The sequence below is a fragment of the Protopterus annectens genome, chromosome 5.part0 (assembly GCF_019279795.1).
Source record: "Protopterus annectens isolate FY-2018-M chromosome 5.part0, PAN1.0, whole genome shotgun sequence".
Classification (NCBI taxonomy): Eukaryota; Metazoa; Chordata; order Ceratodontiformes; family Protopteridae; genus Protopterus; species Protopterus annectens.
In genome coordinates this window covers 203,040,864-203,112,952 of record NC_056735.1, presented here as the reverse complement: position 1 = coordinate 203,112,952, position 72,089 = coordinate 203,040,864, and positions in this window count along the sequence as shown.

Genomic DNA, 72,089 nt, shown 5'->3' with positions numbered 1-72,089 from the left:
CCAGTATCAATACTCACTGAAGCCATAGTACACACACTTTCCTGTTCAAAGTCCCTACCCTCTGATTGTCTAATATCTGTGGCCTCAGGGGACTGAGTATATGCATAGGCATACTGACTGTGCATGGTGATAATGAAGGCAGAACAGGGATATTGTCAACCTCTGTGACTGATTCAGCCCCTGCAACCCCCCAATGCCTCACTTTGGCCACCATCATCATCAGGGTATAAAGAGACACTGACATCAGGTTGTAAGGGGGTCAGAGACTGACCCCCCTGGTCATCAGTGATAAAAAGGGAAAAGAGGCACACTAGCACTTGCACTTGTATGCTCTACAGTACTATCTTGCAATATATGTCAAGTTATATACAATGCTGTCAGTATTATAGACTTGTTTAACCCCCATCCTCATATACAATCACCTGAGGACATTACTTTCCTAAAAAAGTTCTGTAGTTGCTTGTAAATAATACGCTCCTTATTCAAGAATCTCATGAGCAACAGTGATATACACTGCTGACATTTATCAACAGTCTGCACAGTTGACACATAAGTCAATCTGAACTGTCATACAAATAATGCAAATCTATCAGTGTGGTCACAACTACAAGGCATAGGTATGACTGTAAACCATGTTGCATTGGTAAAACTCTCTGAAGTTGGCAATCATGCAGACAATGCATCAATCCAGCCAGCAGGCCTGGGATGACACTTTAGCAAGTACAATACACTCACTCTACAACCGTATCACAACAGTGTTATGCTTACCAGGAGCAGGATCACGGCCACATATCATTCTTGACAGTCCTGTGAAAAATTGAGGAATATGTAATGTAACAGTAACCCATGTTGCACTATGACAGGTTAATATATCCACAAATCTCACATTTACAGTGCATACCATGTTACTTGGTATGTAGGTCACAATCTGGGCTTGAGATTCACACTGCAACTAACCCCCTTTCCCAAAAAAAATACCTGCCACCTATATAAAAGTATGTACAGTGTGAAGCACTGACTGTTACAGTATTCCAATGATTATCCAACTAAGCATACTTAGATGCTCCTCTTTTGTTGAAACAATGGCTCCTACATCCATGACATACCATGTCATGGATGCCTGGGAGCTGTCCTGTGTTCCTAGGTTCACCAGGAATTACTCTGAGGCTGACAATGGTTGCTGCACTGCAGGCCATCCACTGGTGATAGTACGATCCCTGGCCACATCTGCCACTCTTCTGCGGGTGGAATTTATCATATCTGTGGCACAGTGTCACACCTGCTCTTATGTTCTTCTCTGATGTCCAGTGGCATTCACATTGTGAACCAGGTCAGCCCACAATGCTGCCTGCTCTTCCGTGTTTGTCCTCCTCCTCCTGGACAGCAGGAGTTGGTGATGCTAGGGCATCCAGGATAGCTTCATTTTCATCCTCTGTAAAAGTGCCCCAGCATCTCAGATACATATTTCCTGAAAGTTAAAATGTGGACATATGTCAGGATCACATACGTGGTAGTATAGTATGTAGACATACAGCAGTAACAGATGGCTACCAGTAATCACTGCTTGGTTACTCATCTCACATTTGACACCATGCAAACATAGTAAGGTTGTGGATGTAAGTAGGATAGTAACAGTGCTCATCTATTTCTGCTTGTGCCATGACAGATACTGTTGTATGGTCACACAACCAACACAAAAGTCCATTAAGTTGTGGCCTGCATGTGTTAACCCCCTTGTAATATATTAAGCAAGCAGTGCCACACAAATAGCAGTGTAGTATTGCCACCTCTATCAACATGACATTCCCAGGAGAGGGGTATACCTATTTAACAGAGAGCATTCTACCCATACTGTACACTAGTTCCTCTGTAGGCATAACCCATCTGCAGATCAATGGCATATCAGAAGTATAGTTCCATGCAAGGCTTGCTGCTGTAATCAATACTCTCCCTAAGTACATGGACAAATATGCATCATGTTGGAAACAAAATGGTTACATACCTGATGGAGTACAATACTCCATATAGTTGACCATAAAAAGTAGTTAGCTTTTTGCCTTTTTAACATGGTTCTGTATTAGGTAGTGACTGCCTCAGAACCAGTCTGTGTTTCTGAACTGCTAATTGCAGCCAGCACATCTGCTTTGCATTATGCTCAGCTAATGCCATGCAACCACTGAATAAGATATAACATCCCAATGTACACTATAACTCCTTTCTCTGTGTTGGGTTGGGAAATAGTGGAGGATAGATCCTATGTCATGGCAGAGAGGATATCTGTAGCAGCTATTATTTACATACAAATGTGTATACTACAGGCTGGAGCTGAAGGTGATGCTGCAGGCAATAGGCATAAGCAGAAAGGGTGAACCCTTTCCAGGACAACAGGCTATAAGAGTAATTGTTGGACCTGTGGCAGCCTTGTTTTATAGGCAGAACCAGACTGAGTGTAGCCACCCCACCTGGAAGTAAGGGATGTGTGTCAGGTAAGTGTGTAAGCCAACGGTATCAGTAAGACAATGGAAGCCAAAATCCTTGGTGTGTCCTACAAAACAGGTAGGTTTACATTAACCATGATGTCAGGCGGGTGGACAACTGCCATATCACGTGTTATGACATGGTAGCCCCCTGTTGAGTGTGTGCTGGCAATCCATGCATGTAGCTCAACCACCATATATGTATATTATTTGTGCATCTGTGGCTGTGAGTGATATCACCAGCAAAACATTGTGGGCTGCAGTGTGATATTACTGGGACACAATTTCAGTACACACTTTAACATCCAGTGGGAATTCAGCCTACTGCATTACCTGTTGCACTAGGAGTAGGATGACAGTGGCCCTATCTGTAGGCCTTTGCCCTCTGTAATATAGATGCAGACGTTTCAGCTGTACTGCTGTGGGTGGATAAATAGGTGATGAGACAGACATGCATATCACACTTTATGGTATTGATGGCCACATACATATATTTTCATCGGTAGATGAAGCGGCACTTGAACCCAGGCTCATGTGTACCAAAAATGTATTATTTCAATGCATTTTACAGACTGGGCTATACAGTCCCTATTATGATAGGTGAATTCCTATAATGTTGTACTTATCACTCCACAGTTATCTGCTGTTAAATACTACACTTATATCTATTAGTATGTGCATGGCTTTAGAGTGCTGACTCCCAATTAACATCTTATTTTCCATTAATGCTTTATAAAATGTGTTCTTACATGTTGTAGACATAACTGCAGGGTTACCTGCTATCAGATAACTCAATTGCATCTAAGCTTATGTGTGTGCCTGTATAGTGATGCATTTGTGTACTAGAGTGCTAATATCATTTTTGTATGGATCATTTAACTGATTTGCTTGGTGTGACGCGATGCACCACACCATTTAAACATGCTTAATGGGGAAATTACAGCATTACTATGTTTTGCTTAAAACACCTGTTTTCAATAGTAGCTATGTTGCTTGGTAGCAAAATCCACTGATCTGCAAGTGTGAGGGTTGTATGCTCAAAATAGGATGCAGGTGTACAGTTTGAATGTAATTAATATTGTTCCAAAAGCATACATCAGTATAGGGCAATTTAGCATATTTAAGAGATGCGGCACACCTCACCACATTGCAGAAAAAATCTTTAAAGAAAAGAAAAATGAGGAGGTAGGACAGTGGTGAAAAGGGGTGCAAGCAGGGCAAAAATATAGTGAAAGGCAGGTAGGGATGTGCAGGACGGATGTATTAAAGAACCATAGCTATCCATTTTTTCATCAGTAACAATTGTGCATTTTAACAAAATTTTCAGCTGAATTTGGACTGTCACCCCAGAGAGGGATGGTGCCAAGCTATGTATGGGGCAAAGGTTTTTTTTTGGGGGGGGGGGCATGTGCTCTTTTTTTTTAAGGTGAGAGTGGAATGTTGGGAAAGGGACATAGGTACATGCGGGGAGGTAAGTTAGGAAGGTGATGAAGCTTTTGCAGACAGGCAAGACAGCACACAGAGTTGGTGTGTAACACAAGAGAGGAGGTGAACACCTTGGATGGGGAGGGTGTTGTGGATTTCCAGTCTAAGGAGCATCCACAAGGTAGCAGTGTGAATCAAGTCCTCACCCATGGGACTGTCAGCACTGCTCCTTCACTGCCACTGTGGTGGTAGTGGTGGAGGCTGGTGTCAGGGGTGAGGCTGCCCCACCTGGATGGTGAGCATGCTCTCCGTCAAGGCCAGGCGAGCTCTGACAGTTTGATGGAGCACCCTGTGCACTATACCTGGTATTCCATCACAGGTGACAAAATCAACCCCTCCACTGCCACTCTCAGAAGGGGGCCCATCACCAGCCTGTGGGGAGAAATTACCCAATGATGCAGGTAGCACAGGGACAGCAGAGGGGTCACCACCAGGCTGTGACACAGACATGCTGGCCCCTGGGCCACAGCCACGGGAGCTATGCTAGGTAGATTGCCTGGAACCAGACTACATTGTTGTGCTGTAGTAAATTAAATATAAACATAAGGTAAGAGAAGTAATAACCAAACAAATTTTAGTATTAACATAATGGAACATAATATTGATTAATCAAAATACATATTAAGGTATATTATGTATAACACAACAATAAATAATATAACGGTAAGTATGCTAATAGCAAACCAGTATGAAATAACCCATAAAGTCAACATAACAGTTAGTTTAACAGGATATATTAATATCAAATCATAATAACACTACCTTACCCAGTTCTTACCTTTGTACCTTCCGTGCCAACACTAATTTCTTACTTTGTCCACTAGGTGGCGCCTTTTACTCACTTGTCTACTCTTCCCATCTCTAGTCTCCAACCCCTCACTACTGCTTAATTCTGACGTCTCTTTTCCTGCTCTCCCTGTCCAATATCTAACTGATCTTGTACCAACCCCTAATCACCCTATCTCCCTTTCCCCTCACCTCTATTCCCCTGTAAACAGATTCTTGTAGAATCACTACCCATTCAGCTGCAACTGTCCAAGAGCTTCTCTAAACTCTGTAGTTTACTGATTATCTCTTGATTCTCATCCTTTACCTGCTCTAACCCACTCTGTTCGCCCTGCAGGCTCACTCCGCTCCCCTCCCTACCCCCAATTTCCACTCACCCCCAGGGGTCCTACCCTTATACTTCTCTGGCCACTCTCCCTTCTTAGCTCACCTAGTACCTCACCCTCCTACCCATCCATAACCTATCCTAGTCTATTAAAACACATACTCTTTTTCTCTTTTCTTGATCACTCCCTCTCTTCCATCCCACAATTTTCTTTTCTGTCCTTTTAACTACCTTCATACACATCCCAATCACCATGTGTCCACTACTAAGCTCTAATAATGTAAATCATATACTCCTTTCCTTACTTCTTCCATTCCTTATACTGTCTTACCTTGTAACATCATATGAACAACTTAGCCTAAAAGACACACACTCTGTCACCCAATACACTAGCCAACCTTCCCAAATCACATTCCAGACATTCTCAAACTACATCTCTTCTCCTAGCTACCATCTACCAAGATTTCATAGAAAATTCCATATTACCTACAATAACCACCTAGATAAAAAAAATCTTACTTCTACTCCAAACCCTCTGACACCAAAATTAGACTACTTCTCTCTCTCATAGCAGGTGACATTCATCCCAACCCTGGCCCAAACAACACTCTAACTATTAATCCCCTACTCTCTCCACCCTCCTGCTCTACCTTTCCATCCAAACCCCCAAACTCTCTTTCTATAGCTCACCTAAACATCTGCAGTATTAATAATAAAATTGCCCAGCTCCATGCTCTGCTTGAAATCCACTCATCTGACATACTTTGCGTAACTGAAACTTTGCTGAAACCAACAATCCAAGACAGTGAAATTACTCCCCCAGGCTACAACATTTTAAGACTAGACCGTAAATCCAAAAGAGGTGGTGGTAAAGCAATTCTGTATAAAACGGGCATGCAAATTACTGTTATCCATGAAAAAAAACCCTCTGTTAGCAATGTTGAAATCCTTATTACTAAACTACACCTTAATACCCACAAATCCATTAATATCATTTGTACCTACCTTCCTCCTGGAAATAATATTAACACACTAGAAGAAATTCTTAATTGGCTCTCTATTACTTACCCACAAGAAACCATACTACTAGGTGATGTCAATATAGACTGGAAAACCTGCTCCTCAGGAGTCTCACCCTCCCTCCTAAATCTCAATCGCTTCTCACAAACCATTAACACCCCAACCCGAACAAACAAATCTAACAATAAAGAAAGCATATTGGATTGGATTCTGATTAACAGTCACAACCAAAATTACATAGTAGGAACTCTACCTGACAACATAAGTGACCATGCCATCACCTATTTAATAAGACGTAAAAGCCCTACTCCTCACCTTACTAAATATAAACAAATCAGAACAAATAGAAACTTCAACCCTGAATCTTTCCTTGCTGAAATACAAACTACAAATTGGTTTCCTCTTAAACTTCTGCCACTAGATGACGTTGTTGTGTACTTCAACTCAAAATTCCTATCTATACTAGACTCTCATGCCTCTTTACGATCTGTCAGAATTCACTCAAAACAAGCCCCTTGGCTCTCAAAGGATACACGGCATAAAATAATTATGAAAAATAAACTCTGGACTGAATACCATAACACCAAAGATCCCAGTGACCATCTTAAATTTAGACAAATAAGAAACATTACAAAAAAAAGCCATACTTCTAGACAAAATAAATTACTACTGCCACCTACAACAAACTAAACAGCTAAACCCACAAAAGTTTTGGGTAGGGATTAATAGACTCGTAAAACCTGGCCACTCCGACACCCCACATCCCTTAAACTCTTCCCATAACAACCTAAAACAAACAGCTGATGCCTTTAATACATTCTTCATTGAAACTGTCCAGTCAGTATCTAAACAACTATCCCCTGATATAGCTTCTCAGCCCACCTACCTCCCACTTCTATTCCCCAATTACAACTTCAGTCTGTACCCACATCCCTCATCTGCTCTCTTCTCCACAAACTTAAACCCTCCTCCCCATCTGCTGACCTTCTACTCCCCCAATACCTACAAATTGCTGCCAAACCACTGGCCTATCTTATTTCCATTCTAATTAACAGAACCATTACTGAAGGCTACATTCCCTCAATCTGGAAAACCTCATATATCGTTCCCCTACATAAAGGTGGTGACTCAATAGAGCTGTCTAACTACCAACCCATAGCCCTTCTCTCCCCCTTGCCAAAATAATGGAAAATGTATCCAAAAACAGCTTCTTAAACACCTGTTAAATAACAACCTCCTATCCAACTGTCAGCATGGTTTCAGACCCTTCCATAGCACCACTTCTGCCCTCCTTTCCTTCACTGACTGCATCAACAAAAAATGGAATAATAATATCCTTACCTCTGCTCTCTCCATTGACCTATCCAAAGCCTTCGATATGGTCAATCACCAGATTCTAATACATTTACTGAAAACATTAGCCATAGACTCTAGTGCCATAAATTGGTTCTACTCCTACCTTCAAAATAGAAAACAGGCAGTACTCTGGCATAATAATTTATCCAACAACCTCCCCATTTCCCTAAGAGTTCCCCAAGGCTCTATTCTTGGCCCCCTTCTGTTTTCTATTTTTATTAATGATCTGCAAGCTAGTATTCCCTTAGCTACCTGTATACAATGCGCTGACAATTCTACTCTGATCTGTTCTGCCTCATCATCCTCTGAACTACACTCTATCACCCAGCAGACATTTCTAACTGCAGAAACTTGGTTCCTTAAATGATGTCTAATCTTAAACCCTAAAAAAACAAATTGTTACTCTTCTCCCCCACCCGCAAGTCCCCTCCTCTCAACTTCTCAGTCCTCTTTAAAAATGGCACCAGTAAATCACCAGACCCCTCCACTTGGCTCCTGGGAGTTGAAATAAATAACAACCTATCCTTTGATTCTCACATAAATAACACTATTAAACAAGTCAACAGAAAACTAGGCTGACTTTATAGAATCAAACCATTCCTTACTCCACTGGCCAGAACCTCCATTGCCCACTCCCATCTGGTTTCCACCCTCCTTTATGCCTCACCTATTTATACTAACCTCTCCAAATCTAACGTCAAGAAACTGTCTACTGCCTATAATAGTATCGCCAGATTTGCCTCTGGTTCTACTTACAGAACTCACCATTTCAATAACTTAAAGGAATTAAATCTAATTTTGTTCTATCAACTCTCTTTAGCCCAAAAAATCTGTACAAGCCCACTAATACCCCTATACTCACTTTCCTTATAACTCCATACTGCAACCTCAAAAACCTACGTTCCTCTAACAAACACCTCATAGCAACTTGTAAAGCTAACAACTTGGCAGGTAACTCCTTGTTCTCTACCACTATTGGAAAATCCTGGAACTCTCTTCCTGACAATCTCTCTTCCATCTCCTATCCTCACTGCTTTAAAACCCAACTCAAAACCTTCCTTAGAACCCGCTGGCTCTGCCCCTGCATAAACCCTGACTAACATTTCCATCTATTTCTACAACTTGCACCTTTTCTGCCTACTAATTTTTTTTAGTCCACAAGCAAATTGACTATTGTATGTTAATGTCCTAACTTTTGCTCCTGACAGAACTTGACACTTTAAATGCTCATTAACTAAAATGTTACTCTCTATAATTCTGTTTATAAATGAAAGTATTTTTGGAGCTTTTCTCCCCGGGCCTCCACTGAAAATGGACTCAATATCCAGCTGGACCAGCCCGGTCAACAAATGTAAAATAAAAAAATAAAATAAAAATAAAAAAATAAAGAAGATAAAGGGGTGGGGAGAGAGAAAAAATACCATTAGTGACCTTGCAGATAATATTACAGCACAGACTACTAATACATACTTCTACAGGTGTGCAGTGTCGGCTATGAGTACAGTGACTCCAATTCCTGTATATATGATGTTACACTTACATACCTCTCATCGTGTTAGCATGGGACAGTATGGGCCAAGCACTAACAAATGCAGGTAAACAACTACAGCGTACTGTTTCACACACTGTGCTCATACATTACTACCAAGGTGTTCTGTACACAGATTTACAAATAAATTGCATTCCAGGTAATGATTTATCCACTAATCAAGTTTCAGACAGATGGGACAGTTATCATTACATTACAAAAAATTGTGACAGTTGTGAGGTATGTTCATTTACATTAAGTAGACTAGACAGCCAGTCATGTCTTTGGCTAGCGTGGGAGTAGAACCCAAAAGCTGTGACTCCAGGGACATGTACACTTTAATGACTGACTGGAGTCAGATTAGAACACACATGCAGTGAACACAGCCCTACTGCAGTTATTTTAAAATATTACTTATCAAATCACAATCCTGCTTTAAACTGTACTGTTATTGTTCCTTAGAATCTGTTACTTATACACATGGATATCTGCCCAGAACGTGAGCTACCTTACCCATTTACTTTGTTCCTGGAGTGGGTAGTGCACTTCATTTATCAGACAATTATTTCTGCATTCTTTATTAATTTCCTTGTTACAGTTGACTGGAGTCAGATTAGAACACACATACAGTGAATACAACCATACTGCAGTTATTTGCACACATGTCCTCCCACGGTCGAGTGGGCGTTCGAAAGACATGCATTGAATGGGCGTGCCTTCATTGAAGGTTGGGCATCGGGCTGGCAACTTGACACCATAAAAACCAACTGCCAGTCATTAGCAGACCGGAGTTCCGCTGTGGTGACCCCTAACCAGGAAAAGCTGAAAGACAAACAACAGCAACAACATAGCAAAATACCATCCTTCTTTAAACTTTATTGTTATTGTTCTTTAGAATCTGTCACTTACACACATGAATATCTGCCCAAAATGTGAGCTACCTTACCCATATACTTTATTCCTGCAGTGGGAGGAATAGAGAGTGTTATTTGACTCAAACTGGCCAAATGACAGGCCCGAACCTTACTGTGGGTAGCACACTACATTTATCAGACATTTTTCCTTACTTACCACACTCACTCCTCATTCTGGCCATGTACTCAGCATGAAACTGGACATTGCAAGCCCATTCAGCTGCAGCTGTTGGAAGAGAAGCAAACCATTATGCATACCAGTATTGCACGGCTTCATTATGCATACCAGTATTGCACGGCTTCAGCTTGTATATTAGTAAAGTAGTAGCAAACACACTTACATATCTGTGGGGTCTGCCCAGCCTGTTCTTCTTGGGCACAGGTGTCCAAGGTTCCCCTCTTCCTCCGCTTCAGGTCATCATAGTGGTGATGACACTGTTCACCAGTGCAGGGGATACCAGTAGCACTGGTAAGATCCCTAGCCAACTGATCCCAGGCTTCAGCCTTACATTCTGAGCCCTGGGAATTGCCCTGCAGCAGCCAGAGTTCATAGTTGCTCCCCAGGAGTCCATCAAACACTCTAGACTCCTGCACACACCATCTCTGTGCCCAAAAGTGCATTACCTCACTAACACCACCAGGCATATCAAGAGGCTACTATGGACTCCAGTGAATGGTGTAGAATTCTCTCCTATTGGCCTTCATACAGACTGCTTTCCCACCCTTACACGTCATACTGTAACTTTCAAAAAAGTGCAGCATTACTAAGCAACAGGAAAAGTATTTTAGTGGAGCTGAGCATTGTGCAAGTGAAATATCAGTAACATCTTACTATATTAAGAAATTATATTTCAGTGTAATAGCTTTGGTCCTGTGGCCAAATAAAAAAGTCACGCATAGGAAGAACTCCTAGAGGCAAAACTACAAATCTAACAGTGCAAAAAGAAAAATTATTCAAATAAAAAACAGTGCACACCTTCCTACATATCTAGATATGCTTATTCTGAGATCATGCAACCTTGATGATAAGAAAATATGTTTTTACCTCCCCTAGTTTTGTGATCACTCTAAACATAACAGGCATTTAAGTACTTCTTGATGTATTGCAGGAGGAGACTAAAAACAGACAATTTCACTATTCCTGTTTCATCATAATAACGTACAACATGTATCCGTTAGAGTCAGTGACAAGAATTCAACAACACTGTTTGCATTTCAATGCACAAAGATAGTGTGCAATTCCTATGTAAGAGATGCATAGCCGGGTCATTATCAAAAGGGGTCTTGAGCAGGGAAATGAACAACCCCGATCATACCAATATCCCATTACTTGTCTCTGTCTCTCTCAATTACCATAAAATATTACTACAACCAGTCAGTGTGCAAACTTTCGCCTTTTTTACTTTTACAGTAATCAGAGTTTTAGGTTAAATTTAAAATTTTTAGTTCACATTTTACAGCAAATCCACTAACAAAATTTTGCTAAACAAAACAAAGCACTGTCAAATAAAAAGCAGACTTACCATGAGCAACAGTAAACTTGTATTCCCTTGAAACTGACATCACTCATAAATAGATCTAGCAAGCCATTAAGCTACAAGCAACATACTGGGATGTATATTCAAATAGGATATAGTGAAGTGAAGCACTAATTAGCAGCTGTGTTAAGGATGCAAAAAGAGAAAGACAAATGTATAATGCATTTGCTAACAGATGGTGATTGCCCAGTGGACACAAGTATCCTTTTTCAGGGGGAGTCCTGGGATCACTGTCTGGTAAAGTGACTTGCTAGGAGCCACCCAGGAAACAAATAAAAGGAAATCAAACTGCAATACAGGAACCAGCTCAGAAACAGCTCATTTACTAATCGGCTCTAAGTGTCAGAGAAGCTGCTGTAGCAAAACACAATGCATTTCATACTAATGTACTTGGAAAAAAAAGCTGACTTAAAAAATATTTGTAGTTAAAAATGTTAATATTAAACTTATGAACTTCATGCTATCCAATTATTTACAGCCAAATAATAAGCACACTCTCAAGAGTCAACAAAACAAGGAAACTATGAATTGTACCCAAATAACAGTCCTCATATTATGATGTTCCTTTTTATTGCACTCAATACCTTCCTTCAGTTCCTTCACACTATACCTACTCTGGGATTCAGCAAGTAAATATTAAGACACACACACACACACACACACACACACACACACACACACACACACACACACACACACACACACACACACACACACACAGATGTGATCATCAATTATATCCTCCTGTATGACTGTATACACCTTAGAAATGCATAAATAATAACCTAAATGTCTGTTTTGACTTACTGAAGGGAGAGCCATACAATGCAATCCACTGCATCCCCATGCCCTCCCAACCATGTAACGTAAGAATCAGAGACCGGGACCCCGAACAGAAACATATTTTAAATAGTGGTCTTATATACTTAAAACGTTGCTAGTATAACCATTTTTCGAATTAGTAAGCATTTTATAAGGGGTATGATGTCTGAAATTCACAGATTTGTCATTATTTAGTAATTGCAGTTCAGAACACTTTAAAATAAAGCCACAACTTTTATGATGAACAGATCATAAATACAAGGAAAAAAATCAGGGACAGTCAAGAACTATGCACCCCTTGCAAACATGAACACACATACGCACACCCATGCACACACAAGCGCACACACACACACACACACACACACACACACACACACACACACACACACACACAGACACACACACACTCTCACATACTTGCATGACTGTACACCTTATATATCTGGTCAAAATCAAGTGAATTAATAAATTGATAAATAATGGCCCAAACAATGTACCTGAGCCCACTGCTGTCAGGAACATGTAGTGCAATTCTCCTCTGCCCTCTCAACTTCTTAACTTAAGAATCAGAACCAAAGACTCCAACCAAGGTAACAGAATGTAAATATTTCTCTTCTACACTTAGTAAGTTGTTAAAAGATATCCATGTTGGAGCATGTTCAGGTCATGCATAAAGTTGGATGCCGCAAGAATGATCTCTTCCCACAGTCTGGGATAAATATTTTTTTCACATTTTTGATGTTACCAAGCAAGCATTTTCTGACTGCAAGTGGCTATATATCACCCCCATGCCATAATGATGAGTGTGCTGAGTGATCTGTACTCTTGCATTGAATTCTTTTGACTTATCTAAGCTTACCTTATGATAAGCTCGACTGAAATCAAAAGGGAAAACAGCAAGTGGAGGGTGTAAGCAAAACTTGCAGCTCACTCTAAATAACTCCTTAATCTCACTGACCACTCTCTTTGAAGATGCACAAAAAGATATTATGCAACTTCAGACTACGTGTAAGGAGGCAAAATATGAGGTGACAGGTATTCATAGATAACTAGAGAAACCACACCAGGATCTCCTAGTATATCTTATTCTTCTCAGTCTTTAATGCAAAGGATCTGCTAACCATTAGTGGCTATTGGACAGTGTACATCAAAAGTTTTCACTCACTGAAACTATCGACTATGGCATCAATGAATATTACACTGGATGTGCAACTTTATTCCATTCAACAGGTTGGTTCCCCCACCCCAAAGTGCTGTAACTGTCTAACATCATTAATCATTGTTGGCTTTGTAAACTTGCTGCCTCTATCTTTTCCTTCAATAATCTCCTTTATATCTCTCAATGAGAATGCAAGTGTAATATTAAGCCAACAACTGTGTTATCTGGACTTATTACTTCAATCATATGCCCTTGTTATATTCAAACAAGATAGTCAAGTCATTCTGTGCTTTTTATTGCACCATGCTTTAATCCTCTGTGCAATGCAAATTAAGCTTACTATATTTTTGCTATGGTACTTATCACAACCTTGTGTGAACTATACTGTAGACTGGTAAACTTAGTTAATCCATTGCATTTTGTAAGTGCGGTTGCTGACTCATTTCAAATTCCAGGCTGTGGATCCTCCAGCTTAATAGGTACCCACCCAGCAGTTTATGGAAATGAGCATCACAGATATGGGTGCTGATCATTCTCTTTGCCTTGGACATGGATTTGTTTGCTGCTGTTATTGTGCCTGAGTCCACATTGTAAATGACTCAAATGGGATGATGCAATATTCATTCATGAGATGTCAGGGGTCTGCACTCAAAGATTAAATTAGCCAATAACTTTCAAAATTTGGATTCACTGAACATCCACACAATGTGTGTTCAAGAAATCAAGCTCAAACTAATTAATCTTACACAAAAACTTGGATGATAGAAAGGATGATATATTTCTATCACCTAAGTCAGGGCTGCAAAAAAGGTCATTATTCTTATGTGAGATAGATTAGGATGGGTCAAATTGGACTCAAAAATTATTAAGAATGGGAGATGGGTCATAGTTAAAACCAATACACAAAAGAAATTAATTATAGCCAACTTTTATGGCCCCCAAAGGAAGCAAACATATCCCCTTTTACTAGCATTCATGAAGTTTCCTCAGTTTAAGGAGCCATTGGTTACCTGCTATCTCAGGTGGACTCTTTAATGTAATGTCAGACAGAACTGGAAACTGACTGCCCAAGGACAGACTTGTACTACAAATGCATGTCAAGTACATTCAAGATTGGATGCAGGAGTTATGCTTGGTTGATATCTGTTTTCATCCAGAGGAAATGGACTTTTCTTTCTTTGCTTCCTCTAGAGGTGTAGCTTGCAGACTGTTTTTTTTTCTTTAACAGTCATCATCAGGCAGAAGGGGTCAAAGTAGTTAATCTAGCTCATACTGCCTTTTTTGACCATAACATGGTGATATGGACACACCATAGCAAATATTGGCCTAAGACACCTGCCCCCCCCCCCGCAGTCTCTGTTTTGACTTAGCATGTACCAAATGCCTTTAAGGAAATCCTGCTTAATTTTATACATCACTTGAGTAGAAAGAGGGCAGATGAGATCTTAGCACAACTTAAGACAAAGATCTGACATTGCCAGACTAATACAGCAATATACTCAAGCTGTTTGCAGTAGCGACGCATTATGTCATGAGATTAGGTCAAAAAGGGTGACCAGAAACATCAGGTTGATTGTATACATCAGAAATGGGAATAGCTGAAACATTTTACTGGGTCAGCAAACAAGCTCACCCAAATTATTAGCTCAGAGGTTTAGAGAAAGAAAGAAAGCTGTGGCTAACCAAGCATTAATAAATGAAGCAAGCATCCTATGTAATTCTTCTCAGATCATTAACATGGTAACGATGGAGATTTATTAAAATTAGTTTTTATTTCCCAATTGACAGAGAGAAAAATTTCTCAGGGAAAATTAAATGTCCCTCAATCTTGGCAATTTGGTGAGACTATCTGGCCAGCCCATTTCATCAGCTGAAATACGCAACGCAATCAGAGAGTTTAAAACCTTGAAAAATCTCCATGACAAACATTTGCTTTATCCATGAATACTTATCAATATTTATCTAATAAATGTTGTAGTTTTTACCATGGTGTTCTTTTATGTGTTACATTAGATGTTCTATAACAAATGGTTTGCATTTATTTTTTGCATACAGATTTTGCTAATATAATAAACTCGGCAAACATAAGATCTTGCTTTTGTTTCCATTTCAATGTAATAATCTTTCTGGCAATAGCTAAAATTGACAAAAGAACAGATTAATATGTTTGGGAATCACACTTGGGGAAGGTACATTCAATAATATCAATGAACCAGTGATTTGACAGTTATCTGACTATAAAGCTTTTATGAAATGCCTAAAATCACTCCAATAATGTGTGGGAGACTTACATTCAATGAACATATGAACCCAGTTGGCTTCAAGAATTTCACCACATCTCCAACATTTACTTTCTTTACTTTTGGTTATATGTTCAATTTTGTGTGGGGTATAAAAGTTTCTGTGAATAAATTTCCATGAATATAATTGCCAATATAGTGATGACGAGGTGTTATTAATTGATTTTAGTAACTGTTTCTTGTTCTCATTTGACAGAGGTTCTCCATTAATCTTCATAGAATAATTAAAAAAAACTGGGTCAAATGTAAACAATTCATCTTTTAAGATTTTATATATAGGTGATATGCTCAGTTTATGTTCCATTTTCATCTAATTACACCATATGAATAATTATAACAACCTTGGTATAGAATCAGATTTATTGATACTCTCACTTTACTTTTAATAAATTGCTGTAATGATTGAAGACATAACCAATTATCTTGACTAACATTAAATCTAGCTAAAAGAAAGTTTATTGATTGGATGTTCTTTTTATCTATAAATTGGTGCCAGAATTTTAAGTCATTCTCTTTACGGTTCAACATTTTATTAATATTAAAGGAGTCTACACAATCTGGGGTATAGCTATGAGAAATATAAGAAAAAAGTGTTTGTTTTAAGCTATATTTGTTATCTAGTATGCTTTTGAAGATGTAAAATATCATATGAGAAGTGGCTAAATCTCTTATTATATAGATAATACTCATAAAGTATCCAGTATATTTTGCTGATTCTAAATGATTTGTTAAATTGGGTTTCCATGTTTCTAGTGGCAATTATATGTATCTCATGTAGTTGTTTCCAACTAGAGGTATATACAACATTATCAAATGTAATATATTGATAATAACAGACTTGGAATATAATTCTATGTTAGGAAATCCAATCCCATTACTGTTCCATGCTCTAACATACAATTTGTATGTTATTTGTGTTTTTTGTGGAAACCAAAGAAATGTAAGTAATAAGGAATCTACTTGTTTAAAAACATTTTTAGATGGGGTAAAATCAGTGATTGAGTATGAAATAAAATTTGGGGCAAAATCATTTTTTTATTAATGTAAGTCTGTCTTCTATAGTGAAAAACATTTTGTTCCATTTTTTATCTCTGATCGTGGCTAAAATATTGGTATAATTTAATTTAATAGTCTCTTTCCATGTGTTCTTTATACTAATCCCTAAATAGACTATTATATAATTTTCCCAATTAAATGCATTTACTTTAGTAGATTTCTATTTATTTTCTTATTAATAATTTTTGGTTTTATTTTATTAGCCTTGAGATTCTCCCAAATTGATTCATATCATTTATAATATATTGTATAGAAATGTTTATATCGCTAGAAGTTAATAAAATATCGTCTGCAAATAGCTGGATTTTTGGACAGTATTGCTCATTTAAGTGAAATCCTTTTATGTTTTTGTCTTTTCTAATATATGAAGCAAAAGGTTTAACTGATAGGGCGAATAATAATGGGGGCATCAGGCATCCTTGTCTAGTCCCTTTCTGAATTGTTAATAGAGATGATAAGCATGAACCAATTTTAAAATATCTTAGTGATTCATTGTATATTTTCAGTATTAAGTTAGTAAAATCTGGGGAAAAATTATACCCATCAAAAATTCTATGTAAGTATGACCAACTAATGAAGTTGAATGCCTTGTCTATATCCAAACTTATAACAGTTAATTGCTTCTTGCTTTTGTTCGCAATATCTATTAAGGATAATAATTTAATAATATTATCATGTACTTTCCTATGTAAGATAAACCCTGTTTGGTCATAATGTATTAAATTAGGTACTATATTCTTTAGCCAAGATGGACATAAAAGTTTATAATCAATGTTTAATAATGAAATAGGTCTATAGGATGCACGTGATTTGGGATCTTTGCCTTGTTACAAAATAGGATAAATTATTTTGTACTTCCAAGAAGAGGGAATTATCAATTCTTGTTTAGCCATAGAGAAATTATTTAATAAGATCTTTATTATGTAATCTGGAAGAATCGTATATATTTCTGGGATTATCCCATCCAATCCATGAGCTTTATTGTCCTTCAGGTTTTTAATTTGTTTTTTCACTTCTGTTAATGTTATTTGCTTATTTAGCATATTGTTTTGTTGAGTTGATAACTTAGTATTTATATTTTCCTGAAAAATGTATCTACTATATTGTCTGTTTCTAAAGCTATGTGTCATTAATTGAGCTATAATATATTTAAATGCTTCTAATATACCTCTTAGATCAGTTGTTCTTTTAACTGAGTTATTACTCCTATATTTGATTTCATTGATGTGATTTTGTTTACTGATTTGCTTGGATCTGATAGCCAATTTATGTAAATGTCTAGGGTTTACAGAATAGGATTGCAATTTTAGTTTTTCTAAGTTTATAGTGACTTTGTGATTTAATATTTCTAAGTATTTTTGATTTAAGTTTGACGTTTACATATGTACTGCTTTATCATTTGATTTTAAATTTAGTTTCAACTTGTCTATTTTGGTTTGTAATTCTGAAAGTTCTTTGTCCCATTCCTTTCTTTTTTGAAAGTACCAAGCTTTAACTCTGCCATATAGGTAAACTTTTAATGTGCCCCACAATATGATGTCTGTTATCTCTCCATTATTGTTGATTTCTGCAAATGTCCCTATTTCTTTTTGAAACTATTCTCTAAAACCTTTTAGTTTTGCTATATATGCTGGAATTCTATGTAAAATTATCAAATCATCATTCTTCACAGTCAAACTAAAAAAATGGGCATTGTGGTCAGAAAGTGAGCATGACATTTTCAAAACATCACTTATTTTTGAATAAATGCTATTTGAAACAAAAATCTTGTCAATATTTGTTTGTGTGCCAAATCTGAATGAATAATGTGTATAGTTAAGTGAATTTTGTAGTCTTAAATTGTATATGTCTTTGAAATTTATTGTGGAGATGACATTATTTAGTTTCTTAGCTTGTGTTGTTAATTTAACTTTATTGCTTCTAGTAGTGTCATTATCTGTTAATAAGAAATTGAAATTTCCTGCCAATATAATTTCCCCCTTTGCATATAATGTAATGGTATCCAGATATTTATTTAAATATTTAGTTCCTAACCCAGCTATCCAATAAGAATTTACCAACATGTAGCATTTATTAATAAATTCACTAAACGTAACATGCCATCCTTGTCTGAAAATGTACTTAATATTTTAGGTATTATGCAAGTGTTATTCCATAATATAAGGGTGCCTCTTCTTTTGGATTTATAACAAGAATCAACAAGTACTGTGTAACCATTAAAATATAATTTCTGTAAATCATTCTTCAATAAATGAGTTTCTTGCAAAAAAAGTATCTGTGCTTTATGCATTTTGATAAACTTAAGCAAACCAGCTCTTTTGGTGTTATTATTTAAACCATTAATATTTAATGATAATCATTTATAAAGCATCATGCAATTGGATTATGTTTAGACCATCTATACTACATCTCATATGCAATAGCTTGAAATATCTCTTGGAATTCTTTATCATGGATGAATCAAAACATTTTGCTAGTGACTTCTGTAACCAATAACTATATGCACATGCATAAATGGAACATAATGTTCCAGGTTTGGTTAATGGTTTAACCAAACCACCCATTTTCCACATTACACATACCAATTACATCACAATTAGCTTCTGCTTTGACCATATAAAGTATAAACAGTAAAATACTTTTAAAGTAAGCTGATCAAAAATGAACTTAAGATGTGCACTATTTAATCGCAGTTAAACCATTTCCAATAGTGCATATCATCAGTCACACTGTATTATAACCATATGAGATCATCTTCATTATATGACATTAATCTTGACGTGAATGTCTAATAAAAACTTCCTATATTACTTATATTTAGTTCTTTTTGTATTTATAATTATATAAATATAATACTTATATATTTCTTGCTTCATACAAGGTTAATACTCATGGGAGAAAGAAGAAAAAAAAAACATTGTTCTGTTGATAATGTTTAAGCAGTTTATAACTATGAAATTTGTACTGACCATTAGTTGTATGTCATTGTCATTTAGAAAATCTGCGTGTGTAGCCCTTTAACAATCTGAATCATGTTATTACATCTTACAGTGCAACTAACATTGAATGTAATGCCTTTTATCCTGTACTTTGACATGACCTTATAAAATACATGTCTGCTTGGTTATGAATGCAGCAATAAAGACCTGTATACAACTAAAATGTATATTCACTTCACATGCTGACTATTTATTTAACACACATTACTATTTTATTTTCATTTAATAGCATTCTATCTGTCAATATCTTTGCTTCCCACCTTCCTTCACTGTTTCTTATAAAGCAGTCATACATTACTTTTAATTTACAGTTCCCCCCAGACTAGATTCTTTAAAATGATTTTTTATAACACCTCCATACATTTAGAATCTTTTAAACTAGAAATACACTTAAAATTCACTTCTTTCCCTGCAGTTTTTCATTTTCAGCTTTATTTCCACATTTTGAAACTGCACATGGGGTGAAAGGTTGCATGATATCACTGTTCAGTGTTTCCTTGCTTCTAGCTTCTTAAACTCATTGCTGAGCATGTTTAAAATAGTCACAGAAGTTAAAAAAAGACGCTTTTCAGTCAACGACCCTTATTTATCCAGGCTAGCAAAGCCATATTTTCCCTGCAAAATATCAACTTACACCCATATTGCTTTTTAAAGTTATCTGTTAGGATAAAACAACTTATATCTGTTAGTTAGCTTGTATATACCATCTATTACTTTATTATAGTTAGATATGCAGGTAATTAAATAATTAGATATATACTGATCATGGCAAAGACAAGAACCAAGTCCCAGCCACTGATAAAGGTAACTGTCATATAAACACTGAAAATCCAAGGCATAAAAATTGGCAGGAACACCACAGCTTCACACAATAAAAGTATTTATTTGTGAAAATGGAGCAGATAAGTGCTTTCACATTATAAAACCAATGCTTCTTCAGATCATAAAAGCAGAAAATCACAGCTCAGTTTAAAAACAGTTAGATGTTCTATCAGCTATGCTAATTCATCACTTCATTAAACCAATTTTCTCCCTTTCAATACATGTTTTAAAAAGACACAAGCATTAATACCAGGATGTTTATCAAACTGTAGCCTCAAGATCCATTTAAGTTTTTCTGTTTGAGTAACTCTTTTTAAAATGAGCTGTGATTTTGCCAGTGGTGAGGATTGAGGTTCATTGATTACAGGGCCAGTGGTGGGGCATCACACCAGTCAACTATTTTTCACTCAGTGATTTACCAGAAAAAGAAGTTAACGAGGGACAGGACATAAATATAAGGCAAAGTCAGAGATGTTCTGCAAAATCAAATACAGATAATTCATTTAAAAAGTTAAAAGATCAACAGGTTTGGCATCAGCATGCATTTTCTGACCAATAAAAATGTATGAAACTCTATTGACTGGCATTATTGGCTGACTATAATCCTCAAAATAAATCAGAGATGTTCAGAAAAATCAGTGGCAAGCTTTTATAATTCACTTAAAAATTAAAAGAAAAACAAGCTTTGGGTAAACATGCTTTTTTCTGAACAGCAAGAAATATGAAACTCAGATTATTAGCATTGTTAGTTAACTGTAATCCTCAGTGATTTATCAGAAAATGAGAAAGTTAATGATGGCCTGGCAGTTAGTCCAGAGTCTGGGCTCTAAACTGTGTATGAGCTGCTTCTGGTAGTCAAGAATACATGGCTTGTCTGGACCTCCAGTCACCTACTGAGTGATTCAATTACTCTTAACTAGACATTGCTTCTTAGTTGCTCTGGGTTTACCTGGTTAACAAACAGATTTTAACAAAGTAACAGAGCATAAATATGAGGCAAAATACTGGATTTTCCATTGGTATGCATTTTTGAAACAATAAGACTATGAAACTCTCGTGATGACAATTGTTGATTGACAGTATTCCTCACTGATTTACCAGAAAATGACAAATGCAACATAATCCTTAAAGAATCAGACACAGTATCTGAAAGGTGTAATTATAAAATGACACTAGAGGCTGAACTTGCTCTTGCATGCAAGTCCACATCAGGTCATCGAAACCACACACACAACATCCAGCTCAGACAGTAAACAACACACACATAAACTAACATATGCTGAGACACTTAAAAGCAATCTTCATAAACAACAACTATCACCTAGACCACCCACTGTCAAAGCCAGTGATGGTGAACCTATGACATGCGTGTCAAAGGTGATACATGCCACAACGTTTTGGGTGACTCGTCAGTCATCACCAACACCCAAGTTACAAAAGACACTGCTTTTGCATTCTTTGCTCACGTGTAATGCACTGAATTATTTTGTGCCAGGAGCTTTTTAAACTCCACACCCACAAGGTTCACCATCACTTGTCAAAGCTATGCCTCAGCAAGCTCAAAGGCACTGAGAAAAAACAGCACCTAACACCACACATAATGTCACTCTCAGTTGAACCCTAACACTAAGCCCCAAAGGCAAGCAAACACACTTCCCAGGACTGTCATTATAGGGGACTCCATTGTAAGATATACTGATGCCATTCTAACAAGCTGGACAAGGAGAAGATACATGTTGATTATTTGGAGCCAGGATTTGCCAAATCATACATGCACTCAAGTCATTACATCACAGGTACCAGTATGATTCCATCATAGTCCATGTAGGTCTAAATGACTTGAGATTTAACTCTTGAGACCATATAAAGAGAGACATTAAGGAGCTTTCAAACTATGTATCTCAGACTGGTATGAGCCTGGCACTAAGAAGCATATTACCATCACCAAGGATGATGTCACAATATGAGAAAAAAATGATTGATTTCAGTTAACTGTCTGTCTTTTTGGTGTAATCCTAAGAGAATATAATATTTGCCAGTTTGAGAAAAAATGATCAACAAACCACGTTGCTTTGCCAAGGGTGACCTGCACCTTTCCCCAATAGGCCTTCGAATACTGGTCAAGGCTTTGTTAGGCTCCATGGTGTCTTTTTTAGGTAATGCCAATTGATAAACCTACTGATATAGTAAAATCAACTCAAGAGAACTTCATGGTATTACTGCTCAATGCCAGGAACCTAAATAAAAAAATACACTCCCTTCAAGCCCTTCTAATAGTCAAGAATATAGGTTTCTGTGCAGTTTCCTAGACATAGTTTAAAACAACAGAGAATGCCCTGGCATTCTAAGGTTTCAGTGCCTTCCACACTTTTTGACCAGTAGCCACACAGGCAAGGGCAAAAGGTGAAGGTGTCTCAATATACATCTTTAACAAGCATACCTCTAGGGTGGTCAGACAGGATAACATGCTGGAGTCCTTCCATGTGCAGATCACAAAGCTCGCAATGCATACTCAGACTTACTGAAGACACTTACCATCCAACCAAACACCCTACTCATGGGAAAATGTTATCCTACTTGGCCTCAAATCTACAGGCATAGAGATTCCTGGACTTCATAAATACAAGCAACCTTGACCAAACGGTGAATACCCCTGCTACAGGCTCCAACCTACTGGACCTTGTGATCACAATATGAGAGAATGCTGCACCACCCACCCCCACAATATCTCATCATCCCTGGTAAGGTCTGACCATAAAGCTGTCTCCATGAAAATCAAAATCAACTTCATAATCCCATTAAAACCAGTAAACGTTATTTATTTATTATGTTTATGTTACATTTGTTTACCGGGAAAGTCTGACTAGACATAGGTCTGTTTCCAGTGGAGGCCCAGGGAGAAAAGCTCCAGTTAAATTGCATATGTTTATATAAAAATCACATAAAATGCAAAAAGTACATAAAATAAAATGCAAAGTGCATTAAAATAAGATGCAAAGTACATTAAAATAAAACAGAATACAGAAGTACATAAAATAGGTAATATCTATATTAGTAAGACATTTTGTCTGTGGATAGCTAGTTGATGTTGTACAGCACCTAGCAATAAAGACAATAATTTTTAGAACATACATCCACATGGTTCATAACAAGAAGATAGTCTTGACTTTTTATACAATGCTATTAATAGTATAGTAATACTGTTTAGGCAGGTTATTACTATAACAGTATTTGGTGATGTGATATGATTGTCCTGTATTGGAGACATAGCTATAGGGGTTAGTCAGAAAGAGTGAGAAAGAGGGGTAAGAGAGTATCTTAGCTGAGATGATGTGGCTAGTTTAGTTTGTTACTAGGTAGCATCATCCCTGAGAATGTGACCAAGAATGAATTGGAGAAGTGAGGCAGAGTTGATTAGTAAACATATTGTTCAGGGAATAAGATACAGCAGGGTTTCTAGTTGGTTAGATGAGAAGAAATACTGGATTAGTGGTTCTATATATGACAACGTATGGATTTGTACTGAGGATAGTGAAGGTAAGTAGGGGGCATATTATTGTTAAGGTGGGAACAACTTGTCAATTATGGTTTATCCTGGGGAGTTATAGTAGCATAACCAGGCATTCATAAAGTGAGTCTTGAGAAGCTTTTTGAATTGTGTTGTGGAGGTATTGGAGGTCAGGTGGCTAGGTAGTGCATTCCATGTTTTTGAGACAGGGTAGCTGAAGAGAGATTTCCCAGCTTCATCATTGATGGTTCAAAGTACTAGATCTTAAGGTTCTTGTTGTAGAATAAAGTGTAACTAGGTTCTGGAGTGCTGGGAATTTAGTTGGGTAGTAGTACAGCTTGTGTGCCAACATTAATTGGTTGAGTTTCAGTAGATGAGGCAGCTCTAGCCAATTTAGTTGTTTGAGTGCTGCACAGTGATGGGTCCTATAAGGGGTTTCAGTAGCAAATCTAGCAATCTTGTTAAAAAAGTTAGAAACTATTCTAATGCAAATTATCTGTTATTAAGTGTATTATGTGATGGTTTGTCAAATTTCAATGCCCCTCCAAACCCCCAAAACACATTAGCCAATGTTGAATTGCTCTAAGAAACTCTGTACAGCCATGTCAATGGCTACATAGAAGTTACTGCACCAACAAAATAGGGAAACTTCACAAACGACACCTGGAATGACAGAACAGCAAATCTATTAAAATAGACACAACTTTACCAGAAATATTAGGCTTTCATCTTACAATTAAGACTTATTTCGAAATCATAATCTGAAGAAGTCTCAATTTTAAAACAAAAGCGCTATTTATATTGTAACACAATGGATAGCTACCTGGCTCACTGATGGGTCCCAGGAAGTTAGAATAAGTGAGGCCACCTCCACAAAGAGGCCAGTTACCAGTGGATTCCTCCAGGGTTCTGTGGTAGACCCACCCCTCTTTGGTATCATATTCTAAGATGTTAAAGCCAATGTCAAAAGCCTCTAGCTAACCAAGTTTGGAGATGACTGCAAACTAGGAGCCGACATTGAATCCATCCATGATGAGAGCACCCTTTAGAAAGGTCTAATACTGATAAGTGCCTGGTGCCAAACAATGGCTTAAAACTCAATACCAAGTCTGCCACCATGGGTAACTACATCATCAATGAAACAACCGTAAAAGCTGATTCACTAGTCACGGTTCTGGGAACTGATATAAATAGTAACCTAGCCTTCAACCAACATGTGTGCAAGGTAATAAGAAAATCCTTCTATGTTGCCCAAGTTATAAGGAAGGGAATGACATCCAGGTCCAGAGTAGTCATCATACCACTGTACTTGGTCCTCATCAGGCCTATTATAGAATATAATGACCTCCTTCGTATGTACCTGACCAAGACACATGCAGCAAGTGGAATGTCCACAAATATTTCTTACAAAAATAATACATGGGAGCTAACACAATGTCCTGAACCAATCACCTGAAAGCCCTGTATCTTTACTTGGTATCATACAGTTTTCTGAGAGGTGATCTTATCCTGGCATACAAGGCATCCCTAGACCCTATTTTGCTGAATCTTTTGCATATCTGCAAAACAAACAGCATCAGGACTACTAGATTAAATGACCTGAATTTTACTTGCAACATAAATAGGACATGTTGAAGGGACAGATATGTTTGTGAGAAAATTCCCATTCTCTGGAACAAGCTTCCCATTCACGTGAAGCAGATTTCCTCCCTATTCTTATTTAAGCTCAACTTGGTCCTATGGATGAATAATTAGAAATTTATCCATGGTCTGGCTCCTATGACTGTGAAGGACAGATGCAGTCAGCAAATCACCTCCTATAAATCAAATTTGTGGGCGACATTTGGGTTACACAGCTAGGCTTTTAAGGGCCTAGTGGTCTTTTGCCTATTATACTCCTATGAACCTATGAATGATGCACACAATCATATGCACATACGCACACATGCACACACACACACACACACACACACACACACACACACACACACACACACACACACACACACACACACACACACACACACACACACACACATATTTTCCAGAAACATGACAAAGCCAATAGCTTTCCCACAAAGACTGCACTATACCTGCTTCTGCAATACTCCATTTTGTCTGTGACAAGCTCCAGGATCTCTCTTTCTCTCAGTCTCTCTCATTGGCTCAAATTATTTACTATGAAAAGATAGCTGTTCCCATGACATTGCTTGCTGCTGATATTCAAACCTTCAATCTCTGAAAATGAAAGATTAGCAAAGAAATTGAAACCTGCTTCACTCTCTATTATTCTTTATTCTTTTACTTTTCATCAAAGATCCTGATGGGAAGAACAATGGCTAGAAGGTATATAACTGGTTAAGGTAAAGGAATTCTCATGACTTCTCATAGCGTAGACTCATATCAGAAAGTTGAAGTGAACCCCACCACCAGCACGACCACCTCAACTAATGGAAGATTTTCCTAACTAATGTTTTGGGTAAAAGATGAAGGTAGATTCATGTCCGAAAGCTAAACTAAAACCTCTTCAGCTCAACTAATGCAAGACTTCGGTAACTAAGGTTTTGGATAAGGACATGATGCATAAAATTAATTCTGCATTTTACAGCCTGTCAAATGGCCTTATTTGTCCAAGCAGCATATGATTCCTTCTTCTTCCATTAGCTGATTACCTTCTTTGTCTTTTCAATAATTTTTCATTCACTGTTATTTGACTTTTCCTGTAGTGCTCATACATGTTTTTTCTTTGTTCTAAACTGTTCTCTTGTATTGCAAACTTGTCAGTGCCTCTTTGTCTTTTGGAATTTGTGTGTTTCTGTAACAGACTGTTAAATAAGTTAACAGACTACAACAATTTTTACATTTGATTTAGTTTTGGGGTGAGCAGTGTATTTTTGTAGTAATTGTTCATACATTCATTATTTAAGTCATAATATTAGCCATCACTTGACCTTTGCAACACTATCAATTGAAACTGTTTTACTGTAAAATTTTTCTTCACTGGCAGTTATATATAATTATGTTTATTGTTTGTTTCCTCCTGCTATTCTGTTTTAATACAACCATCTTGGCCAGTCAGTCTTCATTCCTTTTCTACTATTAATGAACCTTGAGGAAGAACTAAAGTGAAGCAGGTGGTTAAGAATGTAATAGTCAACTTTTTGTCTATGTATTTTACAGCTTTGCTAAGTTAGCAAATACTGTACAAATTTTAGTGACAGCTCTGTATTTCATCAGTGGATTATCATATTGTTACCTGGATTTTGAGAATGTTTGTTGTCTGACTTCCTCGGTTTATTGTATATACGTTTAATTTTCATTTGCTAAACAGGGTAGACCTCTGATCCAAATCCAAAAAGATCACTTTCAGATTCACCCAGAAAAAGACACACAGACATAAGAATACAATAAAATATAATAAAGTACAGATATAACAAAGATGAAATCTTACATGCAATAATCAGTATGTTAAGGTGTTGTATCATGTTAACAATGTGTGTGTGTGTGTGTGTGTGTGTGTGTGTGTGTGTGTGTGTGTGTGTGTGTGTGTGTGTGTATGTGTGTGTGTGTCTGTGTCTGTGTGTGTCTGTGAGTGTGTGTGTTAGGGTTGCCACCTTTTCAAATGCCCAAAGTGGGACATTGTTTGTAGAAACGTCAGATTTTACAGGGCAAAACATACCCAAGCCAGTACAAAGGACAGAACTTCACTTTTTTTGCCAAAATAAAAGCTTATTATTGTAGCATTTGAGTTGCTTATTCTGTTCCTTATAACATTTAGGTGTTTCAGATACAAAATAACTGTTTTGTGCAAGTATTAAAGAAAATATAGGAAATATTTTGTCCTAAAATCTCTGGACATTTGCCATTTTTTCAATTTTTTTTGCAGGACACAACTGCCTAAAGAGGGACTGTCCCTCGCAAAGTGGGACAGGTGGTAACCCTAGTGTGTGTACGTGTGTAAACACATGCATAAGGGTATTTTACTCAAAGTCATATTCTTAATGGAGTCTGAACCCATGTAAGTCATGTAAGAATAATTTAATGTGGGTAATAATTTTGCAAAACATTATATATCATGTACATCAAATACAGTGGAACTAGTTTATGATTCTGGTCATAGCTGATTGTCTAAGAAGAAATGGGAATATGGTAATTATATAACACTGCTTTAGTGGAGGCTTTTACAGATAGCTTCTTTGAATAGAAATTATTTGAGCTGTGCATAGAAGTTTAGGAATGAAGGAGTAGATGTATGTTTTGAATAAAGGGATTCCCAAATACAGGCAGAAATGCAAGAGAAGCAATGATTTTTGCTATGATGTTTTTTCATATGGACTCAATAAAAGGAATTGGAAAAAGATTGATATCTCTGGCTGTAAATGGATGTTCTTTTGGTCAATCTACAAACAAAGTTTTGGCAGGAGTCTGTTTAGTTGCTTGACTCGTGCTACATATTAGAAGAGGGCAATATATTGGGATAGTGCTTTATTACTAATTTTTCATTGAATGCATTTTCTGATTGATACAACTTTTGAAATACTGTATATTGTTTATATAAAAGTTGTAATGAGAATGTTCATCATGGCAGTAACATTTACCACACTTACTTTTTTCTTAGCTTCCAGATTGTCATCACTTCCTAGAGTGGACATTCACATCTACAAGCTGATCTGAACCCTTCGCCCACCACAAATAATACAGGACTCTTAAAGTCCTCCTCTCCACCTCAGTAATGGATGCTAACTCTATACCTAACTCTGCCGCTTCCCCTAAACTTAATGTGCAGCCTAACTTACAAAAACACTTTTCATGACACTATTACCAATCAGACAAATTTGAGAAGAAATTAATTGAAGGGTTATAGGTAGTACATGAGACAAGGATATGTCTTTGCTTTTATGATGTACTATGTGTTGCTCTGATGTGTTGTTGCTATATAGAATGGTTGATGTATTTTTGTCAATGCTTTTGTGTCTCTCATTAAACATTTTGATTAAAGTTTGCAGATGACATTGTAATCTGTAGTGAGAGTAGGGAACAGGTGGAGGAGACCCTGGTAAAATGGAGATATGCTCTAGAGAGAAGAGGAATGAAGGTCAGCAGGACTAAGACAGAATATATGTGTGTGAATGAGAGGGAGGATAGATGAATGGTGAGGATGCAAGGAGTAGAGGTGGCAAAGGTGGATGAGTTTAAATACTTGGGATCAAAGTTCAGAGTAATGGTTAGTGTAGAAGAGAGGTGAAGAAGAGAGTACAGGCAGGATGGAGTGGGTGGAGAAGAGTGTCAGGAGTGATTTGTGACAGACGAGTACCAGTAAGAGTGAAAGGGAAGGTCTACAAGAGGGTAGTGAGACCAGCTATGTTATATGGGATGGAGACAGTGGCATTGACAAAAATGCAGAAATCAGAGCTTGACATGGCAGAGTTGAAGATGTTAAGATTTGTACTAGGTGTGACGAGGATGGACAGGATTAGGAATACGTATATTAGAGGCTTAACCCAGGTTGGAAGGTTTGGAGACAAAGCCAGAGAGGAAAGATTACATTGATTTGGACATGTGCTGAGGAGGGATGCAGAGTATATTGGGAAAAGGATGCTAATGATGAAGCTACCAGGTAACAGGAAAAGAGGAAGGCCTAAGATAAGGTTTATGGATGTGGTGAGAGAGGACATGAGGTGGTTGGTGTGACAGAGCAAGATGCAGAGGGCAGGAAGAAATGGAAACAGTTGATCTGCTGTGGTGACCCTTGACAGGAGCAGTCAAAAGAAGAAAAAGAGGATTGTAAAATCATATATATATATATATATATATATATATATATATATATATATATATATATATATATATATATATATATATAGTGTGTGTGCGTGTGTGTGTGTGTTTTATATATAAATATATGTATATATATATATATATATATATATATATATATATATATATATATATATACATATATATATATATATATATATATATATATAGGGGTTTACCATCACAATTATGACTGAAGATTTGGCGACCATGGGATGTCAAATTATGGTTGGCTACATCGCATGCTGCCGAACCTTCATGTGTGCGAGTCCTGGTTCAGTGAATGCACTGTGCATTCACACATATGATATTGATCTTAGAACTAGAGATTGCTGTACAGTGGGCATCAGGAAATTTACACTTTTCCTCACTGTAGTGTGATCTCAGAGTTGGAATATATCATTTGCAGGGGGTGTGGGCAGTGCAGGGGGGCTTCCCCCCTGCAAAAATGTATAGTTCAGTGTTGTGCAGTACATTCATACTGCTGACAACTAGAACTCATGTTACTGGTTTGAAATGTATAGGGGAAACAGTATGTTGAATAATATCAAAGTTGAAAAATTGGCATCATGATCGACATACTGACCTAGTCAATGTTCCGTGTTCTGCATTGTGGTTCAATGCAATGAACGTTTTTTTTTGTCCATCACAATTTTGATAGTAAACACACACATACATATATATATATACTGATGCGTGCACACATGCGCACATACACACACACACGCATGCACTTTCATGTACATTTTTAACATACACATATCAATCAATGGTTGTGCAGCTAGTGTTAGTGGACCAATTAGCACGCAGCCTGATCTACAATGCTGATTTATACCATTTCCTTTTACTTAAGATCAAAACAGCATGGGAAGCTGTTTTTTATGACATAGGCAGGATGGTAGCCACCAGCTGATCTCTCTGATATCCTTTGACATAACTGCACATATTCATGAAGTTATAACATTTAAATAAGCAGCATACTTAAGCTCTGTACCACTAAAGTTTAGCAATACATTTTATTGGTGTCATTTTAAACAGTTGTTTTTTTATGAGAAAAAAATATATGTATGTGTATATGGGTCTATGTGAGATGATCGAGTTTTCAGAAACTCAAATTTCATATGGTTGAGACCACACCCGCTGCAACTTATATATACCAACTCTGACATCCCACTACAGTGAGGAAAAGAGTAAATTTCCAAATCCGCACTGTACCGCGATCTCCATTCAAAAGCTTCGGGTTTTCAAAAATATGATCATATGGTCTCGACCATATGAAATTCGAGTTTCTGAAAACTCAATCAACTGAGTATACACATACATATGTATACATATATAGATATAGATATAGCTACAAATATTAAACAAAACATTTCAACATGGCATTTTTTATTATTTGTCCAAGTCCATATTTATTAATTAGTTTATATATTTACATATTTATAAAGATTTTACAATTTAATAACCAGTTTGTTTTTTTGAATGTTATTGTTTATATCTGATGTTTTCAGAATTAGGAGCTTTAGGTTCTATGAAGTTGTTTGTCACTTTAATTTTAATTTGTATTTTATTCAGTAAGTGCCAAGTTCATATTTAGGAATGCATTTTTAATTATTTGTTTTATGACTGGATAATGTATTTTTATAGATGTACACTAAATACACTTATTATAATTTTACAGACATAGTATGGTTTTAAAATGTAGTATTTCTAGCATCTGATTAGTCACATGACATGTTTTCTTATTTAAATGAGTGACTAGACAGGAATTGGTTTGTTCTGAAGAAATCCTGTTACACACAGAAAGGACAAAAGTACTCAACCCTTTTTATGTGCAATAGAGCAGCATTTTAATTATCATGTGGCATTTATTGTCAGCAGAATAGTTTCATCATTGTACATATTCCTGAAATCTTTCAAACCTTCTGCATAGAAATAATCTTGTTTGTTAACCAAAACTCATAGTGGTGGCTTCCCTTACACCCTAGCGATTCTGGATGCCCTGGATTCAACACTGCAGTCATATCTACATGTATGTAGGCTTACCATATCAAAACAATGTTTCTTAACAAGCTTAAATGAAGAATAACCGGTAAACAAACTGTAAGCACTCGAAAAATTAAATTATTCCAACAGTCAACCAAGATATTTTGAATATGTATTTATCAATTTAACTACATGCAAGATAACTTACCCACCTTTTACTCCTTAAATTCCTTAAACCCATCACAGCATAACACTGTATCCATACATGTAGCCCAATATCACATTTGCTATTTAAAAAATAGAAAAAAAATGCTTAGATATAGTTTTAAATAGACTAGATCACAACATTTTAAGCTACTAAATGAGATAAAGTAGAGCTTTTATTATCAGACTGGATTATATATCATTTATTTCACCTTATACTTAATCTTACACATAACTTCAAAATAAAAGTGAAGTTTTCAGAACCCAGTCTTTGAACCTTTGGTGGCCGGGTCCAGTATATGACCACTAAGCTATAGAGTATACATGCCTTACTGTTTGCTTACACCTAATACAAACCATTCAGCTTTAAATATGGTACATCTTAGAAGTGCATAATTCACTTAGCAAATTTCATAAGCATTTGTTTGAAAAACTAATATAGCATAATGGAATAAACTAATTAAATATAGTCAGTTTCCCCACACAATCAATAATGTTAATAAGGCACCAAATAATTTCAAGCAGTAAATTTATTTACACTGGTTTATTTAGTAAAATGGGTTAGCATACTGAAACATGGACTTTAATTATATTAATTACTCACTACTTTCATATATAACATATATTAACATGATTTTCTTGTGCTTTCTTCTGTAGTCCCATTTGTTACACAGACCCTTAGCTACTGAATTAACACAAACACAATTAAAAGATACCAGAAAAGCCAACAAGCAATACTTAACAGCTACTCAAAGCAGTCATTTCTGTTAAAAAGATGAAAAACAGGAAATAGAAAACCCTTCACAACCTATCTCTAACAGCTACTTATAGCAGCCATTTCTAGTACTACTTATATAAACCATAATCATTTATTTCCAGGAAATTAAGACATATATTTAGCAGAAAACAAAACTCAATTACTTAAAACAGGTATTCCAATTTTCTTTTTGTTTCTTTTAATCACACAAGCCACTAACCAACTCCAATAAATCATCCAGAGATATCATAAAATGCTGCTCAGCTACTCAAACCAGCCATAGTGACCTGCACACCAGGACTTGCTAATACAATACTTTTCTAGTACACCATCAATGTTATCTACCAAACCCTTGTTGTGAGATTATTTAATACACATATTAATTTAATACTATTTTTTGCACAAAGCAACTTCACTCCATTGAGAATAAATTCCTACAAGGCCTGCATTTTCTGTAATTACACTGTACCTCACTTTTGTCAAAACTGGTCTCACCAGAGTCCTGCTTCTACTATCAATAGGCAAAGTGAGCATCTTTGCAAGTCTGTTCTCTTCATTGTTCTGATTACTATGCTTACAGCATTTGAAGCTACAGCTGTATAGAACTGTACAAGAAAGTACTAGATTACCTATGTGATAAACATTTATTATTTGGCTGACTGCTATACTGATATTGCATTGAAGCTATTTGCTTTAGACTTACTACACTTGGAACTATTCATTTAGACTATCTGTGATGATTCATTTACAGTTACTGCACCCAGACCCATTGGGTTAGACTGCTGCCCATTGCTTTTATTAAGTAAAAACTGAATTAGCTTCCTGATCAAAACTAACCGATTCAAACTTACCATTTCTTACTGAATACCATATTGCTCCTACATATTTCTATCACTTTTGCATTTGTTTACACTTTTAAATATTATACCAGTCACATCTCATATTTTTGCACCCTTTACTCACATCTCATTTTATCATCTTTTCTAGTGAAATCTACGATCCCCTTCTTTGTTATAACAAGAATAGTTTTTAAGCTCCCCTGTTTTCTCATACCGCTTCAGCTGAACTGTCCACTATAGAACTGCAGTCAAGCTTTTGCTCTTACTGTAGCTAGTCTGATAGTATTAGATATTTTGAGGCAGAGTATCAGCTACCTCATACTTGTTAAAAATTTGTTATTGTTTTCTTATGATAATCCATTGTATTTGCTAAACGTGCCAGCTACCTTATCACCTCAGAAGACTTTTGTTAAGCACAACACAAACACAAATACTCCTTAACTAAACAAACTTATGCTGACATTGTTAGGAGAACACTGCCTAAACCTCCCATGCTAAAGACTGCAAAACTTCAAATATAAGTTCACACAGTAATACACCCACGTTCATCTTCACTGTGCACACCAATAGCCAATACACATGCCTGTAAGAGTCACAAGAGAACAGACATCAAGCCCATAAGCCCCCTAAGACTGCATCAAGCCATGGTAATATTTTAATTATAGATGGCTATTGTCAGGCATAAAGACACCACCCTCAGCAGGTTTGATACAACTGTGTGATGTTTATCTTTTTGGAGCCAGGATCTAGGATGAAACAAATGCTGTTAGACCCTTCCATCCTGACAAATAAAATGATGACCTCATAGGGGTCCACATGTGGGTGAATAACCTTATGAATTTTATTCACAGGGATATACAGAATAAAATATGATTGAGCTTGCTATGAATGTTTACAAAGTAGGAAAGACACTGGCCCCAGAATGATTCTATAATTCAAAGACAAGAAAACTGGCTTTAATAATTGGCTGTGTAACTGTTGTCATTTTAGTGGAATCCAATACATGGCTGCTTAGGAGAGATATGTCTGTTACCAAGATTTTTGCATTCTTTCTGGCTACCCCATATAATGCCTTTTGTGGGCAGTGTTCATATGTTGGATATTGTAACCAAATAAATTTTAATTTGGAACACATTAAAGTGGGTCTATTCAATGCAAGGACTCTTGACAAATGAATGAATGGACCTGAGGCTCTCTTGAATCTTGTACACATTCATATAGGTATAATTCCAGAGATATTGCTTCAAAGCAATGAAAGCACACCCTTTATTCATGGGCACAGTGCCAGTTATGTCCTCAATCCTACTGACAATTGCATGGGAGTATCAGTAGATGTCAAGGGCATCATCACCCCCTGACCGATTATGTGGGACATCAGATTTGAATTGTTTGATCTCTACATCCTCCTAAATAAGAACAATTATCACTTTATAGCGGTCTATAAAATATGATCTGTGTTCTTCTGAGCATGATAAGTATCTTAACAGCTTTGATGAAACTCCCATTAAACCCAATACCTTTGTACTGGAAGACTTCCAATCATCCATCAAAAAGCTGCCTCACCTACAGTGACAATGACTCTCATGCCCTATGCTCCCTTCATGTTACAAATGCTAACTTACTTGTACAGATAATTAACCATTCTACTGCTAAATACTCTTGATCTTGTCATCACCTATATGTCCATTTCTTGAAAACCAGCAAATGTATCAACCTTCATTTTTAAATCAGACCTTGAGTCAGTGAACATTTCCTTTATAGTTGATGTTACTTTCCCTCCGAATACCTCTGTGTTCAGGGCATTCTCAGAAGTAAATCTTCTTTGGTTACTTTATGAACTTAAATAAATTCTACTGCAATCCTCTAATAATGGATGCCATTACTAAAGACGCTGCCTATGCCTTTGACATTTTCTACCACTTAAATAGTTAAATTAACAAGGCAGTCCATATCCAACCCAAATATAATGAGATATTTAAAAAAAACCCTATGGTGGAACACCCATATAAATAAATTATATAACAAAATAAATCAACTATTTATTGCTTGCAGGAGGTCTCATTTATCTACCTTAAGAACACAGGAAAGCAAATTAGTGAAGAGATTTATGAAATCAGTAGGACACTAAAATCTAAACATGAACGTAAAATAGCTACTAAAACCAAATTAACTACAGATCTTTACTTAACTATGTCAAAAAGTTAAGAACTAATGTCTAACAATCTTCAGAATTAGTCCGCAATAGCACTGTCCACTCTGACCCAAAGAAACTAGTTAGTGCCCTAGCTGACAAATTAGCTGCAAATTTTACCTCACCCACAATTATAGCTATTTCTTAGACTCATAAAAATAAACTCCAGAGGTGACACCACGGATTGGGCAATGAACACCTTAAGAAACACAAAAATAACAATACAGATGTAAGTACTTTCACGTTCTGTCAATGAACGGTTCTTCAGGCATATTAAAAAGCCAACAAACCTCCCTGTTTAAATATTGATGTAGGGCCAATAGTATCATTGCATCAATTAACTCATAAAAAATTATGTATAATAGTTGTCAATGCAAAATGTATAGATAACAATAAATAGACAAAAATAAAACCACTACTTGAGTACAAAACAATTCTAAAATACTCTAAAAGCTATATATATATATATATATATATATATATATATATATATATATATATATATATATATATATATAATATATAATGTATTATCTCATGTATAAGTTTCTAACCATGAACAATCAGAGAATGAGCAATGAGCATTTAAGGAAGCACTTCAAAATTATAAGAGCTATAAAAACTAAGATAAAAAGTCTTACATAAAAACCTGATAAAATTATGAAAAAGAGACATGCACATGACAAAAAACTTATCGTATCATAAAGATCTATTAGAACAAAACTGACAGATTCCTAAATGTATATTAATGTTTCAATGGTCTATCAAATAAGAAAGGTGGCAGTGAAACCCTATCATTAAGCCCATGGATCTTGTCATCTTGTAGCCTAATGATCCATTTCATCTCTACTTGTTCTGTAAAATGACCTAACCTAAGGCTTTTATTAACTAACTCTAATACAAGGAACTTACATTTATGTGACGGATTATGATTCAGCATATGTCATGCTAATGCATTGGTCTCATCTTCTTGTTTATTGCATAGAAGTGTTCCCTCACCCTCTCACGCAAAGTCCTGTTAGTTTTACCTATGTAAAAAGAGGAGCATTTACAACAAATAGCTAAATAAACCAAGTCACGTGACTTACAGTCTGCATAATGATCAGAAGCATAGACCTTTTGGGTTACTGTATGCATAAATGTATCATTATTCTACATATAAGTGCAATGATTGCAATTCCTACATGAGAATGCCCCTTTACGACTTGAATGAATCCTGTTTTGACCATTTCTCTCATAACATAATAACCTTTTTAAAGATTTAGTATTTTGTATGCATATCTGGGCTTAGGTCCTACAATTGTATTTTAATCTTATCATCAGCTGTTAAAAATCCCCCAATTTTTAATAATTACATAATGTATCTTTCTATTGTTATTTGAGTACAAAATGGGGACCCTACCCTCCTGAGGACGGTGTGCCATAGACTTGCTGAGAGACACATTATTATTCACATTCCTCTTAAAAAATGGTCTCCCTCTATTACATCTATCAATTATCCTCTCATCCCTTAAATCAGCACTTTCTCTTCCCTTACAGCTCCTCTTAGAAAAGTCCATCTCTAATTCCTTCAGGGCCTTTTTACATACATCATCTAAGATGATCAGTGTGGAGAACCTAAGTCCCTGACCCTGTACAATGTTCTTATATACATGGATGGGATGCATACTATAACAATGTAATAAATTATTCCTCCTGCAAGATTTTCTAAAAATTTCGGTTTCCACTCTCTCACCTTCTTTCAAAACACTAACATCTAGAAATTCAATCCTATCATAAGACTAGTTGGCTGCAAACTCTAGAAAAGTCTGTTGTATTGATATATCTCAAAAAAACCTCAAACTCATCCATTGGTCCATCCCATATCAAAAACACACCATCCACAAATCTGCTGTAATATGGGATGTATTTTGCATACTTGGTATCATGTATATAATCAAATTCCCATTGTGCCATTACTAAATTTGTGTATGAATTGACACAAGGTGTACCCATCACTACCCCTTTTATTTGTAAAAAATATTTATCTTCAAAAAAGAAGATGTTGTTCAATATCAGTTCTGACAAGAGGGTATACCTCAATATACTATCATTCAGGACGCCAAAACTTGTTAAGAACAGCCTGAGAAAATCTAAGCCAATCTCATTAGGGATAGCTGTGAATAAAGTTTTCACATCAAGGGTAACAAACAAAACTGTAGATTTATAATGGTCTGACTGTACATATGCTGACAAGCTCTTTAAAAATGTGTGTCTTTAACAATGTCATTTTATCAACTATTACTAAGAGATGCTTCTCAACATAAATTGAAAGTGGTTCAGTCAATCAACCCTTACTAGCGACTATTGGCATCAATGGGGGATCATTGATGTCCTTATGTACCTTAGGAAGGACTCTTATTGTAGGAATGCATGGAGTTTCTACTAAAAATATTTATATAAATTACCATTAATAACATTTCACATCAAAAAATCATAAAGATCCCTGTGAACATTGTGTATTAACTTATTAAGTTGTTCATTGGTTAGAAGTCAGTATGTAGATTCATCATCAAGCAACACCAACATTTTCTCATTATATTTTACTTTATCTAAAATAACAACAGCATCTCCTTTGTCCGTCTGTCTTATAATGATTTGTGAGTGCCTCTGTAAATTATTCAGTGCATCATATTCAGCCTTACTTAAATTATAAAAATCATGTTTCTTACCATAAAAAGCAGATTTACACAATTCCAAAAAATCCCTTTCACAGACTTTTTCAAATCTCCCTAACAAGGGATGGCTGGGAGGTATAAAAGTATTAGGTCTCTGGGAAGTACAGGCTTTCATATTACCATTATCATTATGAATAATTTTAATGCAATGTTTCTAGTAAACAATTTTATGTCTATAATAAAGTCTACCATATCAGTGTTCCTGGCTGGTATAAATGATAGACCCCTATTCAACAAGGATCTTTCAGTTTCAGTTACTACATAAGTGGAAGTGTTAATTATCAAGTTGCACTCACTGTCTGCCATGTCTTTTTCAAGTATCACATCTGTTGCATCCCATCTTCCAATGATTTGCATCTCTTCCTCCCTCGGCTCAAGTTCCTCTGTTGTATTTGTAATCCTCAGAGCAGCAGTGGAAGAGAGGAAAAAATGCTGGTTCAGTTAATGAGTTTAAAATGTGTTCCTTTTGCCTAACATCATTTCCCATCTGTAAAACAGCAGGAGAAAAAAACACTGGTTTGGTTAATGGATTCAATATAGGCTCCTTCCACCTGACATCATTTCCCATCTCTACAACTGCAGTTATTATGTCATGAGAGAAATGGTCAAAATAGGATTCAGTCAAATAATAAAGGGGCATTCTCATGTAGGAATTGCAATCATTGCACATACATGTTGAATAATGATACATTTATACATCCAGTAACCCAAAAGGTCTATACTCTTGATCATTATGCAGACTGTAAGTCATGTGACTTAGTTTATTTGGCTATTTGTTGTAAATGCTCCTCTTTTTGCATAGGTAAAACTAACAGGACTTTGCATGAGAGGATGAGGGACCACCTCTATGCAGTAAACAAGGAAGATGAGACCAATGCATTAGCATGACATGTGCTAAATCATGAACTCTCACATAAATTTAGGTTCCTTGTATTAGAGTTAGTTATTAAAAGCCTTAAGTTAGGTGATTTTAAAAATTGTACAAAACAAGTAGAGATGAAATGGATCATTAGGCTATAAGTTGACAAGATCCATGGGCTTAATGATAGGGTTTCACTGAAACCTTTCTTACTTGACAGACCATTGAAACATTAATATACATTTAGGAATGTTTCAGTTTTATTCTAATAGATATTTATGATGCAATAAGGTTTTTGTCATGTGCATGTCTCTTTTTCATAACTTTATTAGGTTTTTATGTAAGAGTTTTTATCTTAGTTTTTATAGATCTTATAAGTTTATAATGTTTCCTTAATTGCTCATTGCTCATTTTCTGATTGTTCATGGTTAGTAACTATTATATATTTTATATATATATATATATATATATATATATATATATATATATATATATATATATATATATATAGGTTTACTATAAAATGTTGAATGCTAAATGGTCGAACATGAATTGGTTGAAATCACTATCTGCAGGAATTAAAAAGTTGAAACTGTTTTAGTCGAAACTCATAGTGTCGAATTGCCCATTTCTCTACTGCAGTGCGATCTCGAAGTTGGTATTTATAAGTAGGGATGTGCGGGGGGCACAGCACCCCGCATGGGGGGTGCAGGGGGGCATAACCCCCCTGCAAAATAGTAGAGATGGGCTAATTGTTTTTCAATTAAATAATTTTCAACATTATTCACTTTCAATGTTTTGACTTTTCGACATTATATTTCAACCAAATGACCATTAGACCTTATTGCATTCGACATTTCCACAGTAAACCTATATATATATATATATATATATAGTTTTTAAAGTATTTTAGAATTGTTTTTGTACAAAAGTAGTGGTTTTATTTTTGTCTATTTATTGTTATCTATGCGTTTTACATTGACAACTATTATAAATAATTTTTAATGAGTTAACTGATGCAATGACACTATCGGTCCTACATCAGTATTTAAACAGGGAGGTTTGCTGGATTTCTAATATGTCTGAAGAAACAATCATTGAAAGAACATGAAAGTGCTTACAGCTGTGTTGATATTTTCATGTTTATTAAAGTGTTTGTTGCCCAATCTGTGGTGTTACCTCGAGAGCTTATTTTCATAAGTTTTGGCCCTGTCTCATAGAGGTGCTTTGTCCTCAAACTGCTTCTTTTCTTACATTTCTTAGACTCAGCGGTCCCTGGTACCCTTTTTTTATTTTTATTTTTATGGAAAAGTCCCCTCAGCTCTGTCAACTTCTAAGAACATCCATAGCCCTGACAGCATAACAAGCTGACTGAGTATGAATATGAAATACAGCCTTTCTGAACCCCTACTTAACCTCTTTAATTTAAGCCTCTCCACTGGTTACATTCCAAAGACTTGCAAAATAGCCATTGTAATACCATTACACAAAGGTGGCCCTAATATAGACCCTGATAACTATAGACCCATTAATTCTTCTGGCCTCATATGTAAAGCTGGGAAATATATTATCTCAGACCTCATTAATCTGGATATTGATAATCTTTTAACTCATCAATCTAGCTTTTTCAAAGGAACTTACATGCCTCTTTAACCTCAATAATTATTTTGAAAATATCACCAAAGCAGAGGATAATGGTTACACCATACATACAATATATCTAGATCTGGCCAAATTTTTGACATTATTCCTCAAACAGTCATTAGAGATAGTCTTGTAATTCTGAACATAAATCTTTGGGTCTATATTATAATCTCGAAGGTTTACAACTTTGAATCACTAAAGATTGAACTTTAGTGATCGAAATCTTAAACCATTGAAACAAACAAAAAAAAAATACTAAATTAAAAAAAAAAAAACTAAATGGTGTGTAGGCAGGGTGGCAAGTCCCGCTGCACCCCCCACCCCACTACTTAAATATACCAACTCCACGAACACACTACATTGAAGTAAATGGAAATCTCCCCCTATGGAGATTTTCCATTTAAATGTTTGATGTGGTGTGTTTTCAGTATTCTCGTGTCGACAATATCATATTAGATATTGTCAGACTTCAAGACTTTAATATAGACCCAAATCTTTGTGTTATGCTTTGGATAGCTAGGTGGTTGTCTGACAGGACCCATGTTGTTAGAGTTGCAGGTTCTACTTCTGAAAGCAAAAACAAAGTTACTAGTTGTGTTGCATCCTCGACTAGTAGGCATTTATTTATCCGACCTTCAGGCCAACACTCCTGGTCGTGGTCATATAAGTTTGCAGACAGCTGTAAATTGTGTGTTGTTATTCTATCTTCCACTAACTCATAATTCTCCTAATATGGGTTAGACCATTTCGACAATAGATGCAAGAATAATGGCCTCTTTTTAAATGAGAAAAATGTACTATAAATAATTTAGGTAAACAAAACTTTTTCAAATACCATGCAGAGGACCTCCAATGTCCACTGTCATAAAATATCTAGGGATATTATTTTGATAATTTTTCTTTATAGGTTCATAGGTAGGTACTAGGCTATCAGCCCAAGGGCCTATGCAAGCCTAAGCCAAGAAGGTTCCCTGGCTTATGCTACTCAAGAAAGATATTTTCCTGTGCCACTGATGAGCAGAGACACAGAAGTGATCCCTGGGGTGTATTTCCTATTTCCCATTCAGTCATCAAGATTTTTCTTGAAGAGTGCTAATGAAGAACTTTGACATAGATGGGTAGCCTGTTCCAGAGTGTGGGAAGCCTCTGGGATAGGAATCTATCCCTCCAGCATGCCCTGCTGATTGTGATGACAAGGTTTAGGTCCTTAGAGTGTGTAGCTCGGAGCAATTGGGATGTCTTTAGGTGTAGCATGTCCAACAGCTCTGGGTTTGACATAGCTTTATATGTTAGGCAGAGATCACCTCTGAGTAGGCGATATGCTATTAGGCCATCATTCCTCTGCAGTAGTTTAGAAAGCCTTCAGTCTGACTCATCTAATTTACAAAGGCATCTCCTCCAGATCCAGAGAAGTCTTAGTCTCCCCTTATTCATGCCTCAACAGATTCATTAATAAATATAATGACCCTTTTGCTGTCTATGTATGTTGTTAAACATTTCACTCAACTTAAGAGACCTTAGAAATTCATAACAAAAAATATCAGTGACCTCAAAAATCTTACTTAACTAGACAGACTAGCAGCCCTCTCACTGCACTCAGTCTGTTATAGACCCCTCCGTGGAGATCTGTGCCTAGCCTTTTCAGCCATGAAAAATTTGATCCTCTTTCACCTCCTTTTTCTTCACATAATAAATGGTTATTCAAATATCTGGTTAACCTGTGGATCAAACATCCACTTGAGGTCTAGCAGGATAGAACCATTTCCACCTCCTAGGAAAAGTCAAAACCACAGATCCTACAAAGCAGTAGCTAACCAAATCAAGCTAAACTAACCTGGAGAACCTAAAGGCCGTCACCATGAGAAACATAAAAACAAAAGTCAAAGGAATTAGCTTGAGAGTGGTGCTTGGATTTCATTAAAGATGAATCCTTACTTCTTGATAGAAGTTTTGTATGAAAAGATTTTGTTGCATTTCAAAAGTTCTTAAACCAGTAGAAGCTTTCATAAATTTAAGAGAGAAATCATCTTTAGCTAGTTTTCTTTAAACATGTTTATTTGGATTAACACTTTCTTCTTCTTCTGGACTTCACTAAATCCAAAATGTTTATGAAAAAAAGTAACTTCAGGCATGCTTTTATATAAAGGTTTCCACAAAGGAAGTGGGAGGAGCAGTTGGTATGATTGGCTACAGTTGCTGTTATTTCTGATTGGCTATGTCTGGTGTTTTCAAATTGGATGGGACTGTTACTCCCTAACTTGTGTATTTTTTTTCTTATAGGCGGGGTCTTATCTAGCCCTTTATCTGCAGGAGGATGTTTAATCCTCTCATTCCCAACTGAAACTACCTGGTCCTTGTTAACAGTTTACATTGCCAAGACTGCACTGTACATGGCTTATTAAAGATTGACAGACACTTTCCTGGTAAACAAAGGTTAAATATATAAATAAATTAATTAAATAGTATAGAGCTTACTAAATAGTAAGGGAAAAAATCCAAAGCAAATCTTATCATGTTCCAATGAATTGCTATTAGGTATTCATAGTAGTTAACTATGTTTATACCTTGGAATGTAGGACAGTTTGTAATGTATTATATAGTTTTATTGTAAACTTTGGTAAGTTTCTATCCCTGTGACCTCTATTGCACAAGTTACAGTTGTAACTTCGTAGTGGCTCTTGGTGAGGCAGTTTATTTTTCTTTAAAACACATCAAGGTTTTTGAATACTTATTTACAGTCAAGCTAAAAAAGTAAAAAATAAAGAAAAAATAACACCTTAATCAGTAGGTAGGTTCATAGGTTCATAGGTGTATACTAGGCTAATGGCCCTGGAGCCTTTACAAGCCTAGCCCATAGGATTACCCTGGCATCGTGCCACCCGAATTTAGTTCCCAGTGCCTCTGTTGAGTAGAGCCACTAGATTGATCTCCGGTGTGAATTTTCTATTTTCCATCCACACATAAAGATTTCTCTTGAAGAGGGCCAGTGAGGTGCTCCACTTGACATGTATGGAAAGTCTATTCCATAGCATGGGCAGTCTCTGAGTTATGAGCCTGTCTCCCCAGCTTATTCTGTTGATTGTGGTAATGAGGTTGAGGTCTCTGGAGCATGTAGTAGGGAGGGACTGGGATTTCTTTAGATGTAGCATTTCTAACAGAGCTGGGTCAGACATGGCTTTGAAAGTCAAGCAGAGATCTCCTCTAAGTAGGTGATATGAGTCAGAGAATAGTTGGAGTTTTTTGAGAATGTCCATATAGGACACATATTTTAAGGCCCAGGATCCTCTTTGTGAGGTACTTTTGCAGCCTCTCCAGTTGTTGCAGGTGTCTAGTGAGGTACATGCCAAATGGGGCATTGTACTCGATGATTGGCCTAATGAGGGAAGAGTAAAGGGAGACAATGACCTCTTTCTTCCTGGATGCAAAACCATTAGTGATGAGATGTGCCACACAGAAGGACTTTCTGACCATACTGGCAATGTGGTCGTCAAAAGAGAGGTTGCTGTCTACCTGTGTTTCCAGATCTTTTATGACATCTTCTGTGTTCAGTGGACAACCATCGATGTGGTAATTCATGGGAACTGGGTTTTTCCCAAAGGGGATGATGGCACATTTTTTGGCATTGACCTTAAGGCCATGTTTCTGACACCAGTCATTGGTCTCAGTGAGGCCTTTCTGTAGGATGTCAACATCACTTGGGGAGTTAACTATGGCTCCCAACTTGCAATTGTCTGCGAACTTTGTCAGCCAGAGACCCTTCATGTTCGCCTGGAGTTCAGAGAAGTATATACCAAACAGGAGAGGACTCAGGACCAAACCCTGTGGGACTCCACTCATGATTGGTTGGCAGTCGTTTTGGAGTCAGCTACTTTCACACTGTGGGTTCCATCTGTGAGCCAGTTTGAAACCCACCTAGTGATATAGGGGTCGATGCCTAGCTTAGTGAGTTTTTCTATGATTCCTGAGTATGGAATGGTATCAAAGGCCTTGGCCAGATCAAGGTGGGCTGTATGAACCACCTTGCCTTCATCCACAGCTCTGGTGACTGACTCAAAGAAGTCAACCAGGTTGAGCAGACATGCTCTACCCTTTACAAAACCAAACTGTGTGGGATCCAAAGCTTGAAGATTCCCTATATCCTTGTTTATTAGGTCCATAATTATGCATTCCATTCCTTTGCATATCAGACTCATCAGGCTAATGGGGCGATAGTTCCCAGGGTCTGTAGTTGCTCTTCCTTTGTGGAGAGGGATGACTGTAGCAGTGCACCATTCTGTAGGGACAAAGCCTGTCATGAGGCTATGACTGAACAGGACACACAGGTGACTTGCCAGTTCACTCTGTAGTTCATGTAGAACACAGTCAGGGATATTGTCAGGTCCCACAGAAGCTGTATTCATGGCTTTGGACAGTGCTGTTTTAACCTGTGCAGCAGTCATACTGGGTGTCTGGCAACCTACTGGTATTGTGATTGGTCCTTTGATGGGGGAGAGAGGGGTAAAGTTGGCACTGAATCTGTCGGCCAATATGTTGGCATTATCTGTTGGCTTGGTATAGGAGGTGCCATTGTGCCATAGCTCCGAGCAAATCTGATTATTGCAATGGAGATTCTTTACATTGACCATTGTGAAGCCCCCTTTTATGGGCTTAGTAATTAGGAGTGAGGTATGATCTTTTGAATGTGACCCTGTTAGAGTTCAGTCCTTTTTCCATGGTTATAGCATGGACAGAGTCGTCTTTAATGAGGCTGTAGGTGGTAGCAGCTAGTGCAATTATCCAATGTTTTACTGTAATAGGGACATTTTACTGCAAGAACATATGTGGTAAACCTACATAATCAGACAGTCTTACATTCTCCCCTGGTCTATGCTGTGTTACCCTCCTTGAGGTTGAATAAAACTTTTGAATATAGGTTATTGCCTATGCTTGTAATGGTATGCAGACTGATTCCTTAATACTTACCTATGAACCTATCTACTCTAATCAGTAATAAAGAGGACTGTATGACTCATGTACTTGTTTATATTGCCTTCTTTTCCTGGCCCTCCAGTCTGATTGTCACATAAGTCCTGCCACTCTGAGTCCCAGACCCTTATCTTGGGCTTTCCTTGCACACCAGTCCTGGTATCAGGGGGAGTGGTAGTCCCAGTCCAAAGCAGCCTGTTCCCAACTTTAATTTCACTTTGTCTGATAAAGTTTTATGAAAAAAAAATATGCAACCCTTACAAAAACATGCTACTCTATGAATATAATTGTTTTAATCAAAAAGCACTATTTTGCAATGAAATATTGCAGACTACCAATACAACATTATGTGTGTGTGTCTGTGCGTGTGTCTATATTGACATCTATCTATATAAATAAATCTTTATAAATACAGATAGCTAGATAAGGAAACTATTATTTATCTGCACTGTAAAGTAGTAGTATTTTGTATTTCGCATTATATATTACAGAGTTTATATGTACGTATGCATTATAAAAGTAGGATGTTTGACAGGGACTACGATACTTAGGTCCCCTCCACTGCCTATCATCTAAAAATCATAAATCTTGTTACCACAAGGATATTCCCTGGGATCCAGGAGCATGCTCACTGAGATAGCAGTGAGGCTCCCACTGTTTATCATGTGGGCATGATACATCTCAGAGCTCATTATCAATTAGCATTGTGAAAACTGAAAGTCACAACAGCAGATGATCAGGAATCCAGCTTGTGCACAGATCAAGAACTATGGTGATGGAGAAAAAAAAACACAATAGTGGCTGTGTAATGTAATATGCAGAAGTACCAAACACAGGGGGTGTATGCACCTCAGCATGTTCCCATGTGCAAAGAAGTAAGACAAGAAAAATGGCCAACAATCTTAAAGGGCCCACTCCATACTTTTAATATATGTTTTGATTAGATGAAGGGGTGGAAAGGAAGTATTAGACAGTAGGAAAAAGGATACAGCAAGCAAAGACAAGAACACAAAGGAAATGAGTATGATTGTGGAAAGGAGGGAAGGGTAATATGTTTTGGGGGACAGGTGGGAAAGGATATAAAGTTTGACAAAGGTATGGCACATGGAGAGCGTAGTTAGCAGGTACAAACTCACAGACACATAATAGAAACAAGACACAGGGGAAATCCTGACACATTGATGCTGTGGGAGGACAGTGGATTTAGAGATACCAAATAAATAAGAGGAAGACACTGAATATGGGGAAGACTGGTCAACAAATAGGGAGGGCAGAGGCATAAAAGGAATGGCTGTACCATGATGTGAATAAGATAGGTAGGTTCTCCAAACCACGCAGTCCATACCATCCTCATCAGGAGGGCACCTACCACCCTGTGCACCTTCACCACTGGGCTGTGGCTGTGATGGTGCTACCAGTGTGGGGCAGAGATGATTCCACCAGCCACAAGAGAAGCCTTTTCAGTTGGCTGAGGTGGTGTACAAATGCTGGTCAATCAGCTCCCCCACCATGTTCCTCAACTGCCTGGCATTGCTTCTGGTGGAGTCACTGGCAAGACCAACACATCTTCAAGATTGTGAAGCACTTCCAGTGGATAGGGAGGAAGGAACCTCAGACTTCTCCAGTTAATCCAACAGGGACCCCAGTCTACGTGGCACAATGCAGGTGTAGTGGCTATGCAGAAAAGCAAAAAAAAAAAATGAGAGAAAGAAATAACACAGCAAACAGAAAAAAAAATAAAGAAAAAATAGTGAAAAAAGATAGGGGAGAAACACGAAAAAATCACATGAAATAAAGTATGAAGTGCACCACAACTGCAGTATTATGTCAGTAATACAAAGTACAAATAGACTGGCAATAGTTAAATGAAAACCAGGTAAACATGTCAGCTGTCAATCATACTAAGAGCTTTGCAGCTGTATACTATCTAAGCAGTTTTCACAGGTAAACTTTCTGAGGATGTACTACCTATATTGCCCATGGCTGACTGATGTATTTTAGCTTCTATACCTATAAAGTGCTAGAGCATATCATTCTGTCTGTATATATACAAATATTTCAAACACAGACATTAATGCCCTTCTACCCTGCAAATATACCAAAACAGTTGTTTCCATAATAAGTGTCAAGGCTGATCTTAAAAATATCGAAACTAGTTTGCTTTAATGAAATTTGGTAGTCTGTTCCATGCATCAGCTGCTCTCTAAGCAAACCAATTAAACCTCAGTAAGAAGCTGAGATCCCTCATAAAATCCTCAAAAGCTAGTTACAAAAATAAAATTGCCAAAGATTCCAAAGACAACCACAAGGCATTCTATAGTTATGTCAAGAATCTAAATGGCAATGCTCAGTTCTGCTCTGAACTACATTAGAATGGCATTAAATATACTGATCCCAAGGATATTGCCAATATCCTGGCAGATCAATTTAGTGCCAACTTCACCCCCCTCTCACCCCCTAAAGGGCCCATCTCAATACCAAAAGATTGCCAAATTCCGATAATCACGGCCACACAGGTAGAAACCGCACTCTCCAAAGCTAAGAATACAGCATCCATGGGATCAGATGACATCCCAGGCTGTGTACTACATGAACTACAAAATGAACTGGCACCTCATCTAAGTGTCATGTTTAATCATAGATTCATCCCAGGCTTCATGCCCACTGAGTGGCGCACAGCTACAGTTATCCCGCTCCACAAGCGAGGATCTGCCTTGAATCCCGGGAACTACCATCCCATCAGTCTGACAAGCCTGATCTGCAAGGGCATGGAATGCATTATCATGGAACTTATAAACAAAGACATTGGCAACCTGCAAACACTGGACCCAACCCAGTTTGCATTTGTGAAGGGCCGATCTTGTTTCCTGAATCTGATTGACTTCTTCGAATCAGTCTCCAGAACTGTGGACGAGGGTAAGGTGGTCTGTACAGCCTATCTGGACCTTCAACACCATCCCCCACTCTGGAATCATAGATAAACTTACTAAGCTGGGCATAAATCCCTACGTCACTCGATGGGTTGCCAAATGGCTTACTGACAGAACTCAGACTGTAAAAGTAGCCAACTCCAAATCCAGCCCCAGACAAGTGACAAGTGGAGTACCTCAGGGTTCAGTCCTGGGACCACTCTTGTTTGGCATCTACTCTGGCTAACAAAGTTTGCATATAACTGCAAACCGAGAGCCATTATTGAATCCCCAAATGATGTGGATATTCTACCAAAGGGCCTTACAGAAACAGATGCCTGGTGCCAGAGCTATGGGCTCAAGCTTAATGCCAAGAAATGTATAGTTATCCCCTTTGGAAAAATCATGTACCTGTGAATTACCACATAGGTGGCAGGACACTAAATATCGAAAGTGTGATGAGAGACTTAGGGGCACAGGTGGACAGTGGTCTCACTTTTGATAACCACATCACCACAACAGTCAGGAAATCCTTCTATGTGGCACACCTCATCACTATGGGCTTTTCATCCAGAATAAAGGAGGTCATTGTCCCACTGTACTCATCCCTCACCTGTCACCCCTGGGATTCAGGTTACTGTAATCATTCCTCATTAGACCCATTATAGCGTATAATGCCCCGTTTGGTATATACCTCACAAGACATCTGCAACAGCTGGAAAGGCCACAGAAATACCTCACTAAAAGAATCATAGGTCTAAAGCAGATGCCATATGCTGACCATCTAAAAGAACTCCAGCTATACTCTGTGGCATATCGTCTACTCAGAGTCGATCTCTGCTTAACATACAAGGCCATGTCAAACCCTAAGCTGTTGGACAAGCTTCACTTAAAGAAATCCCAATCCCTCAGAGCCACACACTCCAGGGATCTAAACCTTATCGTCACAATGAACAGAACATGCTGGAGGGCTAGGTTCCTGACCCAGAGACTCCCCATACTCTGGAATAGATTGCCCATACATGTCAAGCAGAGCACCTCATTGGCCCTCTTCAAAAGAAACCTTGATGATTGGAAATTCACCCCGGGGATCATGTCAGTTGCCCTGCTAGACAGGGGCCCAGAGAAGTAAATATTGTGGGAAGAAATATCCAGGGAATTGTTATGGCTAGGCTTGCATAGGCCTTAGGGAAGATAGCCTAGTACCAACCTATGAACCTATGAACCTATTTGGCATGTTCCTCACTAGACACCTGCAACAACTGGAGAGGGTGCAAAAATACCTCACAAAAAGCCCTAAACATTTGTCCCATATTGACCGATTCAAACAAATCCAACTAGTCTCTGTCTCATATTGCCTACTTAGAGGCGATTGCATCTTGACTTACAAAGCCATGTGTGACCCAGCTCTGTTAAAAAGCCTACATCTAAAGAAACCCCAGTCCCTCTGCACCACACGCTCTAGAGACCTCAACCTCATTACCACAAACAACAGAACATGCAGTAGGAACAGGTTCATAACCCAGAGACTGCCCATGCTATGGAATACAAGCAGAGCACCTCACTGGCCCTCTTCAAGACTAGTCTAGATGAGTGGATTGGAAATAGGAGATTCACCCTGGGGATCACTGCAGTGGCTCTACTCGACAGAGGCATAGGAACTAAGGTTGGGTGGCAAGATGCCAGGGTAATCCTATGGGCTAGGCTTGTAAAGGCTCCAGGCCCATTAGCTTAGTACACACCTATGCCTCTCTCTCTCTCTACATATACACACACACATATATATATATATATATATATATATATATATATATATATATATATATATATATATACATACATATATAAAAATAAAAATAATAAACTCGGTGATAAACCAAACTGTGCTTTAATGCAGAAATACAGTAAAAATCCAGTAAGCACTTTCGTCTTTTCATACACAAGACTTCTTCAGACTGAATTAAATCCTCTCACTTCATTCATTAAATACTAAAAGATATCATCACATGACATTCCCAATTATTTTTATTTTTATCAGTTATTTGGTTTAATACATTTTAAAGTGATATATATATATATATATATATATATATATATATAGATATATATATAAAATATCTATATCTATATATATATATATATATATATATATATATATATATATATATATATATGTGTGTGTGTGTGTGTGTGTGTGTGTGTGTGTGTGTGTGTGTAGTCAGATAACATGCAGTGCAGACATACCTCCTAATCATACATATCAACCTCTTAGTGCAAGACTAATGAACAAAGGCTGTACAAAGTGTGGGTAATGGGCCACATATACAGACAGAATCAAAATATTACTGTCATAACTGAACAGTTGTACAGCAACAGGGACTGTATCAGCAGAACTTTCTGAATGATATGAGGATGGGAATTGACATGTATGTCAGTCTTCATTGACATAAATCCTTGCATCATAACAGTGTCACCCAGAGAAATGCAAATAAACTGTGGAACAGTAACAAAGTAAGGGCCAAACACCTGGACAGTCTTCAAACAGCCTGGCAGTGGAGAGGTATGCTCATAACCCTGTAGTGCAATGAATGTGAAACAAGCCAAACAAAGTGGGGGGTTAAAGGCATGACAATAGAGACATATCCAAATGATGTGAGTAGATAAGATGAGAAGGTTTTGGTAATAACACTGTTCCTGCTAACATATATTGGCAGAAATATCACCGTACTGCATTTTAGAGTTAATGTCCGGAAGCCAAATGAAAGCACCACCTCAACAGATACAAGAATACATAATCTGAAGGTTATGCAAACTGTGCTGTGGAAATACTCTACATTACTAATGAAGGCCCTGTGATTGTCTTCGCTCTCGCTGCAATCATGGCATCATAGGTACCTTTACAGGTGGTGAGGAGGGATCACAACCTTTGTTTGAGGCTGATAAGGGAGTATTCCCAGACTTGGGACTTCACCTTTTTTCACATGAAGTACCTCCTTCTGTTGTAGGGTTTCTTTATGGCAGGGGACCACCAGATTGGCTTCCTTATTTCTGAGGAGAACATCTTGGTTGTATTACGTATGGCGAGATTTATACATTTGTGTGTGTGTGTTTGTACAGTGCATTGATGTAAGATTCTACAGTCATGCAACTCGTTTCCATCTGCATGAGTGCCATGCAGCTAGCCACCACTGTTTGTATGTGTCCAAAGTTACCTGTGGAAAAGATTTCATGGTGGTTACCTTTGTGGGGGGTGGGAGGGATGTGGAATTCCAATGTGATTAGTTTGTGTTAGTAACTAACCAGGGAGAAGTTGACTATTGGTGTAGAGCAACATTCACCTATGTTAGTAATGACCAGGTCAAGGATGGGGATACCTCTAGTGGGAGTAAGAATGAGCATGTCCAAAGCATTGGAATCAATGAATCCCAAAAAGTATTGGCCAAGTGTATTGGTACATGAGTAGTTTTTCCAGTTAATGGTGGGGTACTTGATGTTGGCCAGTATAAGAGTGTTAGGTTGGAACCTAACATTCCCCAGGGTGCTTAGGAATGGGGAGTGTGAGTCTTGGGCCATGTTTGTGGACCTACAGCAGGCTAAGACTTGTATTGCTGTCTTACCCAATGTTAGCTGCACCTGAAGTATCCCAGATGCATAATGTTGTGCTAACAGTCTGGAGGTGTATGCATCCATTATGAATATTGAAACACCACCACCCTTGCAGCTGCAGTCCAACTTCGGGACTACAGAGGTGTGGAATGAGTAATAGCCTGGTAGTGCAGGTGTGCTTCCTGCTGACTTAAACCATTTCCATGTTACAGCACAAATGCTGATGTTCTCCAGTTGAAGGATTGCTTTGAGTGAGTGCATTTTTAAATGTAAACTTCTAGTGTTGAGCAGCATGATCCTCAGATTACATTTGTTTGTAGCTGTTACAGTGGTAGTGTGGTCTGTGGAACACTGTCTAAAAAAAGCCACTATAGGGGTAGCAAGAGCCTTGGCCAGTACCTGGAAGCCCAGGGGTGACAGATGCAGGCCATCTCTGGCAAAGGATCACAGTCTGTTAAACATGTCATCCCAGGCACACAGATAGTGGAACCACTTAATATGATTCCAGAGATGTAGCCAATTGTTGAGAACAATTGTTTTCAGCTTGTACTGTGGTATCAGTCTGGGTGATGGTAGGATACTGCTCAGGGGTAGGGTCATACCTGTCTGGGCTACATAGTCAGCGGGCTCCTCCATGTCTCTTTCCATATAGTCCAGGGAGGTACATCTCAGGACATTCACACCCACATGTACAATGACAGAGTCATATGTGTACCTGTTGTTGGGGGACCTTGGTGTGTGTGTTACGTGACAGATCCTGGTGCGAACAGCCAGCTGACTGTCACTTTGTCCTTTTTTGACCTAGTGAGTGGGACATCACTGTTCCTCACTCTCAAGTCAACTATACCTATTGTTTTGGCCATTCTGTTTTGCCTTAGACACTTTGGTTGAGTGACACACAGTTTAGGAGACATATGTGTCTTGTTTTTAGTGTTGTGTGGCAGAGGTGGAGTGCATGTCCACCTTGGAGGTCTTTGCTGTTTGTGCAGCTTTTCATTGAGAGCCTCTGCAAAGGTGGGTCTGTGGTTTGTGTTTTTATATGAAGGCAATGCTGGTGTGTGTTCTGAAGGGCTATGTGCTCCATGTAGTGTGATGCAAGCACTGACCATCTTCCTCTTGACCAAATATTCTGGTCTTGGCTGGGGAGTGTGTGGCTTCCAATTTGGATGTATAGGTGCATCTCTTGCAAGTCTGAGTGTACAGAGGTAAGAGGTGAGGGTTGTCAGTGTACATTAGGCAGTTGCAACATTGCCTCCGGATGGCCAAGTTCAGCAGGTTAATAGGTGAAAGTACAGGGAACTGATCTGTAGACATGCCTGGAGGGGTGGCCATTAATAATAATTACTGGAGCTGTTTCCTCATAGAACGCTTAGTGCTGTTAGCACGTTTGTGTGGTAAAATACTTACTACAAGATGTCTGGTAAAGTGCTAAAGTAATACGCTATTGAAAGTGCAGGAGAGGAGAGAACTAGCATATCTAAGTGACACATTGAAGAGCAGACTTAGGCAAAACTCAAAAGCTAACATACAGTCCTGGATAGAGCAATTCTGTATCTGGACTAGAGTAGTTACAGGAAAGGTAACTAATTAGCATTATTTTAATAGCCAAATGTCTGGTATATTATATGTGTCTCCATGTAGTGTAGCTGGTGTGGATGTGTGAGTGCATATCACATGTCCAACCACCCATATATGCACATGTGTCCCATACAGTATACTCACACCACTTGTTACTGTAATAACAGCACATATAGACATGTTATGTACAGGAAATAATATACATATGGCCTGCAACAAAATATACAGCCCTTGAACCTGCACACAATAGTCAAAGCATATAACCACTTAGCCATCTGAGCTGTACTATTTTATGATGTTCTCAACCTTAGCATGCAATGCAGTCAGTTTATCATAGGGAAGGTGGACTGTGGAATCAGTAATGATTTAGTTGTCAATAACTTGCAGTACTGTCAGAGCCAAGAGCACCTTAGTACAATTCTGGAACACGCCAGATGAAGTGGGCAGACCAGTCTATGGACATACAAACACATTGGTAATATTACAAAGGGACCCATGCCACTGACATCTGCTGCCCGCCTACACAGTACAACTAATAAGTACACAGTACACTTCTACAAAACCAGGATACACCATACACAATGGCCAGATATTCACTGAGCTCTTAGCAATATAATTAAAATGACTGAGGATAGTAAAACAACAGACAACCAGCCATCAATGCACACAAATGTTTTAATGTGTTTTGCCATCAAGTATTACAACATTACAAAACATAATTGCCTGAAATACAGGAAGCAATTGACACTTAACTACGTATATTCTTAAACAGCCTCCACTTACACTCCTCAGTTAACCCCCTAGAGGACACAGTATCAAAAGATACAATGTAAATTTATTCTTCACATAACAATGGTTCTAAGTGCTTGATGAAACTGGGAAACAGACCTTTTCCAAAAAAGTACATTGTAACCCACTACAGTCCCCATGGTGAATGTATGACAAGTAACAGTTATAGAATGTTTGTCCATGTAATAACTAATATCTCTCACATGTTCTAACAGACTGATTCTAAGCCATGTCCTACTATTCCGCAGACCCACCTCTTGACTGTACAGGGTTCTACATGCTGTCCAGCCTTTGCACTCATATGTATGGCCCTGACCTCCCTTAATGTGTCTTATTCCACAACATCACTGGGATGATAGCAGGAATGTCAGCACTACATACTGATAGAACATACCTATCAACCTTCTACTGCATGACAATTGGATAAAGCCTGTCATATAAGTGGAGGTCAGAGGTCCAACACAAGGCCATATTTGATATATTGCTGTTATACGCTAAGAAAGTTGCTGGTTTTACAGGGTTGGTTGCAACATCTCTATCTGAGGGATATGAAGTCAGAAACACATATGGATGTTGCCATTTACTGGCAGCAATGACCTGAGTATGCCACTGACTTGTCAAGGACAACACCTGTCTGGCTAACACACAAAACATAGGCAAACCTCTGGCCATTATGTGGATAGGCATACAGTTCAGAGCTATGCAGATACATAACTTTGTCAGACTGACATCCATGCAGAAGGAGCATGTACACTCAAAGCCTGTAAAACTAGCAGGATTCGCACCATATAACAGCAATACTCACATTTGGTCTCTAAGTCTGCAACCTTCTCCATCATTTAGTTGGCCTGTCTCCACAAGTCTTGTTGTAAGAGTTATTCCCACCTGCTGTGTATACACTCAGTAGCCACAGACCTCCGGGATGTGTTCCTCCCAGCAAAGGCAAAGGGACAATGCCCACATTAAGTACTCAATTATAGGAGTGTGTTACCATGACATTGGCTATTGGAAGAACTACCCAGCTAGTCTGCATGGAATTAGCAAGTCAGGAACACCAACTGGTGCACAGGCCATCACCTGGTCAAGAGCATTCGCTACAAAGGATGTGCAGATACCTATTTCAAACATATGTCTACCAGTACTCCACATTGGGAAACAGAAAAACGTGGAGCAACCTGCTGATACTTACCAGTGCAGTGTGAAAGAATACAAGGGTATGTTAAACAAGTCAGCATGTATGTGAATGTAGTATGTGTTTTTCTAATAATGGGAAATAGGATTTTGACAGATTTATGTCTGAGCGAGACTTGCTGTAGTGATAACCTGTTAAACAGCACCCATGGCCATAGCATCTGCCTCTCTCTGCTGTGACACAGAACACAGCTCAGGACTCTAACTCACCCTGGGAAAGGACAGCTCACACATGACAAACATGGGAGTCTCTGTCAAACACTACTGATTGTGCCACTGTTAGGCCAGCTACAGGGATATTGTACATATCCATATGTTACCTGTGAATATGAGTATGATACACATGTTTGTCGTGTAAATCTAAGAGAACTATATAGTGTGTATACACCTTGCATAGCCAGAGAACTGGCAGATTCCACTCATGTGGATGGACAGAGGTGCTCATAGGTAGACTGCTGCCCATCATGGACCTGCCACAAGTCCACAGCAGGTGTTACCAGACACATGATTTGGACTGTCATGGAGGCACAGGAACTTGTCAAATGTAACACTGGACATATTCTCAGGGTCACAAATGCAACTCTTCATGCTATGTATGGCAACATCCTTGATCTTGGAGATGCCCGCCATTATGCTGAGGTCAGAGATAGATAGTTTAGTGAGATGGTGGCAATCATGAAGTGTGGGATGTCTGTGCTGCAGCATGTGGTGGAAGTTAGGCATCAGCCATGTGGACATAGGGCAGCACATGTGCTGGGAGTACAATGGTGTAAAACTGTAAACCATGGCTGCATTTGTCACTCAAACACACACAGTAGAATATGGATCTCACACACACAAATGTGCACACTTGGCACAACTGAGATTAGAACCACTACCCACCTAGGTCTTGCTATTTAAGTGCTCTGCATTTATTGAACACACCATGGAGAAAGTAGGGTGAAGTGTGCTCCACAGTCCCTCTAAGGTGAATAACATCCACTGGCCTTGCACAGTATGGGAATGGGAGATGTCCTGGGTGAGAATGGCCAGGAAATACTATCAGCTACAGAAATATACACAATGACTAACACATATATAGCCATACACACATTTTCCACACCTGCAGTTAGCAGTCCTGCCTATCTTGTCATTCAGTCCATACTGTTACAGAGTTTTTTGCACACAGCACATGCCTTATTGGGCTGAAGAGTGTCATCAGTTACCTGTATGGTCGATGGTGACAGTGGTCATCATACAGTGGACCTTGGGCCATGTACTGGGGGTATCATGGTGTAAGCATATTACACCCAGCACCCCACCCACATTGCATATAGTACTCACTCATTCCCATGAAAATGTTACGACAAACCCACTATCACACATTTACTAGGAATGAAATTCAAACCTTTGCCTGCCTATGTAATTATTGCTATTACACTGATATGCATTTATCGCATGAGCCACAGAGCTTGTAGGGTGAAGACTGTCCCATGGCTCTCCTAATGTGAGCAACATCACCATCCCTTGTAATGTATAGCACTATGCAGTGTATTTGGAGAATGTGGCCTCAGAATGCTGTCTCCTAGAAATATGCACACTCACACACACTTGCAAACACATACACATGCACATATGCATATATTGCAGTACTCAAGGGTAAACCACACCTGAACAGCAAAGAAAAAAGAGCCAGCACAAAGTAATTTCAGTGTAGCCTTTTGGCAAAGGAATATTTTATTCTATGAAGACTAAGTAAAAAAGTTAACCCAGATCCCCCAATTAGCAATTGTCTGCAAACATTGTTAACCACAGTTTATTCCTGGTGGGCTGGATATCAGAGCCACACACAACACACAAGACTGGACACAGGACAATAACTTGTGGTACTCCACGCATGACTGTTTGGCAGACTGACACCATTCATGACTGTTTTGCAGTCTGACATGTAGTCCACTGCTTTCACACTGTGAGATCCATCTGTGAGCCAGTTTGCAGACCACTTAGTGACATAGGAATTAATCAATAGATAAGTGTGTTTGCCTATGATTCCTGAGTGTGGAATTGTATCACAGGACTACAAGGGCCACATATCTTGTTTTGGACTCCATATTGTTCTATAGTAATATCACATGACAAATAGATTATAGGACTGAAGAGTGTCCACAGCTACCACAAAAGTGGGCCCTGTACAGTGAACATTTGGTAGTTTGCTGGGTGAACCACACAAAAGTGTAGCAAAACCCCCAATGGATATGGATCACAATGTTAATGACACAACCACAGACAGACACACACTTGCCAGGATTGAGCTTCAAATCCCTACCTAACTAGTTTTCTGCATTATAGTATTATGCAGCGCCATGAAGCTTACATAGTTGAGTGCTGTCCAAAGGTATCTTTAAAGGTGAGTGACATCAGCAGCAGGGATAAAGGAGTGGAAAGGGAAGTGTAGTAAGTGCCACTGGCCTCAAAATCATGTTTCTACAATTACAGACACTCTTACACAAACAAACACACTTTTACATTTGCCAGGACCAAGATTGAACTCCTACCTAAACAGTTTACTGCACTATAGTATTACACATTTATCAGACACGCCACAAAGCTTACATATTTGATAGCTGTCCAAATGTATCTTTAACAGTGAGTGACATCAGCAGCAGTGATAAAGGAGGGAAAAGGAGAGCGTAATAAGTGCCAATGGGCTCAAAATCACATCTCTATAACTACACTCTCACACAAACACTTTCACATTTGTCAGGACTGAGATTAGAACTCCTACCTAACAAGTTTCCTGCACTAGAGTATTATGCATTTAACAGACATGCCACAAAGCTTACATATTTGAGAGCTGTCCAAAGGTATCTTTAGCAGTGAGTGATATCAGCAGCAGTGATAAAGGAGGGGAAGGGAAGTGTAGTAAGTGCCAATGGGCTCAAAATCACATCTCTATAACTACAGACACACTCACACACTTTTACATTTGCCAGGACTGAGATTAAACCTCCTACCTAACTGCAATACAGTATTACACATTTACTAGATGCATCACAAAGCTTACATATTTGAGAACTGTCCAAAGGTATCCTTAACGATGAGTGACATCAGCAGCAGTGATAACAGAGGGCAATGTAAAAAGGAGTGAGTGGGAATGGCCTCAAAATCATTCACCTATGAACATACACAAACAGACACACCTTTCCATTTGACAGGACTGTGATTAGGATTGCTACATAAATGGTTATTGGTACTCTACTGTTACATGGTTATCAGAAGCCCGACAGAGCCTATAGGGCCGAGGGCTAACAAAAGGAATTTATACAGTGACTGAAGCACATGTTCTGATATTGGGTAATGGGATGTGTACTGGGTGGGGATGGAGTAAAACAGCAATTCCTTCACACACAAATCAGGACCGAGATTTGAAACCCTACCTATCTATTTATTTGCTTTAGTAAGTTATGGATTTACATCATGCACTATTGAGGTTACAGATTTGAGGCTTGTCCGAAGGTACATCTAAGGTAACATACATCAGCAGATAGTGTAGAGTGAAATGATAGGATGTGTACTGGGTGGGAAAGGCTTCATAATGGTACTGTCTCTCTCACTGTCTGTGTCTCTCTTCCCCATGTATATGTGCGTGTATGTTTGAATTATTGTAGTATGCTGGCCTTAGATATGTGTGCGTATCACACAAAACAGATGGAGACTTACCACATATCTGCCACCTACAGCTGGCTGTGGGTTTTCCTGTCCAATGGGTGTGTGTGTGAAGACCAAACAGTTTACATTTTGGTGTATGGGCACAGACATCTGCAGATAACAGATATCCATGGTCCACTGTGGTGTCAAACATGGACTTTATTATAAGTGTAGGAGTATGCCCAGTATGACCTTCTATATTGTGTGTAGGGATCCACTCTCTGTGTGGGAGCATGCCAAGCATGACCTTCTATATTGCTTTTGGGAATCCATTCCAGGGAGAGTTGTACTCCAGTCCATGGTTTTGTGTGCTACGGCTACACCTAGCAAGCTATTTTTTCAGGATATCTGTAGATAGGTTCCCAATACGGAGACATAATTGGTCGAAACATGTGGGTAACTATGTTTCCTATTACTGTCTGTGTTGCTTGTGTAACATGTTCTGTTTTAGCATAAACGTTTGGACATGTACAGTTTAATGTATTGTGTCATCAACTACTGACAGATATCATTGTTTGCTCACAGTTGTTTACCTGGGAAATACAAGAGCAATGCAACAGAGACCAATATTGTGAGATGAAGGCTAGACATTGTGGCACAATCCTGCCATTGTGGAGGGGTGGCTACAGACAATTGAGTGATGGGTCTGTGTAAATGGTCTAGCACCTTGGTGCTAAACTGGCGGGGGATCTCCTTCTTGTGCATTTCTCAACTTAACTGAATGGCCATTTCCTGCTGTGGGCATACCTCTCAGCTGTACAGTTTTGGCCAGGTTATGCAAAGGGAGGACTCATATAGCTGGGGATTTCCCTTCACATTGTGGTTTACAAGCAGGTTTGTGGTTATGCATTCATGGGTTTGCAGTCAGGGGGAAGTATGAGCAGACATTTGAGTTTCAGACTTTACATACTCCATGATATCCATGCATTTATGCCCCCCCTGTAATTCTATCCTTTTTCCAACTCTATGGTGGCAATATCTCAGATGTATTTCTATAGTTTGACCTTTATCACAGCAGCATTTATGTCTTGGTCCACAATTCTTGCACTAGGAAATGGAGAGGCATGCTACTGGCATTTGTCAGCATGGCTTTGTATTTGTTTTCTGCTTAATGTGTTATGTTTTAGTTAGGACCCTATGACATTCCGTATGATGACACTTTGGGTGAAGCATATGATGGCACTATGAAAGAGCCATGGGCATTTGTCAGAGGCCTGTAGGCCACATGAGAGTGATGCAGGCCACTGCATTTTGTTACTCATATGTTACCAGGCTGCAAGCCAGTTAATTTCCCTGGGATGACATGGGCAAGTGGGTGAGCTGTTCCTGGCAATCCTTCTAGCTCATAGTGATGCATCAGTCTGGATGTGTGCAGGGTGCTGCCTATGGCTAGAGACACACCTGCATGGGATGCAATGTCAGCATGCTGCATCCTGTGTATATTCCATAAAAGACGTGCTGATTCTAACATCATTCCCAACAGCAAGGATATAACTGATGAAATACCTGTGGTTGTTTTGGGGGGTGGTGGATGGAGTGCATGTGTAATATGGAAGCTTATGGCACCTGACACACAGATATGACTGGGACCTACTCCTTCTCCTGCCTTGTATGTGGATATCAGCAGTGTGTCATTACTTTATAACTGTGGTTTATGTGGGCTGCCAGTGATTGAGCAGACAACCAGTATTCAATATTAGACAGACAACTAATGTGATGCTAACCTCTATATTTAATTACAAAGGTGTGTGCAGTTCATAGTTACTTTCTAGGCACTGCATATAGTTCTTCCACCTGTTTACTGTTTCTCTGTATGGACCCCTGTTCATAGCCTGTCCAGCTTTCTGACAGTAGCACATAACACATATTGACATCTGGAGAGTGAGTACGTACTACTAATAACATAGGTGTAGCTGAGAAGCAGATTTTTTGGCACTGCAGTTGTTGGAACATGATCCTGTCAAACACAGTACTGAACCTAGGTCACTGAGACACAACACCCAGGCCTACATGCTGTCCACTTCCAGACAATATTAAACACTCACAAAAGATTGGCACACTGACCCCTGCATATAGTGGACATACACCAATTATCATGTTGATTGGGACAGCTCAGGCAATCTGTGCGCCACTGATATTACTCACGCACATGTTACTGCCATTTATACATGGGGTTGGGGGGCACACCTGACAACTTTCCACATTTGCACTGACTGCACTGGTATTTCAGTTATAACTCTGCTTCCATTTAGTATGGCATTGTGCCCTATCTTGCTGATTGGAGACATATCAGTGGAGTACTGAAGTTAGATTGTAATGGCATACATTTCAGTTTTAGACATCTTACTCTTCAGAACTATACTGCAACTGCCAGACCTGTTGTGGTATGTTTGTGCAGGTCTGTGGGGGGGGCTGTTCACCATTACCAGGATATGTGGAGCTTTGCCCGACCTTTATTTCCAGTCATCTACACCTGTTCTGCTGGGTGAGGCTGGGGGGTGGGAATGGGAATGCTCATTGACATCCATGTGTGTGACCTGTGGACACCCACAGTTAGTCGAGCCACCACATGTACTCCAGTGGGAGTTGTTACCCTGAATACTACTGCCTAGTATGTGGACATCAGTATTGGTTATGGATTTCATGCTGTACCATAGAGCTGTCAGATATCTGCTGCTGTCCCATTTGGCCGACCAATTACCTTGCATGCTTGCATCCATAGCATAGATATAACTATCAGAATATAGTACTCCATTCAGTAATTGATAGTAGGGGTGACATACCTTGTGCCTGGGGTGGTATTGAGGATGGTGCTGGAGGGCTAACTATGTGGGACACAAGCAGTGCACTCCCTATACATAGTAAAGTACAGGTAGTGTCATGCTGGGCATCCCTTCTACTGTATGTGCAAGTCGGAAAGAGGTATCAGTGCCAGGGTCCCTACAGTGTCAGTGTGTGTGCTGCACGTTGCCTCTTTGCCAAGGCATAGGCATGCTAGGCATGTCTCTGTCTGCCTCTAGGGGCAGGCTCAGGATGTTCCTCCTCCAAGTCCCTCTGTGCCTGTGGTGACCTTAGCAATGGTGGTGTGCTGTGTGTACCCTCCCTGTGTTGTTCCGGCTGTGGATGTTTTCACAGGATCATACTGTGTAGCATGGCACATACTGTGAACATTTGTGCACATGTAGCTGGAGAGTACTGCAAGGCTCCACCAGATGTGTCAAGGCAGAGGAACCATGACTTGAGCATCCCAAACACACACTCTGATCCTGGTTTGTGCATGTGCCTCATTATGGCATTCTTGTTCAGGAGTGTGTGCATTTCTGATGGGTGTCATCAGCCACAGCTCCAATGCATAGCCAGCATCCCCCACTAGATGGCCAATTGGGATGTCCCCCCTGGCAAAACCCTGATACAGCTGTGAGGAATTCCAGATGTGGGGGGTCATGATTGCTTCCAGGGCTGCCAGCACACACTTGCATGATAATGCACTGGGCATCGCCACAACCTGGCAGTTGATGGGGGACAAGCACTTGTGGTTGATGTAGACCCTACCCCTCTCACGGGGTTGTGCTTTGATGTGGATGCGCATGTGGTCTATGGCACCCAGTACCTGCGGGTATTCAGCTACATGGTGGAGCAGACACATATTGCTGGTGAATTCCTCACGGGTGTTAGCAAAGTGAATGTGTTTATGGACATGTGGTAGCATGGCATCCAGGAACTGATGGAGTAATCTGGATGCAGATGCCTTTGACAACCCCATGATATCCCCAGTAGATGTTTGGATACTACCTGTAGCTAGTATTCTAAAGGCTACACATACCTTAGTATCCACTGGGATGGGTTCCCCTCTATTTGTTCTGGATGGGAGGTGATGCCGGCACAGCTCCACAATTTGCTGCCATATGTCCCTGTCCAACCTGTAATGCTCTACAATCTCTAGATCATGTAGCCCCTGATAGGTCACCCTGTGTCTGAACATTCTCCTCCTCCTCTTGGGTCTGTGGCGGTTGGCAGCATTATCTTCCTCACTACCGTCAGCCTCCAGCACATGGTGATGTATCCAAGCAATGGAAGCCCCTAGCACTTTGTCAGTTTAATTCCCAGGTTTACTCCAAAGGTGCAGAGTTTGTGGGGAAACGCAGACTGAGGAGTGTATCCATACTCTATAGTGGTGTGATTCTACTGCTGCCTGCCAGATTGACTGTTTCTGGTTCTTTTCAGATGCCAGCTTACTTGCTCATGGCTTGGATTTAGCCACTGTGAGTGTTAGACACATTACTTGCAATTTGTGGATGGTTGCCTTTATTCTGCTGTTGCCCTTTTTGTAATTAATTTTTACTTGTATCTCCTCATATTTACAGCTCTGCAGCTACCTGGCAGCTGTATTATATTTGCAGGGCCCATTCTGAGTCGCAAAACTCCCATAGTATTGATATCTACATCAGTTCACCTTTATTTTGTGCTGTTGCCCTTTAATTCTGTTTTACATGTCTTCCCATCTTCAGCTCTGCAGCCACCTGTCAGCTGTATTATTCAAGTGCTTTAATTGCCCAGTTGTGAGTTGCATACTCCCATATTGCTGGTTTGTACAGCATTTCCCTTGTTCTGATACTTCCTATGCCTTTTCCTTCTACCCTTCCTCTTCCATTCTGTTGGTAGTGTAAACAGCAAGATTTGTCACTGCCCTGCATGTGCACACTCTCTTCAGTTCATGGAGTATGAGTACACAGCCTCAGACACACCCACTTTCCTAGCTGTGCTTAGCTAAGCTGACACCAAATAAAAGGGCTCCAATGTGCTTCCAGCAAGTATGACACACCCCCTTTTCATGTTCCTTTCTCCTCCTGCCTACACAATGGTGTTAGAGCACCTACATGGTTAGGTGCGGTCTGACACTTAGAAAATTTCCCCTCCAACCTGTTATTCAATATAACTCCCCTCATTTGCATAGGACTGACTGCTAATTCCTAGTAACTACACTCACACCGAGCCTTCCCTCTTAGCAACCACTATTCCCTAATATTGCTTACATATGCATGCCATTGACTATAATGGGAAAATCATGAATTGTGTGATAAAGCCTTATTTCACATTTTTTTGGTATTTGTGGCCCAATCCCATTGGTGCACCTCTGTCCTATGCTTACATGGCCAGAATCGGCCCAAAAAATAAAGTTAGAAATTTATAATATTTAATCTATTTTTCATGACAATGGACATATATTTGGCCATTGGCATGCCTAACCCTTATAATACATGCTTTTGTATGAGCTGTCATGCCTCCATTTTGTAGTTTGCAGATATGTATTCAGCTACTAGATGAATAAATTTCTGCAGTCTACACTATTCCTGCATGGACACCTGCCTGCCTCCTGGATCGCTAATTCACCTCATTTGCATAGTTTTCACCAACAAATGGGGTAATTAGCATACAAGAGCTGTGTCCATGCAGGAATAATGTAGGAGTGCTCATGCACATGCCGGGATCTCTATCCTGCATCACTCGGCAGACATATTGCATGCAGCAGCTCTTGCACTATTCCTGCATGCCATCCAGAGCTTGCGGAATCCCATGGGAGTCTCTGTGATAGTTATGAGACTGGGTTACTTTTAGCATTAGTTTGTTGGATGACCTGAGAAGTCAACAGTTTGTGTTTGGCTGGACTAGGTTTGATAGAGCTGGGCAGTAAGTAAGGTTGAATATTATTTTATGGGCAAGTGAAAGTTATTTTAGTAATAATAGGTTGGGAAATTCTAGCTAGTTGAGTTGTCAGAGAGCAGTTCAGTGGTGTGTTCTGTAGGGTGGTTGGTGACAAACTTAGCTATTCTGTTATCGCAGGAGCCTAGTTTATTTAGGTCAGTTTTGATAGGTTAGTAAAGACCTCAGAGCAGTATAGGAGGGTTGATAGCAAGTGGGATCTTGCAGTGGCCATTCTAGCTTGTTGTGTAAGGTAAGGCTCAGCCCTGTATAGAACAGCTAGTTTAGAGTGGATTTTTTTGATGGTAAGATAGATGTGTTTATCAAATTTTAGTGAGTCATCTATGATTACCTGTAGCAACTTGGTCTGATTGGTTTGTTCGATTTTTGTACCGTTGTTAGATAGTATGGAGAGGGATTGGATACTGGGTTTGGAAGATTTATTAGAGAATATTATGAGCTTGATCTTATTTGAATTTAGGATGAGTTGGTGGTTGGTGAGGTACTTTTCAATGTCTTGGAATGATGATTGCATTTTGTGTTGGAGATTTTGTGGGGAGTAGGCTGAGCAGATAAGGGAAGAGCCTTCTGCATATTGGATGACAGTGGTGTGCTTGGTGGTAGTATATAGGTTGTTGGTAAATATTATGAGGAGGAGGGGCCCAAGTATGGAGCCTTGTGGTACCCTGTGATGACTGGTAATAGCAGGGAGAGGCTGTTTGCTCATTTAGTGGCCTGTTGTTGGTCAGATAGATAACTGTGAAACCATGTTAGTGATGTGGTATTAAGATTGTAAGTGGCAAGGTTGTTGAGGAGCAGCTGATGGGACACTGTGTCAAAAGCTTTTGACATATCTAAGAAGATGGCTGAGACTAGTTGTCTTTCATATTTGAAGTGGTGCATGGTCTCTGTAAAGGTTATGAGGGCTGAGTTAGTACTGTGTTTAGGCCTGAAGCCATGCTGGGTGCTGGAGAGTAGGTTTTTGATAGTGAGGTGATTCATGAGTTGATGGTGGATACATTTCTCTAGAATTTTGGCAAGGGCGATAGAATGGCAATGGGACGTTAGTTAGTTATGTCTCTAGATAGGCCGCACTTATGAAGTGGTATGATATGAGAGACTTTCCATAATTTGGGAATGTACTGTCCGGAGACAGAGCGGTTTATTTGTAATGATATGGGGTAGGCGATGGATGGGGTAGCTAGCTTTAGATATTCATTTGGAAGTTGGTCAGCAGCTAAGCAGCAGGGTTCTAATTTACATAGGAGTTTTTTTTATGTAGGAAGTTGGAATGGGAATAAAAAAGAATTAGTTTGCGCCATTAGAGGTAGGGGAGGGGACAGTGAATGGTGGGATAGTTCTGTTGTCTAGGAGAGAAGTAATAGAGAAATATCATGCAAACAATATAAAATTAAATACTAAATTAAGTACAGTGAAGTTATTGCTCTCAACGTACAAGTTGTGAAAGTCATCCAAAAGCTGGAATTCCTTTACATTCCTACACAGTCACCTCTCTTTTTAACAGTAAATATCAATAAATGACAACCCAAGACAGGATTGTTTAGATAAGCTCTCTGCAGTCTGTGTGAATTTACAGCTGACTAGACCCATTGGGATGGCTAGAGTTTGCCTCTTAAAACCTATCCCTTTTTAACAACTAGCAGTGAAAATTAAAGGCAAAACAACAAAATATAAATCAAAGTAAATTTTCTTGTCTGAAAGCTATCACTTTCTTCCTACAAACAGGGAAAACAGTGATAAAAACTAAAATATAAATTCAAATAAAAGCTTCTTTTTCCAGGCCATTGCACACTGCACAGTAAATCATAAACCAATACAGGATTGCTTAGATAAGCTCAGGATATAGTTTTCCATGTCTTTGTGTATCTATCAGATAATATGTCTCTGACATATGTGCAATGTAATAAACATAACTGGCTACACCAGTTTACCTGACTAACTCATTCTCTCTTAGCTGCATATACTTCATCTATGATATATATAGAAAAACAGTCCCTACAATACACTTTACAAATACGCAGACAGAGTTATGAAAACTTACAAAGTTTAATTATAGTAGAGAGGGAATACCATTGCAATATATAAACTGAAGTGTGTACTCTCTCCTACACCTGGAAAGGCAATGAATTCTCCCCCACAATATGAGATTATTCTTTGCAGTAGCCTTCTAAGTTTTAGTTAAATCTGACATATCATTAACATAAAATACACAAGAAAAATAAAACCTCTATAAAATTTGCATGGTCATGCTTACAATACATCTCAAACACCCTCACTCTGACCTCTTCTTCCCTGTAGCTATGAAGGTCTGGATGGCACTGCCACAGGTCTCTGTAGTGTTTGCCAGAGTGAAGTGTGCCAGCTGCATCACAAACAGCCTTGTTAAGACAGTGCTAGGCATCCATCTTATGCTGGAGTCTCTCATACAAGTCTCTAAGCAGGTGATCCCAATATTATCTCTGTAGTAAGTACAGGAAGATTTAGGTTCCTTATTATTGTTATTATTAAGGTGAATGTGGTGGTGCAGCAGTGAGCATTGGTGCCTCCCAGCAAGAGGTTCTCCGGTTCAATCCACAGCTGGGGTGCCTTCTGTGCGGAGTCTGCATGTCCTCCCTGTAATCACATTGGTTTCCTCCCAAAGACATGATGTAGGTGGATTGGATACTCTAAATTTGCCCTAGGTGTGAGTCCATGTGTGTGTGTGTGTGTGTGTGTGTGTGTGTGTGTGTGTGTGTGTGTGTGTGTGTGTGTGTGTGTGTGTGTGTGTGTGTGTGTGTGTCTTCTGTGGAAGGTTGGGCGATGGGCTGGCAACTCAACACCATAAAACTCCACTGCCAATCATGAGCAGACAGGTGATCCACTGTGGTGACCCCTAACTGGGAAAAGCCAGAAGAATTATTATTATTATTATTATTATTTTTATTATTATTAGAGAGGAGGAGGATACAATGAACATAAGACACTACATATGTGGGGGGCTGTGCCCCATTAATTATACATGCCAAATATGATTTTGCATTACATTGGGGAAAGGGCAGGTTTTCTTATAGCCAAGTTAACGATAAGTAGTATGTTGCACTTCCTTTATGTTGGCCAACTATGTCCATTCGATGATTTTTTTTTTCAATGATATGAATGTTTGGTAAAAAAAAAAAAAACATTTCAATATACCTATAATTTCCTCACTGGGAATAAAGTAGAGGTGAGCTACAACGTTTATACTAGGTATTGTGTTTTCATGGTTTAATAAGTGATTTAGTAAAAGGCTCAGTAAATATAGATATCCCACTTCCTGATGTTGGAGGTTAGCCAGACTCTGGCAATGATGGTGGGGAACAGTCAGCATGGTCAGGGACTGCAGTGTTTTTGTTGGATACAGAGAAAGTAAACATCTGATTCCATAACCAGGCAGTGATCATGGCCTCTTTTCCCATGGAACTCACAGAAGTACACAGTGTTGTACAGATGGGCAGATTGTCGCTCACTGATCACTGCAAGAAAGTATGTCTTCTTCTCCAGTATAGCCCTTGTTGGCTGCCATAACCTCCACAGGGCGAGGGGATGACTAGGAGGGTTGGCATACAGGTGGAGGTAGATGCCATGAGTAGCACTCCCCATAAAATAGCTATCTCAGTGTCTGTGACCCAGTGAATGTGCTAGGCCATTATAGGGGCACAGGCAGCAAAAACTCATTCTTTGCAGATATGGTTTGTTTATTGCAGGGAATGAGTGAGGAACTATGAGAGTGCATGTCCTATATGTGTGACATTCTATATATTTTCCATCAACTGCTGGTGCAGCTCAGGCCCTATCTTTTCAAAGGAAACATGGCACGCATGCATCATGTGGCCAGTCTATGTCTGGCTACAGTGGTGATGCCTGTTGTAGACATGGGAGGCCCTTGCCAAGGTACCACAGTACCTGCATTTACTCAGCAATAACATCTAGTGCAGAAATTCATACAGGCAGGAGAAGATGTCCAAGATGGTGTGGTGCTCATGCCAGTAAAATGTCTGGTAAAGCCTGTTGCTCATATTCACTCAGCACACCTACTTCTAAGCAAGGCTGTTATACTGCTTGCGAAACTCTGAGGAGAGTCAGCTCCCATGGAAAGGTATATGCACAAGATGCCTGCACGTCTTCTGTGGGTACCCTTGACCTGTCCATAGGCTGAGCCGCAGTCCTTTAACATCTGCTGATCTTGTGTCTTGATGTACAAACATACACATCATCCATTGCTCCATTGCAGTACCCAGTTTTACACACAGACACACACAGACACACACACACACACACACACACACACACACACACACACACACACACACACACACACACACACACACAGTGATAGTGGTCCTTCCCAGAGAATTTGCAAATAGGCTCCTCCACTCCAACATCCTACCTGCACTGCATAAACTTATTTTCAGTTACAAAAGAATGTCCCTATTGAAGACACTGCATATTTGTGTTTCCGCTTCCATCCATAGAAATGATGATAGCTATGTTCTGGTCTTTGTACTTTGCTACTCGGGTTGCCTATGTGTGATGCACAGTTTGACCGGTCTATGCATGGGTAAGCACAGTCTGGTTGTAGATTTGCATGCATAGTGACGTTTAAAGACATGCAGGTAGGCATGTGTGTGAATGGGTGTGTGCCTTCTTTGAAGGTTGGATGTCGGGCTGGCACCACGGCACCATAAAAATCCACTGCCAATCATTAGCAGACTGGAGTTCCACTGTGGTGACCCCTAACCGGGAAAAGCCAAAAGACATTAGTACTCTGGTTCAAAGCTATGTACTAGCCTGCCTCTTTAATAGTGCTATGGTTTACTCTGCCTGCCTTCATCCCACATGGTCATCCTATGCTGCTTGAACTTCCACTGACTTTTCATTAGCTCACTTCCCACTGCTTGGTGTGGTGGCAGATATCTCTCCTGCATGCAGCCTCCCTCCTGCAACTATTTCTTCAACATCATGTTGCATAACAGTGCATATACATAACATTGCATATACTGAGAATATCTTAGGATGTGCCAGGATCAGACTAGAGGGGAACCACTAGGTGCAACAAGGCAGTAAAAAGGTATTGTCAAAAGCCCAAATACATGCTCCACAATGACCCAGGTTTGTGACAGGGCATAGTTGCATCGGTTTTCTACCTATGAATATGGATTTCTGATTGCTGCCATTAACCATGTCTCCAGAGTATATTGGGCACTGGAAATAAGATGACCCTGGGATAACAATGTTGCTAAAAGTCAGTTGTGTGCAATATGTGGGTGCTCTTGGGGTAGTCTGCAGACATATTGTAGATAATACCTTGTGCACTATGTAGCAGTTGATGGAGTGGCAATCTTTACAGTTTATGTATCTTCTTCCCAGCTCACTATGCGGGATCTTTATTTCAATGAATAGGTAGTATATGGCCCTAAGTACCTCAGGGCTATATTATAAAAGTCCTGCATGATGATTGCTCTCCTCTGTGGTGAAAGTGAGACACATATGCTCCCCTATAGGCTGTGGTATGCTGCCAAGGAACTGCTAGGGTATCCTTGACACACATGCCAGTGATGTGCCTATTATGTCCCACACTGGTAGCTGAAAAGTCCCAATAGCTAGTATTCTCAAAGCCACATATACCTTATTCATACCTCTTATGTGTGCCTCATTGTAAGGAATGTTCTTCATTTTGAGTCTTACAAAAGTTCATGTTCTCTGAAGTTCCACATTAAAGGGGTTTCTCACATATTCAGTTTTACAATTTTTTCTAACTAATAATCATGGTAAATAATACTGACTCATACTGAGTCATCAAAAAATATTTTTTAAGAATAAAGTAGCACATTTTAACCATGATAGGAGCTTCCTTGCTGAAGCTATAGATAAGTGTTCCACATTTAGTGCACTTATTCCACATTATAAGATGTATTGTGCCACATTTTGGAGAGGTATCCACTGGGATAGGTAGTTCATGACTCTCACAAGCCTACAGATAAGAGCAACACATATCAACCAGCTCGTGTACTGTGACATTATTTCCACAGTCTGAGTTTATGGTGTCTTTGTTGTGAAAACTATGAAATGTTAAATGCAATTTAATGACATAGTTTCTCCAAGGCTTATGACATGCAACATCATGGCTATGAGTGGCAATTGCATCCTGTTTCATCTGCAAATTTCCTAAAGTTACAGTTACCCCAAACATCATTAATCTGCCTCCCTTCTGTAAAACCAGAATTTTATGATGGTCAGATTCAATGACAGTGGCATATCACATCGTAATCTATATACATTTCTGAATAACTCTGCCATATTGTTTTTCATCATTTGCATAAACAGAGCCCCTCCATTTAATAGTATTGCTCATTACCATATCATTATACCACCACTAATGTACACTGCAATTAGCACTACTCCTCAACTTCCCCAGCTCACACTTACTGTGTCTCTAAAGAAGAATTGTACACAATTGCTGACCATATCATGGCAAAAGTTTCCGATTCCAAACCATGGTCCTTTGAGTCACAC